Source organism: Halichoerus grypus, chromosome X (assembly GCF_964656455.1).
Source record: "Halichoerus grypus chromosome X, mHalGry1.hap1.1, whole genome shotgun sequence".
In the NCBI taxonomy this organism is placed as follows: domain Eukaryota; kingdom Metazoa; phylum Chordata; class Mammalia; order Carnivora; family Phocidae; genus Halichoerus; species Halichoerus grypus.
The window spans coordinates 113,699,020-113,771,108 of record NC_135727.1 but is presented as its reverse complement, the minus strand read 5'-3'; positions in this window follow the sequence as shown (position 1 = coordinate 113,771,108).

Here is a 72,089-nt window from a genome sequence, read left to right as displayed (position 1 = left end):
ATAGGTCATTTATCTGCCACTGGACACTTTTTATGCTTGAGAATATATTTTATATCTCTCCATTAACATGAGGTAAGCATTAACTGTGGATTTAAATTGGAGCTTTCAGAATGCCTCAGTGCACACTTCGTACATAATTTAAAAGTATTCATGTAATCAAGCTTTGTACCAGAATTGTTCCCTCTCAGTGCTAACAAGGGCACGATCTGATATTTGTTTTGAAGAATATAACCACAACGGTCAATACGGTGTTGCTACTTCTGCTCTTTTGAATCACTCTGTTACTTTTTTTAAAAAGTATTCAAAGCAACCATCAAATAAAATACATGACAATTTGGGAGTTACAGGAAACCCTTCTACTTCAGTAATTGAAAGCATAGTGATGTTTTTCCTTAAGGCACTCTCTTACAGAAATGTTCCATGTATTTAATAGATGGAAAATATCTCCAGATTTCTTCTGGGATTCAAAAAAATTCAACATTCCTACCACTCCAACTGTATCAAGTCAGTCTTAAAAATTATTCTGTTGGCTGGCCAAAGAGTTACTTTGATGTTACTTGTCCATCTTGAAAAATATCTGTATTTAATATACTATAAAAATAAAAGGTGATGCAAAATGTTGCATAAAAAATTCTTTTAAAAACACTAGAACTTAACATTCTTCATTCAAGTATAGAAACAATGCTACATGGGAATTATATTCTAAAGTTGCTTATGTTTAGTTCAACTGCTTTCACAATCACAAAATACCTCTTTCAAGTTGGTAGTTACTGCTAGAGATAAAGGAAGGGAATGTCTGTGAAAAGGGAGAGACATGCAGGAAGCATCACTTGTTTGGTAATACTCGTTTTATTAGGCTGGATCATGGGTATATGGGTGTTTTTTTATTATTATATTTTTACTATAGGTATATGCATGTAATTTTCTATATTTGAAATATTTTTATGATAAAGTTTCTGGGCTATAGTTTATAGACATCTTTCAACTTAGTAGATAATGCCAAACTGTTTTCTAAAGCAGTAATACAAATTTATACCTCCATGACCAGTGTATAAATGTTCCAGTTGTTTCACATTTTCACCCAAACTTGGCATGATCAAACTCTAATTTTTTTTTTTGCCAGTTTGGAGAGTGGAAAATTATGTCTCCAGATGTCCTGGTAAAATGGCAGTTTGAACATACGCCTTTATATCTATTTTTCCCCAAAGTCAACTTAAACAGCAGTAAAAGATTTTTAAAGACATAAACCCATAGAAAAAAAAGAGAATAAAATACAGGACAAGAGAAACAAAATTTTGGAAGTGTGAAACTAGAAAGATGAGTAGAATCTTTCTCAGCAGACACAGGAAAGCTGAGTCCTAGGCTGCTTGTGGGAAAAGCCAAGAAGCAACAGATTTACACTGAGTAATCAGTAATGCTGGTATTTCTGGAACTAGAAGTATAGTTGAGACTGAAAACAGAAGGACATGTTGAAATATAAAACACTTATGGTCCCTAGATAACCTCCATAGTCATTACAGTTGATCAAGTACTCCTTTGGCATTCTGGGAGAAAATTAAAGGGATTATTATCTAGGATTTGAAAAAAAATAAAACGTAAAACCTGGAAAACACTAGGCATCACTGAGAGCAAACATATAAAACAACCACAACAACACAGCTGGATTAAGTGAATGTCTACACACTGAAAAGGAGCCCCACACGTCATTTCCCCAAAATTTGGCATCAAGGGATATATCCTCAATGCAATAGATTGAAGGATTATTTTCTGAGGCCATGCAGCAGGAAAAGAAGAAAGGACATAAAAGCATAGTATCAAAGGGGTTCCCACCCAAGTGGCCCAACTTAGACTTGCATACCTTGAGTCCCACAGTCAATAACTGCCACCGTATCCCACCATAACTTTTAGTTAGTTCAGATGACTGAGAAGCACAGACAAGAATTACAAGATTTTGGAGGAAGTTCTCTATCATGGAGAGACAAAATGAATAAAGAAGAAAATGACTTGTAGGAAATGAAAAATATGCAAGCAGAAGAAAAATTAAATAGGTACCCTATTTTGTATATATGAAATAAAAACAAGATGCTATTTTTAAAAATAAAAGAACATTCAGAAAATAAAAAATAACCTTTTGGAAATTAAAAATATAACAGACATAAAAAAACAACTGAGCTCAAAGTACAGGTAAAGAAAATCTATCATAAAGTTGAGCAAAAATACAAAGAAATGGAAAAGAAGAAAAATAGAGAGGAGAAAATTAGGTAAATAGAACCAACACTGCAATGATTTGAATTTCAGAAAAAAAAATCAAGAAAATAGAAGGAAGAAAATACTCAGAAGGGATCAAGAAATTTCTTCTGAATAGAAGAACATGACTTTTGACTTTCCAGATTGAAAGGACCAACTGAGTCCCCAAGCAGAGTGGGTGAATACTGACCTGCACAATCATAAAATTTCACAATAGTAACATAGGGAAGATCTCATGACCTTTGAGACAGAGAAGAAATGGGGATTGGAACGGCATTTGGTTTTTTACATAAAAGATTGGAAAGTTGAAGATAGGCAAACAATGACTTAAATTGGTTTTAATTCAATTTCTTGTTTTTAGATGACTGTAGATTTACATGCAGTTGTGAGAAATAATACAAAGAAATCCTTTATATCCTTTCCCCAGTTTGCCCAAATGATAACATCATGTAACACCATAGTGCAGTATCATAACCAGGATATTGACATAGATACGATTTACTAATCTTATTCAAATTAATACTTGTACTCACTTGTGTGAATGTGTGTATGTGTGCTTGTATGTACTTCTATTCAAATTTATCATGTGTGGGTTTGTGTATTCACTACCAGAGTCAAAATACAGAACATTTTCATCACCACAAGGATCTGCCATGTTGCCCTTTTATAATCACATTCATCTCCCCTTACCCTCCTCTCAGTCCCTGACCCCTGACAATCACTAATCTATTCTTCAATTATCATTTGAAGAATGTTATATAAATGGAATCTTACAGGATGTAATATTTTTGGATTGACTTTTTTCATTCAGCATAATTCTCTGAAGATCCATTTAAGCTGTTGTACATAAAAATAGCCTGTTTAAAAAAAATTCTGAGTAGTATTTCATGGTATTAATGTACCAGTTTGTTTATTCACTTGTTGAAGGACATCTGGGCTGTACACAGTTTTGGATGTTAATAATAAAGCTGCTATGAATATTTGTGTATACGGGTTTTTGTTTGAGCATAATTTTCATTTCTCTGAAGTGCCAAAGAAGGCAATTGCTGGGTTATATAGTAATTACATGTTTAGTTTTATAAAAAACTGCCAAACTGTTTTCCAGAGTGGCTGTGCCATTTTGTTTTCCCAGTAGCCATATAGGAGACGTCCAGTTTCTCCAAATCCTCACCGGAATTTGGTGTTGGCATTTTTAAAACTTTAGCCATTCTTATAAGTGTATAGTTATATCTCATTGTGGTTTTAGTTTGCACTTTTCTAATGGCTAGTGAAGTTAAACATCCTTTGATGTGCTGACTTGCTATCTGTATGTCCTTGGTAATGAAATCTCTGTTCATGGTTTCTACCCATTTTGTAAGTGGATTATTTTTTCAATATTGAGCTTTGAGAATTCTTTACATATTCTGGATACTAGTACTTTATTGGAATATAGGGTTTTTAAAAAAGATTTATTTATTTATTTTAGAGTGAGAGAGAGAGAGCAAGAGAGAGTTGGGATGGGGGCACAGGGAGAATGAGAGAGAGAGTCTCAAGCAGACTCCACAGCGAGTGTAGAGCCCAATATATGGCTCAGTCTCACGACCCTGAGATCATGACCTGAGCTGAAACCAAGAGTTGGACACTCAATCGACTATACCATCCAGGTGGCCCTTTATTAGAATATAGTTTAAAAATATTTTCTTCAGTCTGTAGCTTAACTTTTCATTCTCTTAACAGGGTCTTCTGTGGAGCAATACTTTTAAGCTTGGTGAAGTCCTATCAATTTTTCTTTTTATAGCTCATGCTTTTTGTGTCAAGATTGAGAACTCTGGGTTTAGCCATAGACCCTGGAAATTTCTATTTTTTTTTTCAAAAAATTTTATAGTTTTAGGTTATACAGTTACGTCTGTGATCCATTTTGAGTTAATATTTGTATAAGATATAAGGCTTAAGACGATTTTTTTTGCATATGGATGTCCGAATGTTCCAGCATCATTTGTTGAAAAGGCTATTCTTCTCCCATTGAAGTGTTTTTTGCCCTTTGTCAAAAATATATTAGGCATATTTGTAGGTTCTTTTTATTATTCTGTTGATCTATGTTTCTATCCTTCTGCCAGTACAACATGGTTTTGCTTACCACACTGGTGTATAGTAAACCTTAATAGCAGGTGGAATGATTCTTCCCACTTTATTCTCCTTTTTCAAGACTGCTTTAGCTAATCTACTTCTTGTGTCTCTTTATATCAATTTTAGAATAAGCTTGTCCATGTCTACCAAAAACCTTGATGGGATTTGAATAGGAATTGCTTTAACTCTAAAGATCAATTTGGGGGGAGTTGACATCTCTACTATATTGAGTTTACCAATCCATGGATAATGATATGACTTAAAATTTTTGAGGGAAAAGATTTACAATCTAGGATCCTATGTCTAGTTTTATATTAGAATAAAAAGACATTTTTAGACTTCTGGTTTCTGGTTCTTCATGGAAGGAACTTGGAAGTTACTACTCTGTCCTAACAACAAGTAATAAGGTAAACAAACTAAAAGGTTAACACTTCTCAAACCTGTAAGAGAAGTTAGGTCACAGGGCAAACTGCTGATACTCAAACTGGAGAGTCTGACAAGCAAATACAGAGAATCACTACTTACTAGAGTAGAAACTTATGAGCTGAAACCTCTTTGGGAACTACCGCTTAGGTAGGAAAACCAGAAATATAACTGATGAATTGCTAAAAGTTCAGAATGAACAAGTCTAAGAGGCTAAAACTCTAGGGGGACCCAGGCACAGGGGGCCTCCCACGCTTTGATGAGTTTTTTTTTTTTTTTAAAGATTTTATTTATTTGACAGAGAGACACAGCGAGAGAAGGAACACAAGGCAGAGGGAGTGGAGAGGGAGAAGCAGGCTTCCCGCTGAGCAGAGAGCCCGATGCGGGGCTCGATCCCAGGACCCTGGGATCATGACCTGAGCCGAAGGCAGACGCTTAACGACTGAGCCACCCAGGCACCCCGCTTTGATGAGTTTTACCTCCAGGATCTCAATCAGAAAATATCAGAGAAAAATACCTTCATGCTTCTGGCAGGGGATGAGCAAAAGGAACCATTTTGAAATAAGCCATTTTGAAGGATGCCAAGTGAACCAGTTTGAAATATACCTCAATTCTTAACAGGGTCTGTCCTCAAGACAAACTATTTAACCAGAGGCTAATCACTGGCGTTTTACCACAGCCTAGATGACTTGGGGGAAGGAAAATACCCAACTCCAGCCCACTCTAGCCTTCCATATGGGAGAAGAAAAATACCCAACTAAACCCACTCTACCCATCCTGTCCCACCTAAGTGGGGAAAAAACCTGAGAAGCACTTGTGAAGTTCACAGTCCACAGGCACAGGCTCACCAAAAGACTAAGACTATAGGACACTTCCACTCCTCCACACCTTACCACAACATTACTGAAGGCCTACTTATAGTATTTCATTTTACCAAGTATATCATGTTTGGCTATTAAGAAAAAATTTTAAGACATTCAAAAATGAAAAAAAACAAACACAGTTTGAAGAGACAGAATAAGCATCAAAACCAGACATGGCAGGGATGTTGGAACTATCAGACTGGGAATTTAAAACAACTATTATTAATATGCTAAAACTCCAATGGATAAAGTAGATAACATGCAAGAACAGATGGGCAATGTAAGCAGACAGATGAGAATAACAAGAAAGAATTTTTTAAAATGTTAGAAATCAAAAACACTATAAGAGAAATAAAGAATGCCTTTGATGGGCTCATTACTAGACTGGTAAGAATTTCTGAGCTTAAGAATATATCAAGAAAAACCTCCAAAACTGAAAAGCAAACAGAAAAAGAAGACTGAAAAAAATAGAATATCCAAGAACTGTAAGAACTACAAAAAGTGTAACATATGCCCAATGGGAATGTCAGAAGCAGAAGAAAGAGAGAAAGGAACAGAAGAAAAAAATTGATATAATATGTAATATTAATATCTTATATAATAAATATTTGATATCAAATATTTTATGTAATACATAAGGAAACAGTAATGTGAGCTAAGGAATAACTGTACCCAAAATAATAATAGCAACAATGTATTCAATTATGTATGTTTATGTATATATCTTATGTATGGGTATATATATGTTTATGTAGTGTTATGTATAAATAAAATGAATGACAGCATTGATACAAGGGCCTGGTGGAGGGATTAGGATTCTTGCAAGGTACTAAAACTACCTGTGAAATGGTATAGTGTTATTTGAAAGTGAACTTAGATAAGTTGGAAATTTATATTGCAAACTCTAGGGCAATCACTAAAAAGAATTCAAATAAAAATAAAAAATTAAAAAAAGTATAACTAATATGCTAAGAAAGGAGAGAAAATGGAATCATACAAATGCCCAACTAAAACCAAAGAATCAGAAAAAGAGAGAAAGACAAAAAAAGGAACAAAGAACAAGGGCAACAAATGGAAAACAGCAATATCCAGTTATATGGATAAAATCCTCAATCCATAGATCAATGGAACAGAACAGAGAGCCTCAATCCATAGATCAATGGAACAGAACAGAGAGCCCAGTAATAAACCCACGTAAATATGGTCAATTAATTTACAACAAAGGAGACAAGAATATACAATGTGAAAAGGATAGTCATTTTAATAAATGGTGCTGGGAAGAGTGGATAGCCACATGCAAAAGAGTGAAACTGGACCCCTAACTTACACCATACACAAAAATCAACTCAGGATGGATTAGACTTGAATTTAAGGCCTGAAACCATAAAACTCCTAGAATAAAGTATAAGGGGTAAACTCCCTGACATTGGTCTTGGCAATGATTTTTTGGACATGACACCAAATGTAAAAGTAACAGAAGCAAAAATAAACAAGTGGGACTATGTCAAACTAAAAAGCTTCTGCACAGAAAAGGAAACCATCAATAAATAAAAAGGCAACCTACAGAATGGGGGGAAATATTTGCAATTCATGTTTCCAATATGAGGTTAATATCCTAAGTAAAGAACTCATACAATTCAGTAGCAACAAACAAACAAACAACAACAACAACAAAAAAAAACCCCAAAACAAACCAATTTAAAAAATGGGTAAAGAAACTGAATAGGTATTTTTCCAAAGATGACATATAGGTACCTGAAAAAGTGTTCAATATGACTACTCATCAGAGGAATTCAAGTCAAAACCACAATGCGATATCACCTCACACCTATTAGAATGGCTATCATCAAAAATATAAAAGGTAAGTGTTGGCGAGGATATGGAGAAAAGAGAACCCTTAGGCAGTGTAGGTGGAAATGTAAACTGGTACAGCTACTTGGAAAACAATATAAAGGTTTCTCAAAAAATTAAAAATAGAACTACACTATGATCCAGCAATCCCATTTCTGGGTATATAAACAAAGGAAATGGAAACAGAATCAGAGATATTTGTCCTTCCATGTTCACTGCAGCAATATTCATAATAGCCAAAATATGGAAACAATCTAAGTGTCCATCAACAAATGAGTGGATAAAAATATGTGATATACAATGACATATCTGGTGAGGGTTAGTATCCAAATATATAAAGAACTTACACAACTCAACACCCAAAAAACAAATAATCCAATGAAAAATGGGCAGAAAACATGAACAAACATTTCTCCAAAGAAGACATACAGATGGTCAACAGACACACAAAAAGATGCTCAACATCACTTATCATCAGGGAAATGCAAATCAAAACCACAATGAAGTACCACTTCACACCTGTCAGAATGGCAAAAATAATAATAAAAAAAAACCCACAAGAAGTAACAAATGTTGGTGAGGATGTGGAGAAAAAGGAACCTTCATGCATTGTTGGTGGGAATGCAAACAGGTGCAGCTACTGTGCAAAAGAGTATGGAGGTTCCTCAAAAAGCTAAAAATAGAACTACACTATAATCCAGTAATTCCACTACTGGGTATTTACCCAAAGAACACAAAAATACTAATTTGAAAAGATATATGCACCCCTATGTTTACCACAGCATTACTTACAATAGCAAATTATGGAAGTAGCTCAAATGTCCACTGAGAGATGAATGGATAAAGAAGGTATGGAATATTACTCAGCCATAAAAAAGAATAAAATCTTGCCATTTGCAACAACATGGATGGATCCAGAGAGCATATACTAAGTGAAATAAGTCAGTCAGGGAAAGACAAATACCATATGATTTCACTCATATGTAGGGTTTAAGATACAAAACAAACAAAGAAGAAAGGAGACAAACCAAAAAACAAACTCTTAACTACAGAGAACAAAGTGATGGTTACCAGACGGGACGTGGGTAGGGGGATGGGTGAAATAGGTGATGGGGATTAAGGAGTGCACTTGTCATGATGAGCACTGAGTAATGTAAAAAATTGTTGAATCACTATATTGTATACCTGAAATTAATACAACACTGTATGTTAACTATACTAAAATTATTAAAAAGTGATATATATACTATGGAATATTATTCAGTCATGAGAAAGAAGGAAATCCTGCCATTTGTAACAACTTGGATGGGCCTTGGAGGCATTACACTAAGTATACTAAATCAATAGAGAAAGACGAATGCTTCAAGGTTTCACTTATATGTGGAATGTAAAAAAAAAAAAAAAAACAAAAAACGTCAAACTCAAAGAAACAAAAAATAGAAAAGTGATTGCCTGGGGCTAGGAGGTAGGGAAAATAGGGAGAGGTTGGTAAAAGGGTACAGATGTTCAGCTAAGATGAATCAGGTCTGAGGACCTAATGTAAAACACGGTAACTATGGTTGATAACACTGTAACGTATAATTGAAATTTGCTAAGAGAGCAGAACTTAAATATTCTGACACACACACACAGAGAGAGAGAGAGAGAGAGAGAAATATGTGAAGTGATGGATATATTAACTAGGAAAGTATCATTTCACAGTGTATATGTATACCAAGTCACCATAATGTGTACTTACATATCTCAGAATTTCATATTTCATTTATGCTTCAATAAAGCTAAAATTAAAAATAAAGTCTCTAGGGGCACCTGGGTGGCTCAGTCATTGGGCATCTGCCTTTGGCTCAGTCATGATCCCAGGGTCCTGGGATCGAGCCCCACATCAGGCTCTCTGCTTGGCGGGAAGCCTGCTTCTCCCTCTCCTGCTCCCCCTGCTTGTGTTCCCTCTCTCGCTGTGTCTCTCTCTGTCAAATAAATAAAATAAAATCTTAAAAAAAATAAGTCCCTACAACTGACTTAAAAAAAGAAACAAAACTGGCAGATATTAATCTAATTACATTAATAATCACTTTGAATGTCAAAAGTCTAAATGCTTTGAACTAAAGACAGATTTTCACAATGAATCAAAAAAGACCCACCTATATGTTGTCTACAAGAAACCCACTTAAAATATAAAGACATATATAGATTAAAAGTAAACGGATGAATAAAAACACCATGCCAACACTAATTTTAAAAAAGCTGGAGTAGCTATATTAATTTCAGACAGAGCAGACTTCAAAGCAAGGAAAGATATCAGAGATAAAGAGGGTCATTACATAATGATAAAGAGTTCATTTTTCCAAGAAGAGTTCATTTTTCCAAGAAGACATAACAATCCTTAATTTGTATGCATCTAAGAACAGAACATCAGACTATGTGAGACAAAAACTGAGAGAACTGCAAGGAGAAAGAGATGAATCCACTATTAGAGAGTTCAGCACTCCTCTATCAGAAATGGACAGACTCAGCAAGCAGAAAATCAGTAAGGACATAGTTAAACTCAACAGCACCATCAAGGAACTGGATCTAAGTGAGACCTATAGCTGACTACATCCAACGATGACAGAATACACACAATGTACACTCTCAGATCACTAAAGAATCAAACTAGAAATCAGTAACAGAAGCTAACCAGAAAATCCCCAAATACTTGTAGATTAAGCAACATACTTTTTTTTAAAGATTTTATTTATTTATTTGACAGAGAGAGACACAGAGAGACCTGAGCTGAAGGCAGACGCTTAATGACTGAGCCACCCAGGCGTCCCTAAGCAACACACTTCTAAATAATATAAGGGTCAAAGAAAAAATCTCAAGGGAAATTTAAAAAATATTTTGAACTAAATGAAAACAAAAACACAACATATCAATATTTGTGAGATGTAGTGAAAGCAGTGCTTAGAAGAAAATTTTAGCATTGAATGCAAATATTAGAAAAGATCTAAAATCAATCATCTTGGGAAACTAGAAAAAGATGAGCAAATTAAATCCAAAGTAAGCAGAAGAAAAAATAAGATTTAGAGCAGAAATCAATGAAAGTGAAAATAGAAAATCAATAGAAAAAAATCAAAACCTGGTTCCTTGAAAAGATTAATAGAATTGATAAGCCTTTAGCCAGGCTAACTAAGAAAATGAGAGAAAACAAATTGCTGATATGAAAAATAAAACAGAACACCACTAAAGATTCCATGGACAGTAAAAGACTAATAAAGGAATACTGTGAACAATTCTATGGCCACAAATTTGATTACCTAGAGGAAATGAAAGACAATTCCTTCAAAGATAAAATCTGCCAAAACTCACACATGAAGAAATAGACAATCTGAATAAACCTGTATCTATCAAAGAAATTGCATCAATAACTAATAACATTCCCAAACAGTAAGCCCCAGGTCCCCATGAGTTCATTGGTGAATTCTACCGAATTAAGGAAGAAATTATATCACTTCTCTTTCAGAAGGTATTATAAGGAGGGTGCCTGGGTGGCTCAGTCGGTTAAGCAGCTGCCTTCGGCTCAGGTGCATGGTCCCAGGGTCCTGGGATCAAGCCCTGCATCAGGCTCCCTGCTCAGCAGAGAGCCTGCTTCTGCCTCTCCCTCAGCTACTTCCCTTACTTGTGCTCTCTCCCTCTCTCTTTGCCAAATAAATAAATAAATAAAATCTTAAAAAAAGGAAGGTATAATAAGCAGAAGGAATACTTCTAACTCATTCTATGAGACCAGTATTACCTTAATGCCCCCAATAGAAAAAGACATTATAAGAAAACTAAAGACAAATATGTCTCATGAACATAAATGAAAAAGTCTTCAACAAAATATTACCATATTGAATCCAACAATGTACAAAGAAAAAAGAAAATACACCATGACCAAATGGGATTTAACCTAGGTATGTAGAGCTGGTTCAATATTTGAAAATTAATGAACGTAATTCATCACATGAAAAGATTAAGGAAGAAAAATCACACAATCATATCAAAAAATGCAGAAAAATCATTTGAAAATATCCAACACCATTCATGATAAAAGTTCTCAGTAAACTAGTAACAGAGGGGAATTTCCTCAACTTGACAAAGCATATCTACAAAAAACCTGCAGTTATTATAATTATTGGTGAGAAATTAGAAGCTTTCTCTCTAAGATCGGGAAGAAGGCAGTGATGTTCCCTCTCGCTACTCTTTTTAAATAACATAATGGAAATACTAGCTGAGTATTTCTTGTCTTGCTAAAAGAAAAGGAAATAAAACACTTATTGGGAAGGAAAAAGTAAAACTGTCTTTGTTCATGGATGACATAAGTTATTTAGAAAATCTGAAAGATCAATTAAAATGAAACCTCTAGAACTAATAAGTGATTATAGCAAGGTTGCAGAATATATGATTAATATACTAAAGTCAATCCCTTTCCTATATATCAACAATGAATAAGTAGAATTTGAAATTTAAAAACACTATCATTTATATTAGCACTCAAAAAATGGAATACTTAGGTTTAAATGTAAGAAAATATGTGAAAGATCCTGATAAGAAAAAATACAACACATCGATGAAAGAAATCAAAGAAAAACTAGAGAGATAGTCCATGTTTATTAATAGGATGGCTCAATATTGTCAAGATGCCAGTTTTTACCAATTTCATCCATACATTCAATGCAATCCCTATAAAAATCCCAGCAAGTTATTTTGTGTATACTGATAAACTGATTTCAAATTTTATATGGAGAGGTAAAAACTCAGAATAACATATTATTGAAGACAAACAAAGGTGCAGGATTGACATTACTCAACTCCAAGGCTGGGATTGGTGAAAAAAGAGACAGATCAATGGAACAGAATAAAGAGCTCAGAAACAGATCCAGACAAATGAGTAAAGGCAATACAATGGAGCAAAGATAGTCCTTTCAACAAATGTTGCTGAAACAACTGGATATCTGCGTGCAAAAAAAGCATCTAGACATATCTTACACTCTTCACAAAAATTAACTCCAAATGGACAGAGACCATTTGCAAAAATGCAAAACTATAAAAATTCTAGAAGATAACATAGAAGAAAAGCTAGATGACCCTAGGTTTGGTGATGGTTTTTTAGATAAAATACCAAAGGCATAGTCCATGAAAAAAAGAACTGATAAGCTGGAAAGAACTGATAAACTGGATTTCATTAAAATTTAATTTTTCAGCTCTACAGAAGACATGGCAAGAGAATAGAAAGACAAGCCACAGACTGGGAGAAAATATTTGCAGAAAACATATGTGATTAAAGAACCATTATCCAAAATATACAGAGAATTCTTAAAACTCATCAATAAGAAAGCAAACAACACAAATACAGAACGGGCCAAAGACCTTAATAAACACCTCACCAAAGAAGATATACAGATGGCCAATGAGCATGTCATCAGGAAAAGATTTTTATTTTTTTATGCCAGGCATCTGTGAACATTACCACCCAGGACAACAATAATATAATTGCTTGGCCTAGGATATTCATACGATCTAGAGAATATAAACTAGGGCCCTAAACACATCTTAGGGGAAATTCTCTACCAGCACCCCACTCCCCCCCATCCCCATGCACCATTCAGATCCAAGGTTTAGAGATAGGAAATTTCCTTGCTGTCTTCTTCTCTGACACATATTTTAATCTTTTTATTGAGGGTATTAACCCTAAATATAGTCAACAACAACCAGGCTGCTTCCAAACATTTCATGGATCCTCAGCTTTGCCTCCTGCTCCCCATATGCCTGAAATTCTAATGCAAGCACTGGTTTGAGAGCTTGCTTACATTTCTAGAGTTATTTTATTTTGACCATCAAGGATTTCCCTTACTTCCTTTCAGACTCATTCACAAACTTTCAAAAAAAATATATAACTTATTCATTTTTGGTGTTATTTTATTGCTAGAATTTTTTTCTGGGTATTTAGTGTTACCCCCAGCCTATATTTCAGAGAAAGAATTTCAAACAGATCATGTGATCTGGATCAGTGCCTTAAGACAAACTACATAACATTAGCCCCTTCTTTTTAAGCTTCCAGTTTCTGGGAAAGTAATTTCAGAAATCCAGTGAAAATTCCCAAAGTCAGTTTTTCCAGTGGCATGAATAAAACCAATCTGCTCTCAAGAGACTTCTGTACCAACACCTAGCCTGAGTGAGTGTGGAAGCTTCTGTGAGTGAAAAAGTGTTGGCGCATATTAACTTATCAGTTATAAAAGCAACCTTGGAGATTATGTTGAACTGAAAAACTTTGAAAATGGATTCCATAGCATATTTCCGAATGAAAAAAGCCAATTACGTACATAATAAGACAGAATTGACTTTATTCTTAAATGCCTGTTGAGAATATCTGAATACTTTCTCCAGATCTGGGTGGGAATGCCTGCTTCTCCATAGCCTTGCAAACATAGCATTGTATATTCTTACCAGATAAAACTAATGGACCTTTGATGTCAAATGACAATCTATGGAATTTAAAGCTCTGAAAAGTGACTCTGGGATTGTATAAAGTTGTCCTTTATCTGAATGTACCAAAGGTTTACGTAACCATTTCCCTAGAGCTGAACAGTTCGACATTTTTTACTGTATCCTTTTGTAAATAATGATGCAATAAATTTGTTTGTACAAAAAAAAGTTCTCCTTTAGTAAATAAATAATTTCATAAATACTTGGCCTTATGTAGAGTGAGGAGATATCTTACTGTGGTATTTGTACCCTTACGGATGATTTCTGTTTTATTTTTGTTGAGATAATATTTAACTCCTGTCAATATATGAAACAAAATAAGAAGGTGACAGAGAAGCTGTTTAAAAACTTTAGTTCTCTGTATGCCAATTAAACTTCAATTAAAAAAACTTGAGTTCCAGAGTCCATTAACTTGAGCTTGAACCCCAGATTTGCTAATATTAGCTATATGAACAGGGGAAAATAACCTGACTCAGAGATCTGAAATGTTCATAAATTTCTTATACCATCAAGTTAAAAATAAAATGTAATTTAGGAATAAGTTGTAAATTTAATTGAATCTAATATATTAACAGATTATTCTACTTGATATTTTTCTTCATATAGAAGAAATTAAGTTAGCAGGAGGTAGAACAATTTTTTACCTTTGTACCTAAAGATTAATTATCAAAAAACAAGGTAGACAAATATATCTCTACTGTTTCAAAGGCCCTTGTAAATAAATTTGAAAGTTAACTTTACGTAAGAATTGTTTTCTTTGTCAAATCCCTTCAACTTTGTCTACTTAGATATTTCCCTCAAGGATTCATTCATGAGGTATTTGTATACCTTCTAAAAGTGATTCATATCCCAAGTGGTATGATTCCCAACACCATATGCTTAGGCAAAAATGCTATACTAATCTAAATAATAGGATTCCCTTCCCACTGAGACTCTTTCACTAGCCCAACAACCAGCATTTTCTAAGTTTGCAAACTTTTTGTAACTAAACACTGGTTGTCTAACAGCTTCTATTATTTGCCCAATAATAACTCTTGTATACCCCTCCTTCTTAGGAGCTATGCCAATGTTTGATCACAGCTGTGAAGAATTTGAGTCAAAAAAGAAGATTATGAAGTGGGGGAACCAAGTCATGGAGCATTGAGTACTTGCCAGGGAATTGATAAAGGGCTTGGATTAATACCTGGGAAACACAGCTTTATCTAATACTTACAAAATCCAAGGCATAAGATATGTAAAATATGACATGCTTCATGACTACAGTGATCCCTCCCAGCCAAAAAAGGGTATTGAGACCGGTTTAAATAGGCTACACTCTGCATGGCTGGCTCTTAATGTAGCAGGTGTGATGGGCCTTTGTGCGATAACTCCAGTGAAAATTGTATTTGGAACTTATTTCAGGATTCAGACTAATTAACTCTTTATTTTTTAATAAGACATACTTTAAAAATCTTACTGAAGCTACTTTTATGCAATATGAGAAATGAGGTGAACATCACTAAACATTCACAAACTTGTAGAACCATTTGGCAGGTGAAACCTTGTTTTACAACTGGGGAGATGGGTGTAAATCTCATTTTGTTCCCCAATAGTGGTCCCATGTATCATTGCCAAGTCAAGAATGGTCTCAGCACTTCTCAATTCTCCATTTGAATTACATTCTTCATATACTGGATAAATTTTATAGCAATCCAGATGTCAGTTATAGCCTAGAGAAGTTTGTTTACCTGTCAAATTCGTGTCTTGCAGGAAGTTCAGTGCCATTTTCTAAACTTCAGAATATCATCAGGGAGGTTATACTCTTACGGTCAACCTCTGGCTTTACTGCCCTGTTTCTTTTGAATTAGTGCATTGTACATAAGTGTTTTACTATTCAGTGTATTTTCCATAGCATCACTTGCCCACTTATTCATTTACCAAATATTTATTGAGGGCCTATTATTTGTTACACCAAATTAAATGTGAGGTACTAGGCTGGTTTTAGGGGAACCAATATGTTGGTGTGGGAAGGAGACATTTGTTAATCACAGAAATAAACAGAACTTATAAATGATAAGTGCTATGATGAAGAAGGGTATGTTTCCAAAAACACATAATAAGTAGATTTTATCTAGTAGGAGGTTAGAGACAGCTTCCCTGGAAAGAAAATGGCCATTAGTATGTGATCCCAAAGAACTGGAGGAGTTAACTGAGCCAGAGGAGAGGGTAAGAAAGTTTCACGTTTCATTTAATGGTAATGCTTTAAGCCCTAATGTAAAGGGTTCAGTTCTATAAGACAGCTTGGAATAGGAAAATTATAAAAAGTACCAGAAAATATATAGTTCATGAGGTAGAAGGATTCACCCTGTAACAGGAAGAAAGGCAGCCATCTCTTGTCACAGAAGCAAAGAAGGATACCCCAAAGTTAGAATTTCTTTGGTCAGTATGTTAGTTGTGTGTATGTTGGGGGGAGATAAAGGAGTTACCATCTGATGCAAATAGAGAGTTCCATATGGAAAGGCCCTCTGGTGGGAAGGAAATCATAAAGGAAGCAGTAGTGGCTGAAGTACACAAATAAGGAGGGAATGTAATGTGAAATCATACTGGGAAAAGTGACCGTGTCATATAAAAAATTTAGGTCATGTTATGGATTGTGGCCATTTTCCAAACAACAATGAAAAACCACTTGTAAATGTTCTAATCAGGTTTGCATTTCAAAATAGCACCAGAGCTACCGCCATTTGGAGTATTAGTGAGTGGAGAAGCCAAGAATTAAAGTAGCCTATTGCTGTAGTCCACTTGAGGGTTGGAGATAGCTTAGGTTAGGGTGGTGGCTGTAGGTATGGAAAGGCACGGGAAATTTGACATATATTTAGGAGGCGAAACTGAACGCTTTGTGATTAACTGGATATGAGGGTTGACATTTATTTTTTTTAAGATTTATTTATTTCAGAGAGAGAGAGTGCAAGGGGGAGGAGCGGAGGAAGAGGGAGAGCAAGATTCAAGCAGACTCTGTGCTCAGCACAGAGCCCGATGCTGGGCTGTATCCCACAACACTGAGATCAGACCCGAGCCAAAACCGAGAATCAGACACTTAACCTACTGAGCCACCCAGGCACCCTGAGGGTTGACATTTAAATAAGAGTCATGTATTACTCCTAAGTTTCTTCCTTAAGTAAGTATTGAGTGATGATACCATTCACTCTTCACTATAAGAGGATCAAGTAGGGAGATCAGAAATTTGATTTTTGACATGGATTTGACACATCTAAAAAGAAATGTCAAATAGGCATTTGGAACTATCGTTTAGAATTCCAAGGAGAGTTTTGTTCTGAAGAAACAAAATTTTCAGTCGCCAGATGATGAGTGCTAATTAAAAGCCTGAATAAGATCACTTAGTGAGAGAACACAGAATAAGACGAAAGGAGAACTTCAGTTATAGTTTTGAGGAACTGCAACATTAGGTGTCTAGGGACCAGAAGAGTATAAGGCTGCAAGTAAGGCAGCCAGCGAGACATTAGAGCAGAGGGAAAAAACAATACAACAACAAAAAATAAAACAAAAACAAACAAAAAAAGGGAGGATAATGCCTTTCAAGTGAAGGGATGAAACTTTTTCAGAAAGAGAGTGGTTAACAATGTCAAATGCTGTGGAGATCTTGAATAAGTTAAGAATTTAAATTTTCTGTTGGATTTAGTGAGATGACAGTGATGGGCAGAGTCTGGATTAGAGTGGGTTGAGAAGTGAAGGGGGAACCAAAAGGAGAACAATTTTGCCAATTACTTTTTCAAGGAGTTAAGTAGTGAAGAAAAGAGAGAGAGGGCAGTTAATGGTAGAGACATAGGAGCAATGGAAGGCTTTTTTTTTTTTTTTTTTTTTTTTAATGGTGAGGACTTAATCGCTGATGTGAAGGATTCAGTTCCACAGAGAATTTGGAATGTAAGAGTGGTAAGGGATAACAAATACTGTACTGAGGCAGAAGGATGCAGCTTACATAGGAGGAGAGGCAGCCTCTTTTTTCAAAGAAGGAAAGAAGGATATTCCCAAGTTTAAGTTTCCTTGATTAGTATATTAGGTAGGGGGGAGATAAAGGAGTTACCATCTGATACTTCCTCTTTCCATCTAAAATACCAGGTTATTGTTCGATTAGTTAGGGATGGAGGAGTAAGCTTGATGCTTTGAGTAGAGTGGAGAAGGTGTGAAATAGCTGTTGCAGAGAGTCTGTGGGCACTGATGGGGACCCCTCTGAGGTTGGAGTTTTTTACTTATAACTGGACCAATCTTCCCTGTTAACAGGACTTTCTCTGGTGGTGTTTAACTACAGGAAAAAAGAAGACAGATGGCTGAGCTATAGAAGGTTGGGTTTTAATTAAATGCCACACACACAAAAAGAACTGGCCCAGACAAAAAACTTAGCTTCCTTTCTTAATTCCTCCTACTACCACACACACATCCTCAAAAGCCCATTCATAAAAGGTCTTTGATTTGTGCATTGGTTTACTTAATTTTTGTGGACAATAGGAGGTTTACATTGCAGCACTGTAGCCCATTAACAATTGATTAGACATCTTCTTCTTAAAACTCCTTCTGTCACCCCATTCTGTTGAATGGCTCTTCCCTCTTTCCCTTTCTTTACCTCTCCCTTTTCTCTAGTTTCTGTTAATTTCCAATGCAGAGTCACTGAGCCACCCTTTTTGTTTTATTGCTTCCTGCTAAACTCCACCCTCAGAATGTCACCTTCTCCCAGAAATAACCTAGCAACATGTTTTCCTAAACAAAGACAGTTCCTGCCCTAAGGTAAGTTCAAGTGCTGGTAGTTAAGGGGATAATTTTTTTTCATCCACGACAATAATATTATTATTTAACTCTCTCTGTAATAATTTGCTCTAAAGAGGTCTTTGTTGTTTTCAATGCCCAAAGAAACATGTTCATTCTATCTTTTATCCTCAACCACCAAATGTATGACCAAGGGAAAGTCATTTCATGGTTCTAGATGAGGGATAGACAAATCGCAGTCTGAGGGACAAATTAGAAAACAGCCACAGTCGTTGTTTATTTATTATCTATGGCTGTTTCTGTGCTACAATAGTAGAGTAGTTACGATAGAAACTGTTCAGCTTGCAAAATCAAAAATATTTACTACCTGGCCATTGAACGAAAAATGTTTGCCAACCTGTTTTAGATCCCAGTTTATCTTTCTGTACAATGAAGGAATCTGAGAATATGCTCTCTCATTATCTTTTCAGTTTTAATATTTGAAGGTGCTAAAGCTATAACTATTAGCTAAAAAGTCACCTCATCTGAGAGGATTTGACTACCATTGAAGAGTAGCAATTCTGGCCCCTATCATTCTCTATACTTTTACTTTGCTTTATTTTTATTAATAGAATATACTACTCCAGCATGATCTATGATATATTTATCTTTCCGTTTCCCTTTATTGGAAGATACATTTCATGAAGGAAAAAGCCATTTTGTTCACTGCTGTACCTTAGTGCCTAGAATAATCTGGCACATGAGAGATGCTCAATTAATGTGTTAAATAAATGAATAGATGAGAGGATGAAATACTCTCATTGGAATTTCTTTCCAGTCTCATATATAGAGACCAGAGACACTTAGAAATAGATGAAGGTGAGTCCTCATTACTGAAGCTTTCATAAGTTGCTCAGGGTTCCTAGGGGATTTGTTATGGACTGAAGGTTTTTCTCTCTCCAAAATTCATATGCTGAAGCCCTAATTCCCAATGTGTCTGAATTTGGAAATGGCAAATTATTTTACCTTTGCACAGAAACTAGGACCCCAGCAAATACAAGAGAATACATATGGGGTTAATAGAAAACCTCCTTTCTTTCTCTACTTTTACAATTCCCCAGACGAGAACTCAATCACCTGGCTGCAACAAATATTTTCATTGTCTTTCCTCAAATTGATTTCTTCAAGAACACACTATAGAAGGAATACAATAGAGAGGCATCATTCTGTTATCTGATTTTGATAAGATGCCTTGGCTTTTTTCTTTTAAGTTCAAGATTTTGTTTGTTACTAGCTACATGGATTACTGATTCTTTGTCAGGCTTTTTGAAGGCCCCTTAACCTCATACCCCTCATATATTAACATTATTTGCAAATCTTGGCTTCCCCATGAATTTTATTCCTATCAGTTTTCTGAAGCAGCAAGTAGAAAGTAAAATAGCACTGTGATCATTATTTTAAAGAAAAATATAAAAATAGAGGAGTGCATATTGACACAAGTGTTAAGACAATTTGGTTCCAGCTCCTGATTTAACTAACTAGTTATACTATCTTGATCATGTCACTTAATCTTTTCTAAACTAAGATTCTTTATCTGAAGAATTAAGGGAGTTAATTTAAACCTCACTTACTTCTACCATACCATCTGGGGTGATAGATGTTCCCTAAACTCTTCTCTAACTTCAAATATTAGCCCATGATGCTAAATCCTTGGCCCATAGTCATATTAGCATACAATATGTAGAAATTAAATTAGATTCCTCAATGTCATTTCAAGCCAATTTTCTAGAAGCTCAGTTGATTGGAATGAATTTAATTGCTCAATTGTTGGACTTTCTTATTCAAGTGAAACCAAATTTCACAATGCTGTGCAATTCACTCATCAATAATTATTAGCAAAATCATTTGAAATATATTCAGTCTGCAATTAAAAAAGAAAATGCCCTGTAAGTAACAAAGTCCAAGAATGAGAATGATTAATCCAAACCGTTGAAGCTTGATTGTCAGAGGCATCCTCATTAGGAATCTAATGATTAGAGATTCCAATGACATCCATTTAATTTTTCAAATCTCTATTTAATTTACCACATTGTTTTTCAAACAATGACATTAGTCTTTCTTTTTTAACTTGAGAAATCTGGTCAAAACCTTATGCAACTGATTTTTAAGTTAAAAAAGAACCAGTTCCAAAATTTTTTTCCAAATATCTTTTCAGTATTTATTTTTCATCTTTAATAGAATAACTGGTATTTGTAATAAGTCACTTGTAATTCATGGCAAATTTTTCCCTATTAACCAATTAAAGGATTTTTGTACTGAAAGCATAGTTTATCATGATAAAGCACTGCAGAAAGTTTTCTCTCACAATGCCTATTTCCCTTTCCTCACTATAAATGATAAAAATATCAAAGAATCAGTTCACCAACCTTCATGAAGCTAGAAGTGACCATATGACCCATGTTCAAGCAATGAGATGTAAGGATTTGTATATGAGTGTGCTTCTAGGAAAATTTTGCTTTTATGATAAAAGGGCCATGCATGGCAATACAAGACATTTCCCTTCTTCCTGTATTGATAATGAACTTCACAATGGAGCTGTAGAAATTCCACTGCCATCTTGATGTCAAGGTATGAAGATGAAAGGCCAACACACCAAAGATGCTGAAACACAAAAAGAGAAAGAATCTGAGTCCTTAATGACACTGAGGGGCAGCTGCACAAACAAAACCTACCATTATGCCTGTAAACATCTTCTTATGTGAAATTTTCATTTCTTTCAGCCAAAAACATCACTTGACAAAATAGTTGGTATGGTTTGTTTTGATTTGCATACTTAAAAAATTTATGCACTATCTTCCATTTGCTAAACTTATTATTTTTTCTATTGTAATGTTTTAATTAAAAGTATCTTTGTAAAACCAGTGGAATAAAAGGTCCTTAAGAGATTACTTAGATCTTTATGCCTTCACAGAGAAGCTAAATAGTCCCTCAGACATGATGATTTCACTTAAGGTTTAAAAGGAAAAATAGTCTGCATTCTATCATTAACCCCTTCTAATGGCTTTTGGGAACATTAAGAATATGGGAGAGGAGGTAGAGAATAGCCCAGCAAAACTTCAGTTGACTTCTGGCAGTTGCTGTAAATCCTAAGAGAATGGTATAAAGTCAGGCAGTGTGAATTTAATAGCATCTCTGGGCATCCTGGGAATCTCCCACAGTGTCTCAATATGGCAAGCAGTTATTTGTTGCTAGTGCCCTTTACACCTGCACTTATTTTAACTGTGGATATTACGTTTATTTTTTTTTTCTTTTGAGTTGTTTTTCTCACCCTTCATGAGATCTGTCCTATATTGGGAAATTAGGTCAATAAAATTCAACAAGTGAGATATGAAAAAATTACAATGAATAAAAGTGAGAGATAAAGGAAAAGGGCAATATTCAAGGTCACATCAACAATGTTTAGCATTCAGTTTCACACATAATCTAGTCAGGCATGCATATATACGATGTGATGAATTGTATCGAAAAGCAGACTCTTCTGGTTCCAAATATGGGTGAGAAAACCTATAGGAGAACCTTACACCATCCTGATTTAATTTCCCTAAGATCTTCAATAGTTTTTTCCCTCATAATCAATAGGGCAATGTGATAATAAAATCTGGGCTACAAAGAAAAGAGTAACTTGGGTTGGGAACAAGGTGATAACTCTCAGAAAAGAGGGTTCAGGTTTCCCAAGACAATCATCTATCTACAGTCACATTTTGTAAATGTGGAAAGGAAATGTACGTGGGTTCACAGCATTTCATTGATGTGGCAGGTTTAAAAAGAACATGAATTATGTTTTTTTGATATCTTTCTTTCCTATATCTGTTATTTTATTACTTAAGCCCTATCAAAAAATATTCTCAATATTTTCCCTCAGAGCCAGAAATAGTGATTTTGTCCTGTATTCACCTTTACTTCACCAAAACCTGCCACACTGAAGAAAATAAATATATAAATATAATCTGAACATATTATGCCAAGATAAGTTGGCTATGAATAGAAAGACACAACAGATACCCAGATAGGAATGGATAAGGCACAAGATTCTCCCTTTTCCAAGGAGGTCATCGGGTGTCTTGCTCTTTGAGTAGAATAAAGAAAATAAAATGGCAGTCAGAGAATTCACTGAAGGCAATACAAAATATGAGCCATAGAGTAGATGCTACAAGCAGTATTTGAATAGTTGAAAGAAGGAATAAAGTGCTATTAATAGTCGAATGAAGGAATTAATGAAGTGATATTAAAACTATAACAACAGCCTTACAGTTTTTGGGAATTAAGGAAATCTTATTTTAAAGAGCTTGTTTTGCTTTTAGAACTGTAGCAGAAACTATAAACACTATGAGTTGTGCTCTAAGATTAAAATACAGACACAGACATTTATTAAAACATGCATTTATTTAGCTAATAAAAGATATGGTTGTGTTCACCTGGGCAGCAATGTGAAAGGAGGGATGTTTTACATGAGTTTCGGAAGGAGGCACATTCTGCTGTTAGATGAAATACTCTATAGATGTCAATTAGATATAGTTGACTGACAATGTTGTTGAGTTCAGTTATATTCTTACAGATCGTCCATCTGCTAGATCTGTTCATTCTAGCCATTCATCCTCTAGGTAGATGGAGGTTCAAGTCTCCACCTATAATAGTGCATCCATCTATTTCTCCTTGCAGTTCTATCAGTTTTTGCCTTAGGGATATTAATGCTCTTTTGTTAGGTGCATGCAGATTAAGGATTGTTATGTATTCTTGGAGAATTAACCCCTTTACCATTATATAATGCCCCTCTTTATCCCTGATAACTTTCCTTGCATTCAAGTTTGCTGTCTGAAATATAGTAATTCCAGCTTTCTTTCGATTAGTGTTAATGTGATATATCTTTCTTCATTCCTTTACTTTTAATCTATATATGTCTTTACATTTAAAGTGGGTTTCTTATAGACTACATATAGTTGAGTCTTGCTTGTGAAGATTCACTCTGAAAATCTCTTTTAATTAGTGAATTTAGACCACTGATGTTTAAATGTGATTAGTGGTATGGCTGGATTAATAGCTACCATATTTTTTAACAGTTTTTTTTCCTGCCTTTTGTGTTTAATTGAGCATTTCATATGATTCCTTTTTCTCTCCTGTCTTAGCATATTAACTGTACTTTTTCTGTTTTTTACTTAGTGGTTGTTTTTGAGTTTACAATATACATTTACAACTACTCTAAATCCACTTTCAAATAACACTGTATCACTTCATGGTGCAAGTACCTTACAATAACAAAGTATACCTAATTCCTCCCTCCCACGTCTTGCATTACTGCAGTCATTCATCTTAATTGTTCATGAAGTATAATTGATGAATACATGTTGCTATTATAATTTTGAATAGATATTATTATGTTAGGTCAATTAAGAATAAGAAAGACAAAAGCTTTTCTTTTACCTTCAGTGATTCCTTCTCTGATGTTCTTCCTTTATTTATATAGATCCAAATTTCTGAGCTATATCATTCATCTTTTCTCTGAAGAACCTTTTAAAACATTTCTTCCAAGGCAGGTCCACTGGCAACAGTTCTCTCAATTTTTGTTTGTCTGAAAAAGTCTTTATTTCTCCTTCACTTTTGAAGGACAATTTCACAGGGCATGAATTCTAGTTAGGTGGTGTTTCTTGTTGTTTGAATCAACACAATAAATATTTCACTCCATTCTATTCTGGTTTCCATGGTTTCTGAGACCTCCAGTGTAATTCTTTGTTCCTCTATAGTAAAGTGTTTTTCCCATCTGGCTTATTTCAGGATTTTTTTCTTTATCTGTGTTTTTCTGCAGTTTGAATATGGTATGTTTAAATGTAGTTTTGTTGTTTTCTTTTTCTTTTCTTTTTGGGGAGCATTCATTCTCTCAGCTTCCTTGACCTGTGATTTGACATCTGACATTAATTTGGGAAAATTTCCAGTCATTATTTTTTCAAATATTTCTCCTGTTCCTTTCTATCTTCCTCTTCTCCTTCTTCTTCTGGTATTCCCATATGAGTGTTACACCTTTGGTAACTGCCCAACAGTTCTTTGGATATTACATTCCATATTTTTCAACGTTTTTTCTCTTTGTTTTTCAGTTTGGGAAGTTTCTATTCACATATCCTCAAGCTCACAATTCTTTCCTAAGCTGTGCCTATTCTACTAGCGAATCCCATCAAAGGCATTCTTCATTTCTGTTATGGTGTCACTGATTTCTATCATATGCTAGGGACTCTAATGGAAGTATTAGACAACACGTAAGAACAGATGGGTAATGTGTGAAGAGATGGAAATTTTTAGAATAAAAAAGGAATGCTAGAAAAGACTGTTGTGATACTCTACCAATTTTAGCTCTCTATAAATTAATACAAATTCAATAGAATATCAGTTCATATATTTTTGCCAGTATGATAAAAATCATTCTAAATTTCACTTTAATAATTTGGACTCTGACATATGATTACTTGGCCTAGAAGATAGAAATCAGATAAATATCCCAAAATCTTAGAAGAAAAGAGTAAGAATAACGACTTCTCTCTCATATTACAGACAACCATATGCTTTTCTCTGTCTTTCCTCACTTAGTAGAAGACAGGTTTTAGACAAGGCAGAAAGCCAAGGAATAGAATTTGTAGTCTGTGTGCCCTTTGAGTTTACAAGCTTGAAGCATATATAAAGTATTCAACAGTCAATAAATTATTAATGTTGCAGTCCATAGTAATGGTCATGTCACATATTGGTGCCAAGAGTCTACAATACTCAATTTCCACATAATAATCTTAAGCAATTAGTTCCACTAGTGTTCACTGCACACACTGATGACGATTCTTTGCTTTCCTCAACTTATATTTCATGATATACCCTCTGGCTCTGAAAAATATTGCCTTTATTTATTTATCCCTGTGTTCGTCATGTAAGAGTTAGATCTATTATTTTTTAAATTATTGCACTGAATGGGAGGCTTTAACATGGTGATACCAAAATGCATTTGTTTTTCAAGCAATTTAAAATTTAAGATTATACTTGCTTAAGCTGTAGGTTAGAGCTGGTTGAGCTAGGGTGTATCTCTAGGTTTCCATAGATCTATTTTTTAATGTGTGCATTTTATCAATAAAGAAATGTTGGACCTAGTAAATACGATCACTTTGAAGCATGTGGGGTGAATGAAAGTACTCACATAGACATTCCATTTTATTCTAATTAAAGTGCCCCTTAGCATATATAAGGATGTATTTCAGAATAAAGAATGGACAGAAAAAGAAAATATGACGAAAAGGAAAAAAACAAAATGATCAATCCAGTAAGTCCAACAGTCTAGTAATAAGCATTTCAGATACCCATAATTAATATTATAGAGTGGGAGAAATAAATGGAGAAAGAGGAAAAAATTTTCCCTAATCTCAATATATAGTCTCAATTAAAAGTGTCCTCTGATTGTAGGTAGGAATGATGCAAGTAACTTACACATGACTTATTCTTGGGATATGTTTGAACAATGAAAAATAAGAGTGCAAATGTTTTCAAAGACAGAATGAAGAGTCACACAGTGTGTGTGTGTGAGAGAGACAGAAAGATAGTTGACGTTCAGAGGAATCTGGTAAGAATCAGATTATACAAAAGCATTACTGCAAGCGAGAACATCATGCAACAAGGCCTTCAACATGGAGAGATAAAATAAACTTAGAATTTTATAGCTAAACAAATTATGTATCAAACAGCAAACTAGGAAACTGGTAAGAACTCAGAAATTTTGACAACCATGCACCCTATCTGACAAAAAAGACAGTTATTTCCAGGAATAAGGAAGGCTAGAAGACTTGGCCAATTCACACACTATAAACACAAAAAATGTTGACTAAAATAAGCAACCCCCCCAAAAAAAACCTTATATGCATTCATGAGCTGGAAAGACAATAAATATTCCATAGCTTTTAAGAAGTAAATGAAAGGTAGAACTTAAGAGGTAAATAGGGTACTGTTTCCCTAAGACCATTTGACCAGTACTCACAGCTTCTTTGTGAGCAGGGCAGAGGATGCAAAATGGAGAACCTGCCTACTAAGAACTAACAATTGTAAGTTATCTTTCACATAGTTTAAACCCATACTAGTTGGTCCAAAAAATCTCAAGCTCATATTCACTTAAAAGTGATGTTCTGTAGGGGGAGTCCCTGGCAGAAGAAAATACAATTTGTTTCTGGGAGACTGAAACTTCAATACATGCCTCAGAATTCTAAGAAATATTAACTCAGAATAAAAAATAAATATAAAAAACTCCACAAAGAAATAGGAAATCACAGGCAATAGCTAGAAGAAACAACAAATAGTAGAATCAGAATGATAATGACTTTAGATATTGAAATTTTTAGACCTGCATGATGAACTAAGTATATTTGATATGTTTCAAGTCATCCAACAGGAGACTGAAAGTATGAGTTAGAATATAGGAACTATTTAAAATAACAGAGAGCCTTAGAAAAAGAAACAAATAAAATTTCTGAATGTGAAAAAAAATGAAAATAAAAATACAATTTTAATTTTAAAAAGTTTGTTCCATAGTCACATTTAAATGCAGAATTAAGCAACGAGAAGATGAATCAGGGGGCACCTGGTGGCTCACTCAGTTAACTCTTGGTTTCAGCTCAGGTCATGATTACAGGGTTGTAAGATCAAGTCCCATGTCAGGCTCCACGCTCAGTGGAGAGTCTGCTGGAGATTCTCTCTCTCTCCCTCGGCCCCACCCCCGCAGTCTCTCTTCTCTTTCTCTCTAATAAATAAATAAATCTTTTAAAAAAGATGAATCAGAAGAAATGACTGAAGGAGAAGAAACTGAAAGAAAATAGAATGGAAAATATGTAAAAAGGCATGGAGTACAGAGAGATGACAGGACCTATCGTATCTCTACTTGGAGTTCTAGGAGGAAAGAAGAGAGAGGTTTGTGCAAGGGAAGATTTGAAAAGACATTTAATAATTTCCTAGAAACTAAAGACAACAGTTCCTAGATTTCAGAAGTCCAGTGAATCCAAAGGGATGGAACTTCACAGTGACAACCTACCACGGGGCAGGAAGGGCTTCAATTTCAATTTAATCAAGGTCTTCAAGGTTGACATAATACTAGAATATTGATTTATATAATTAATAATTTCTTTATATTAATTTATATAATTATATAATTATAATTTATATAATTAATTTATGTAATATATAGTTAGAAGAAGAACAATCATGTAGTCATCTAATAGATATGGTAAAAGCTAGTAAAAATAAATACCATGTCACTATAATAACCTCTGGCAAAAAAGAACAGAGTATTTTCTTCATCTAACAAAGATCATGTACCAGAAACTTACAACAGGGCGCCTGGGTGGCTCAGTCGTTAAGCGTCTGCCTTCGGCTCAGGTCATGATCCCAGGGTCCTGGGATCGAGTCCCACATCGGGCTCCCTGCTCGGCGGGAAGCCTGCTTCTCCCTCTCCCACTCCCCCTGCTTGTGTTCCTGCTCTCGCTATGTCTCTCTCTGTCAAATAAATAAATAAAATCTTTAAAAAAAAAAAAAAAAAAAAAAAGAAACTTACAACAAATAGAGGAGGGAAGAGAAGGTGGGGGATAGGGTGAAAAATGACAAATTGCTTGTATGTTATGAGAAGGAGGGAGTGAGGGGGAGACTGAGTTTCTCTAAAGAGGATGATAAATCCTGACACAGGGACTATTACAATGAAGTGATAAAACCCCGAAGGTATAAAAGCAATACTTTTGATAGCAGTTTCTTCAGAAGTAGGGCTAAGAATGGAAAGAGGAGAAAAAGATACATTTCACTTTGTGTTCTTTTGCCCCATTGAATATTATCCCCTCAACATATGTGCATGTCTTTTATAATATAAATTTAACAAAACATAAGCAAATAGAAAAGACAAAGAAGTTCAAGGCCTATTTCTGTGTTGATTTGGACATATACTCTTAGATAAGTGGAAAAAGGAAGCTGTAGGTGAATATATGCATATAATATGCTCACATTCATAAATATGTTCTGACAGCATGTACAAAACATTGAAAATAGTCTGGGAATAAAGAATGAGGTTTAGAGTGACATATACTTTATACTTCACTGCCTCTTGTCATATGTGTACCTTTCCCATTGAGGTATTATTAATTTCACAGTGACAAAGTACCACAATAAACATTATCTGTAACTCTTCCTCCCCCACACCTGAAATTATTGTTCCAGTTTTTTATTCACTTAAAAAATATTATGCCCCTATTGTCCTCAGAATTCTTTCTATAAAATTGGGGATTACAGATGCTAGGCATTTTGTAATAGGCAGGACAGTCTACACAACAAGCAGTCACTCACCCAAAATGCCCACAGCACCCTCACTGAGAAAAACTAGTTTCAGCTTAAGGATGGACTTTGTTGGTTTCTCTGTGCACAGTGTTTCTCGTGTCTGATGTCTTCCTATTTTTTGGATTTTTTTTTTTAAGTTCTAGATTGTATCTTTCAGTCATATTGTTTTTCTGGAAAAGATTACATCTAGTATATTTTCCAAATCCTTTCCATGTTTAAGAACCTCATTTTTTCCCCATGATTAAATGGGTCTAGAATTCAAGGTTCAGAATCATTTGCCCTCATACTTTTGAAGACATTTCATCATTGCCAACTAGCATTCCCTATTGGAAAAAAACAAAAGTCTAATTCTTCTTTATTATATAACCACTTTTTTCTCTTTTTCTAGGATGTTATCTTTTGGGTTCAGAAAAATCCCTAGCATGTGTCTAAATGTAGTTCTTATTTTATTATTTCTTTCTGCTATTTAGAGTCTGTATCCTTGAACTTTCCTCTTGCTATTAGAAAGAAGAAATAAAATCACAGAAGCAGGAAAATGTCTTGGTCTTGCCAATGCTAATATATTAGGGAAAGAACGGATCGGGAAAGTAAGTAGGTAAGATTAAAAGCAGTTATTTTGGGGGCACCTGGCTTGCCCAGCTGGTGGAGCGTGTGACTCTTGATCTCAGGGTCATGAGTTTGAGCCCCACGTTGGATGTAGAGATTATAAAGAAATAAACTTAAAAAAAAATAAAAGCAGTCATTTTATATAACTTTCTTTTTGGACCAGTGATACTTAGTCTCTCATGGGTAAGAATATCACTTCTCTCGGAATTGGAGTTTCCAAAAGCAATGGACTATTTTTTGTAATTTATTTAATTGCCTAGAGATATAATTGAGAAAATTATCTGACAGAACCAGCAGTGCCTTGGTTTCATATAGGAATGGGTAAATCTGCAAATTAGCCTACTTGCACAAAAGCTTTAATGGGCATTTAAAGACTTCTGTAATAACACTTTTAATTCAGTCCAGCTATCTTTACCAAAGCAATTTGGAGATAATTTCAGAAATTTTATTCAAATAAAGGAAGGTTCAACTGGTTATCATTCATGTGATAAATCCCATCACCAGAATGCCACCCATTTCTACTTGCTTCTTAATAAACATCTATCACTTTATTAATGTTCATCCACTCATTTGTCATATTCTGGGAAGGATGAAATAAATCCTTACCTCCCCACTTTATAAAGGATGGGGCTGAAGTTCAAAAGAAAATAAATGATACACTTGTTTGCATTAATTTATTTACTCGCTCAGTCAACATCTCTTGAGCTCTTACAAAAGCCAGGCACTACCACAGCTACTGATAATACAAAGATGACCAAGGATTTTTCAGTGTACTGTGTAAGATAGGCATATAAAGAAATTATTACAATACAATGTCTGTAGACTATTTGCAAATTAAACAGAAGTTTCCCTAGTATCAAAATCTTTGGTATCCCAGTCAATGAGTCTTTCTTTTTGTTCAAGAGAGCCATGCTTTCTTTTTTGTCACCAGGTTCTTCCTTCATCCCAACCATCTTCAGTGATACTTCTAAAGCTCAAGTCTAATAATGTTCTTGACTGATAGAAACACTCAAATTACCTTCTCAACCCTAGGAAAAGGGCATGTGGGATCACACACAAACCCCAATCTCACTTTTACTCTACCATATCCCTTTAATATCTCTTTTAATATCTCCACCTCATTTAACACTTAAACCATACCAAAAACCTACTAATTCCCTCCCACTCCCCAAATTTTATATTTCTCTGGCTTTGCACACACTTGTATTTGCCTATAAGGTTCCTCTTGTATGTCCTCCAAAGGCTTTTTAACTGTTACTTCCATTTAATGAAGCCTGATGTAATGTCTAAGGAAAAAGTTACCACTATCTTTTCCTCTGATTGTATCTTGTTTTACCCATATCATAGGCCTTACCATTTATTCATTTACTACATATGTGCATACATGTATCCTGTTAACTCATGAATTCCTTGAAACCACAGATAAAATCTTCTTTATCTTTTTATAAATACTACCTATAAACATGCTAAGGTATGGGAGATGATTTAAAAAACTGTCAAACAACTGTGTTCTCAGCAAGAGTATTATGAGTGGAGAACATGGTAGATTGGCTTTCTTTTTTTCCTCAGTCTAAGGCAGTGGTTTTCAAAGTGTGGTCTCTGGACCTATAGTATAAACATCACCTGGGAATGTGTTAGAAAAGCAAAGTCTTAAGGCTTATTTTACCCTCCCCACACCCAAGGCCTATTAAATCAGAAAATCTGGAGGTGGACTCAACATTTTGTGTTTTTACCAGTCCTCTAGGTGATTCTTATAGAGGCTCATGCTTGAGAACTACTGTTCCAAAGAAATTGTCCTAGTGGTGGCACTGTGTCTGGTGGCCATTTTATTGCTCCTCAAATGAAATAGATGGAATATATGAAGATAATGAAGTCCTTAACTTTCTATAAGATTAATTGTGGATAAGTTCTAAGAATTGGCCCATAGAAGAGAAGGCAAATTCTCATAGGCCAGAATGTCACAGGACAATTGCATGAAACATGACATAAGAAAATAGATAATGTGCTAAGTAATAAATGATAGAAAGGGAGCACAGTATACCAAGGAGCCACAACAATATGACCAGAAAATGAAGATAAGTCATCAGGAGAGAGAAACTACAGAATAGAAGAGCATGTGTGTAGGAGCAGGAGAAAGGGAGCTGGCAGCAAAGTCCAAAACTTGGAAAACCAGTAACTGGAGACTAGATTACTGTAAAAGGATAAAGAAGATATGGTGTGTACACACACACACACACACACACACACACACACACACACACACAATGAAATATTACTCAGCCATCAAAAAGAATGAAATCCTGCCATGTACAATGACGTGGATGGAGGTAGAGAGTACTATGCTAAGTGAAGTAAGTCAGAGAAAGACAAATACCATATGATTTCACTCATATGTGGAATTTAAGAAACAAAACAGATGGACATAGGGGAAGGGGAAAAAAGAGAGAGAGAGAGAGAAACAAACCATAAGAAACTCTTAATGACAGAGAACAAACTGAGGGTTGATGGTGGGAGGTGGGTGGGGGATGGGCTAGATGGGGGATGGGGATTAAATAAGGCACTTGTTAGGATGAGCACTGGGTATTGTATGGAAGTGATGGATCACTAATTCTACATTTGAAATTTTACCAATTTTACCATATATGTTAACTAACTAGAATTTAAATAAAAACTTGAAATAAAAAAGGAATATTTAAGTCTTTTCCACATCCAGAAGAATGCTACAGAAGATCAAAGAGAGGGAAATGGCAACACATAGAGTTGAAAGGTAACTGCAAGAGAGACCCAAGCACTCCTGGTTGGAGATAATTCACTTACTTCCTATGTGAAGAAGGACTGGGAGTTAACAGTAGACTCGTATCTACCATAATATCTACAACATTCTAATCATGTGGTATAGCCAAGTTGTCAAGAGACTGGGCTTTGGCATTCAACACAATGAGATTCTAACCCTGGCTTCCCCAATTATCAGCTGTGTGGTCTGAGCTTCAGTACACTTATCTAAAAAAAAAAAAATAGGAATAAAAATAGTCCATCACAACAGAGAAGTTTCAATAAATGATAAAATGGCAATAAAGCATCTTGTGATCTAGTTGACACAATAAAGTATTCAATACATAATGTTTATTATATTTAGTTTAAGAATTTGGTCCTAAGTTCTGCATATAATTGCTATAATTACCTGCATAAATTTCCCATAATATGATAAAGTGATTTTTATATAAACCCTCTTATGTCGTAAGTGCAATCAGTAACCTTAGTCTAGTGTGGTGGTGGTGGTGGTGGTGGTGGTGGTGTGTGTGTGTGTGTGTGTGCATGTGTGTGTATATGTGTGTGAGGCAAAATTTCCAATTCCATGATGCCCCTTCAGTTCTCTCCTACTTATTTTGGGGTTTATATTCATCCCTACTCAAATAGTGGAAGAGGTTACTTGATTGCTATAGTGAAACAACTGATTACATATCATCAGAGCAAAATAAATTCTGTGGTATGATGCTATTAATTTGGCCAAAAATATATTTCATACATCATATTGTGGTCTACTCAAAAACAAGGTGTAATTTTTACTAAAACAATAGAATAAGGGGCCCCATGTCACGTCTTCCATCTTTTATTGAGGCTTCAAGGAATAAAGTGAAATGGATTTCCTTTACTTTGCCACCTGCTCACATTGATTTGATTAAGCCCAGAGAGATTCTAGCAAAAATCTAATTTGTAGGACTTTAATCATGATGTGGTGTAAGGTGCCAGTTCATGAGCTGTGAGATCTTAAGTAAGTCACTTCATCTCTCTGAACCTCAATATTCATGTGTAAAATGAGGATGCAGTCATGCACCCACTGTCCTTCACATGGTTATTTTGAGATGCAAAGGCATGGGAAGGCACCGCTTAAAATGTGTAAACATTAGCTGCTATCTATTCCTAGTTGCTCTATTAGGAAGTATTTCTTCATATTTCACCAAAGGTTTCACCTAACCCTGCCTGAATGAATGCTGTTTTAACTTGCTAGGACATATCTGTAGACGTGTTTTGGTTTTGATCTGTAATCAATTCATACAGAGAATAAACACCATAACCATCACCTTGTTTTGCTATATAATCAGACATTTTAGTTCTGCCCTGTTAGAGAAACAAAAATTCCTTATGCTTTCAAATTGTCTACTGATGAGTGGACTGCACTCCCCCCAGCCCAAACTTTACAGTCTTTAAAAAATGGAGACACCAAGTACAGTGTTTATTACAAGAGGCATTAATAACAGCCTACTGAATAAAAGCTGTCTGTTATATGTCAAGTGGTTCCAGAGTACTGTGCCTCAGAGTTCAGAAAATAAAGCTAACCTAAAAAGCAGGTGGTGAATCCTAATTCAAGGAAAGATGTTTGTTGTAACAGGTTGTTCTTAGAGCTAAGGAAAGTCTTTATCATCTGTCTGAGCATAAGGTGTTCCGGTATTTGGGAAATGGGTAAATAAAGAGCTACTGTGTAAGTTGTAGAGGGATGGCCAATTACAGAAATAGAATACAGGATATGAATTAGCATTAAAATTGTATAGATGTAGCATTGGGTAGAGGAAGATTGGTTTAAAATATGAGAGATGGTTCCATTTCTAGTTGTCTGCCTTATTGTGTAGGTTAGAGCAAGTCACTGAAATAGTGAACCTGTATTTTCTTATCTATTAAGTGAGGAACATAATCTCTACCCTGAGAAATTGCTGCAGATATATAATGAGAAGTTACATGTGAAAGTATTATATCCTGGTACCTAACATAGAGAAGGTACTAAAAAAAATCTCTATGACTTTTCTTGGATTTTTAAAAAAATTCTTTTCCTTTTCTTGCTTTCCTTTTCTTCATCTTTTCTCTTCCCTAGGAACCAAATGATCCCTTTTGGGTGGGTTTAGAAGACATTTTAGGAAATTATACAGTGACTTCAAGCTAGTTTAGTGGGTTTTTATTATCACTGTATTAGTTGTGAAAATGGCTGTTTCATAGACATTTCTGGATAATAAAATACTTGTATTACCCAGATTTATATATGCATAAATATAAGAACTGGTGAGCGACCAGAAAGAGAAGAACAAAAGCCTACCTCAGAAAAATGGTTGATTCTATGGCTTGGGGAGGGAAAGTAGAAGGTAGATCTAGAATATTTTGTGATGCCATTAAGTAAAGAGATCCTCAAAGAATGACCAAAACATGTTCATAGAACAAAGGAACAAGCTTGAAGGGGATAGCAAAATCTGGGACAAATGGAGCAGCAAAGTAAATTATGATAGTCACAAATGTTAACTACTAAAATATAAATTCATTATTCCTTACAAATATAAATAAAATAAATAAGTCATGGGATGAAAAGTACAGCATAGGGAATATAGTCAATAAGATTGTAATAACTTTGTATGGTGACAGATAGTAACTACACTTATGGTGCTGAACATTTCATAATGTTTATAATTGTCAAATACTATGTTGTACACTAGAACTATTATATGTCAACCATACTTCAATTTAAACAAAAATAAAGGGCCCCTGGGTGTCTCAGCTGATTAAGCCTCTAAATCTTGATTTTGGCTCAGGTCATGATCTCAAGGTCTTGGGATCAAGTCCTGTGTTGGGCTCCGTGTTCAGTGGGGAGTCTGTTTGATGATTCTCTCTCTCCCTCTCCCTCTGCCCCTCCCCCCACTCCTGCTCTCTCTCTAAAATAAATAAATAAATCTTTAAAAAAATAAATAAAAACAAAAAATAAAAAGAGATATAAAAATGAGTAGGAAAGAGGGGCGCCTGGGTGGCTCAGTTGGTTAAGCGTCTGCCTTTGGCTCAGGTCATGATCCCAGGGTCCTGGGATCGAGCCCTGCATCGGGCTTCCTGCTTGGCAGGGAACATGCTTCTCCCTCTCCCTCTGCTGTTCCCCCTGCTTGTGCTCTCTCGCTCTCTCTATCAAATAAATAAATAAAATCTTTAAAAAAAATGAGTAGGAAAGAAGGCAAAGCTCTTCATTAAAGAATGCCAACTAATGAATGTAAACAAAATGACAGGATTAGAAAATAACCATTTTGTTACATAATGATAATAATTCAGGCAAGAATCTTCACACTAAAACTAGTAGGTGACTATTTGTTGATGAACAGGATATTTCTATCTTCCCACAAAATACTTAGTAATTATAAAGGGAAAAATACTAACTTTATAATGAAAAAAATTGGTGGACACCACCTTCACCAAGTGATTAAAATTACCATCACCAGTAACAAAACAACCTGACATCATGGCCTCCTGATATAATGCACTTGAGAAGGACATAATATCCCTTTTGTGGTATTCTAGCCAAAAATGTACAATCTGAATTTAATCATGAGGAAACATCAGACAAACCCAAATTGAAAGATAGTCCTCAAAATAACTGTCCTGTGCTCTTCAAAAATGTCAGTCTTGAAGGACAAAGAAAGGCTGAGGAAGTGTTCCAGATTAAAGGAGACCAAAAAGACATGGTACCTAAATGAAACACATAATTCTGGACTTACTGGCTCTTTGAATAGAAGAAAATATATTTTTTACTAGAAAATAGCACATTATTGGGACAATTAGCATAATTTTAGTAAGTTCTGTTGATTAGATGGTAGTATTCTATCAATGTTAATTTCCTGATTTTGGTGGCTGTAATATGATTATACAGGGGGGTGTCCTTGTCATTTTGGAAATAAACCCTGATGTATCTAGAGAGTGCCTTAGTTCCAGCTACTATGATAAAAATACCATGAGCTGGGTGGCTATAACAACATTTTTTCTCATAGTTCGGGAGGCTGGGAAGTCCAAGATCAAGGCACCAGCCAGTTTGGTGTCTGGTGAGAGCTGGCTTCTTGGTTCACAGACCGCCATCTTCTTGCTCTGTCCTCACATGGCAGAAGGGGCCACAGAGCTCTCTGGGGTCTCTTTCATAAGGGCATTAATCCCATTCCTGGGGGCTCTACCCTCATGATCTAATCAGCCACAAAGGCCCCCACCTCCTAATGCCATCACAATTGGGAAGTTATTATTTAACATACAAATTTTGGGGAAACACCAACATTCACTCTATAGCAGAGATAATAGGGCATCATGTCTAAAACTTACTATCAATGGATGCAGAGGAAAAATTATAAAAACATCTATGTATCTATCAAGAGAGTACAAAGAATGGTAAAGCAAATACGATAAAATATTAACAATTGGGGGAGCCTAGATAAGGACATATAGGAACTTTTTTATGATCCTTCCAATGTTTCTTTAAGAGTAAAATTATTTCAAAATAAAAGGTTAAAAAAATAAGAAAAAGCAACACCTTGACAATGGGCAGATTTTGACCCAAGCTTTGCCTTCAAAGCTCTGTGACAGTGAGAATCTTAAATTCTTCAGGTTCAAGTTTTCTCAAATGTAAATGGAGGAAATGATAATATCAATCTCCTAGGTCATTAATAGGATTAAGTAAAATGAATCATATTAGGTGCTTAGCACTGTGTCTGAAATGTATTAAGCACTCAATAAATTGCAGCTATTGTTGTTCTTACATTACAGACCTATAACGAATTTAGTACATCATTTCTTTTTTAGACCTTTATTTGGAATTCCTCCATGTGTTCATAGGGCCTTATATCCAACTTCATTTTACTACCAGTTAATACTTTGCTATCAATATGTGTTTGTATGTCTGCTTTTCTCACTATAGAGGCAGCTCCTTGAGGGTGATAAAGCTATTTTCTCATCTTTGTGGCACTAGTGCCTAGCATAAAACTAGGTACATATACTCTGAGGAACCTTACAAAAGATAACACTCGCACATAGGTGCCCTATGACTATGGTTGACTAAATGATAGTAAGGAATACTGGGAAAGCACTGAACAAAGTCCTATAAACCAAAACATTTAGGATGATGTTGCTTTATTTGCACCAAGCAACTGTTTCTTATGTTCTATAAGGCTATATGTATCATCTGTAATTGTGATTGAATTTGAGACTCTAATTTCATTAAGATAACCAACCAAAGACTACCGACTTCGGTTTGCAAAAGAGGCAAAAAGGAAGCAAATGAATGGATGCATTGTAAATATTGTCCTTTGAAATCTGGCAGCCTGGACTGCTCGAGCCATCATGATTAGTTATAATTCAAGACAAATGAGAACAAAGAGTGTTTACCTACTGGCTCAAAAGAAATTCCAATTCCTTGGGTTCTTCTTACTCCAAAATACAAAAATTTGTGCCAGGTCAGAGGGTAGTTTTGCAAAGCAGTCAGATGTGTCTATCACAAAGTCATTTATTTAGAATTCTGCTCGGTTTCAGCCAAGGAACCCATTTATTCTTTAATTTGCCTTTGTTTTTCTTTAATTATTGTGTTTTGCCTTCCTCCCAGATCCATTAAAGTATCACACAATGATAAAATTGAAAAGAGTTTTTTTCCCAAAAGATTTATGTTCAGGGATGGTTTTTCTTCGTAGATTATTTGAAAGATTCTCAATATTTGCTCAAGAGTTAAACTGCCCTTCAAATATCCTTTTTCATTTTGAGACATATTCCCTGAAAACATTCCCCATGATAATTATTCTGTGGTCTTTGGAAGAAATTTGTCATTCAATTTGAAGGCAGACTAAAAATGGTCAAATGTTTGTGCATCTAAATATGGTAAATGTTCCTACAAATAAATATTAGCTTCATTTTTACTTGACATATTTATATAGCTGTGTGAAATTGTTTTGTCTCTCTTTTCAAAATGTACAAAGGGCTGTTAAAGGAGATATTTGTCAGGATAACATTTAATGCCAAATACCAAAGATCTCTGGGTATGTTTTTTTTGTTTGTGTGTGTTGTATGTTGCTTCTTATACCTTGAAAAACACACTGTATACACTTGTATAAGAACATGACTAGAAAACAAGGTATAGTTATACCTTATTTTAATAAAAAATGAAGTCAGAAGAGAAAAATATGATTTAAGAATATGAAAGAGGAGGTTAAAATTCTTTAATGTGAGTAGAAACTGGTAGAAAAGAATGACTGAAATAATGCATAAATCTCTAAGGCACAAGAAATCTTGAGGTACTAGTTTGATTGGATATCAGAGACACGTGGAAAAAGCCCATCACTAGTTCAGGATTCACCATTCACTAGAGTAATTAGTATTTCATCTCCAAGGATTAAAATAATCAATATGTTGACTATATCCTTGTAGGGAGTCTGAAATGTACTTAGGATTCTCACAAAAGATAAGAAAATAACATTAAAACAAGTGTGTCTCACTCAGGGCATTTTTAGCTATCTTTTAAATAAGTATTTTGAATAAAAGCAGAAAAGAGAAAGTCCTAAATAATTTCCCTATAGGGTATGGGTAACTACCAACAAGTGTGGGAAAAAAAAGATCAGTCAACGGACTTTTGCCATTAGGAAATAAAGAATTAAGGAATTAAAGTGCCTGAACAACATGGTTTCATTCACTATACAGTTGTCTTTCCAAGACCACAGTATGAACTCAAAAGGCATCACACTCCCTGAGGTGTTTTACATCTAGATGTAAGTTGAAAGCACAGGTCCTCCATCAGAGAGTGGACTTGAGAGTTTTGAGAGGAGATGCAGCTAGCTCTCTACCCATGGAGTATTTGGATTTTCTTCTTTCATGCTCTGTTGTTGCCATCTTGAAATTCTTTATTTCCCAACTTTATTGAGATATATTTGACATGAAACACTGTGTAAGATTAAGCTGTACAACATGATTTGGAAGGCAGCTATGTTCACCTCTATATTACTAATACTGCACTACAACATGATGTTTTGATATATATATAGGGAAAGATTACCACAAGAAGGTTATTTAACACCACCATTACTTCACATAATTACCATATTTCTGTGTGGTGAGAACATCATAGATCTACTATTATAGCAACTTTCAACTATATAATACAGTATTGCTAACTATAGTCATCATGCTGTACATTAGATTCCCTAAAAGTTATTCACCTTATAGCTGAAAGTTTGTACACTTTGGCCAACATCTTATTTTCCCCACCACCTAGCCACTGGCAACCACCATTATACTCTTTTTTTATGAGTTTGGTTTTTTTAGATTACACATACAAGTGAGATTATACAGTATTTATTTTTCTCTGATTTCTTTTACCTAGCATGATGTCCTCAAGGTCATCCTTGTCACAAATGGCAGGATTTCCTTCTTTATTAAGGCTGAATAATATTTAATTATATATAATAAAATATTATACATTGAAATATATATTATTTATATAATGTATATTATGTATGAAATATACATAAATGTATAATGTATATTACATATTATACACACACAACCCCCATCTTACTTTTTTTTTTTAAAGATTTTATTTATTTATTTGACAGAGACACAGCGAGAGAGGGAACATAAGCAGGGGGGAGTGGGAGAGGGAGAAGCAGGCTTCCCGCTGAGCAGGGAGCCCGATGTGGGGCTCGATCCCAGGACCCTGAGATCATGACCTGAGCCGAAGGCAGACGCTTAACGACTGAGCCACCCAGGTGCCCCCCCCGTCTTACTTTTTAAAATTGAATGAGTTGACACACAATGTTACATTAGTTTCAGGTGTACAACATAGTGATTGGACAAGTCTAGATATTATGCTATATTACCACAAATGTAGTTACCATGTGCGACCATACAGTGCTATTACAATACTACTGAATAGATTCTCTATGCTGTACTTTTTATCCCTGTGACTTATTCATCACATGACTGGAAGCCTGTATCCCCCATTCCTCTTCACTCATTTTTGCCATCCTCCTACCCACCTCCTTTCTAGAAACCATCAGTTTGTTCTCTGTATTTATGGGTTGGATTCTGCTTTTTGTTTTGTTTTTTTAAATTCCACACATAAATTAAATCATATGGATTTTTCTTTATCTGACTTACTTCACTTAACATAATACCTTCTAGGTCCATTGATATTGTCACAAATGGCAAGATCTTGTTGTTTTTTAAGGCTAAGTAATATTCCATTGTGTGTGTGTGTGTGTGTGTGTGTGTGTGTGCATGTATGTGTATCACATCTTCTTCATCCATTCATCCATCCATGGACACTTGGAATGCCTCCGTACCTTGGTTATTACAAACAATGCTGCAATAAAATATAGGGGTACATTTATCTTTTCAAATTAGTGCTTTCATTATCTTTGGGCAAATATTCCATACTGCAATTATTGGGTCACATGGCATTTCTATTTGTAATTTTTTGAGGAAACTCTATATAGTTTTCCACAGTGGTTGCACCAATTTACATTCCTACCAACAGGACACGAGGGTTTCCTTTTTTTTTTTCCTACATCCTCACCAAGACTTGTTATTTCTTGAATTTTTCATTCTTGCCATTCTTACAGGTGTAGGGTGGTAGCTCACTGAGGTTTTGATTTGCATTTCTCTGATAATGAATGATGTTGAGCATCTTTTCATGTGTCTGTTGGCCATATGTAGGTTTTTTTTTAAATTTTATTTTGTAGGTCTTTTTTAAAAAAAATGTCTATTCAGGCCCTCTGTCATTTTTAATTGGATTTTGTTTGGGTGTTGAGTTGTATGAAGAAAAATTAAGAAACAGTTCTATTTGTAATTGCACCAGGAAGAATGAAATACCTAGGAATAAACTTAACCAAGGAAGTGAAAGACTTGTGCTCTAAAAACTATAAAACACTGATGAAAGAAATTGAAAATGACACAACAAATGGAAATCTAGTTCATGCTTATGGATTCAAAGAATTAATATTGTTAAAATGCCCATACTACCCAAAGCAATCTAGAGTCAACACAATCCCCATCAAAATACCAAGAGCATTTCTCAGACAACTAGGACAAATAGTACTAAAATTTGTGTGGAATGACACAAGACCCTAAATAGCCAAAGTAATCTTGAGAAAGAAGAACAAAGCTGGAGGTATCACCATCCCAGATTTCAAGATCTTTACTAAGCTATAGTAATCAAAAGAGTATGGTACTGGCACAGAAATAAATACATAGATCAACGGAAGAGAATAGAAAGTCCAGCAATAAACCCTTGCTTATATGGTCAATTGATCTACAACAAAGAAGGCAAGAATACACAAAGAGGAAAAGACTGTCTTCAATAAATGATGCTGGGAAAGCTGGACAACTACATGTGAGAGAATGAAACTGGATCGCTTTCTTACACCATACCACAGAAATAAACTCAAAATGGATTAAAGACCTAACTGTGAGACATGAAACCATAAAACTCCTATTAGAAAACACAAGCAGTAACTTCTTTGATATCAGCTGTAGCAACATTTTTCTAGATATGTCTCCTCAGGCAAAGGAAATAAAAGCAAAAATTAACTTGGGACTATACCCAAATAAAAAGCTTTTTCACAGTGAGGGTAGCCATCAACAGAACAAAAAGGTAACCTACTGAATGGGAGAAGGTACTGGCAAAAGGTATACCCAATATCTAAAATATATAAAGAACTTAAACTACCCCTGGAGTATGGGATCATCATGCATTTGGTTACATTCTAGTAGGCGAACCCAAACAGCATTCTTCTGCAAAGTAATTGCTACCTATATTATGTGGTCTTCTTAGGTTGAACAATAGTCTAAATTTCTTACTAGCTGGATATAGACCTTAATACATTTCAAAATTGAATGATGACTTGAGGAAGTAATAAATAACTCTACATAAAGACCATCCTGTGATCCTTAAAAGCCCAAGACCATCCCAAGACTACTGTTATTTTTGAAAAATTTAAGGAACTGAGCAGGATCTATATAAAGGGTCAACTTGTAAAGATAAAAAATATATAAACCCAAAGAACTTCTGAGAAACATGACATCGTCCTTAGTTAAGTGGTCTTTCCTTTATTTTGCACAGTAGATCATTTTCCTGGGTTATGCCGCTTACCAGACTTCTTATTCTGTTTATCCCTCAAGTGTGAATTTCTTCGTTCAGAATTTACCTTGAATATCTTACGTACAAACACATACAGGATTAGAACAGAGAAATGCAAAGGCACTTTAAGGCACAGAATATAGTTTCTTGGTCAGAAAAAGATTGTTTCAAAGGAAAGAAGAAATACAAAGAAAACAGGGTATCAATCTGAAGAAGTCATTCATTCATTCACTCATTTTCTCTTCAATTATTATGGAGATTGTTTTTGAGCCTCAGGGCATGCTGGGCAAGCACTGGGAATACAAGGAGAATAAGGAGAGTTTGAGAAGTCAGTGCTAATCAAGCTTTTCCAAATGCTTAGCCACAGAAAGAGTGCCTGGGGAAGCAAATGCTATACTCTTGCCCATATGGCAGACGTATCCCTATTATGGACCACTGAGACTGATTTAGGAAATCCTTGAATCACTTCTTCTCTCTTTGTTCTGATTTCTTACTCAAAAAGAGGCCTTATAAAAATTTGCTTTCCCATGTAATATGGCAACAAGGATAAAATATATTTGCTCTATGAGCACAGTCAAGTATCTACCAGGGGAAGACTGGGTGGTTATATTTCACACTGCAATATAATAGATTGGTATTTCAGTTTGTAGACTTCAGCCTTAATGTAATATCACTGTGAGCAAGTCTCACCAAATTTTCTACTTGAAGGCCTTTATATAATATAGTTTCTGTACCTTCAAGGCTAAGGACTACAACCTAGAAGTGGAGCTCTTTTAATAATATCTCAATTCATGCCTTCCATTTATACTGCTGCTCGCAATGCTAGCTCTTTTCTAGGTTTCTTGACCATCTTTATCCTTGTTTCTTGTTCATGCAATATAACAGAAGAACATGAGTTTACCACTATTTTTTTTCTGTCTGGTATTCTAACTAAACATGCTTATTTCTGCCTCAGAGTCTTAGCATTTATTACTTTTCCTGGAATGTTCTAGATGGCTTCTCATTATTCAGGTCTCAGCCCAAGTGCCACCTATTAGCAAGGCCTTCTCAGACCATGCAATCTAAGGTAGTTGCATCTCTGTCATCACTCTTCATTGTATTAACCTTGGTTATTTTTTTATGAACTTAGTTTGTCTCCTCCCACTAAGATATAAGCTCTCTGGGGGTAGGGGCCTTGTTTGTTTTGACTCCCCAAGCTCTAGAACAACATAGGAGCTTCATAAATACTGGTTTCTATGAACAAATGAATGAATAAATGAACATGACTCACAGATTTAGGCCAGGATTCTACCTAACATCCTGAAGCAAGCTACCTGAGGAAGCAACTTAGCTTTCCTGAGCCTGATGCACCATCTGTTAAAGAGGGATGATGATTCTTTTCAGAGAGGATTAACTGAGATGATATGTGTGAAAATGTTTTCAACAAGATAATTGTCAACAAATACTGTTTTCCTTCCTATTCCTTTTTAATGCATTTTTTGAAATGCAAAGAAAGTTATTTTTAAATTCATCTAATTAGTAACTAACAAAATTATTTTTGCATTTTTCTTCTGCACACTTAAAAAGTCTGGGCTGCAATCTCACACACCTTGCTTTATAATTTTTTTTGATTCAAATCCAATATTCTCATTTCAACAGAAGTGAGTCTAGAACATTGACTTTGTTTTTATCAACGTTTTATTTTTTAATTCTTCATCCTGAGAAATATACTGTAGCACAACATTCTTTCCTCATTATTGATTGTAGTAATAAAAATAGCTACAATTTACTAAGTACTTCTATGTGCTTGGCAATGTACTAAGCATTTTACACATATCATTTTACCTAATTCTATCTAGTAAATATTATGACACTCATAATATTTAAGTGAGTACTATGATAATCACTGTAGATGATAAAACTGAAATTCAAAGGGACCTGCTGATGGTCACACAATTACTGAGGAGAATAGAAGAGATTTGAAGCCAACTCTCTGACTCGAGTCTTTGCTCTTAACTACTGTATTATACTGCCTTCTCTACTGGGCCTTTGAGATCCAAAGATCAGTAAGATACTGTCTTTATCACTGAGAAGTCTACTGTCAGATGGAGAAATGCACATAAACAATTAACACACGTGTGATGAGTATTATAATAGAGTATATACAACTGTTCTCACAAAGAATGAATAACTTTGTATATGGAAGTTTTGGCAAAGCTTCACAAATGAGTAGAAACTTTCATATAGAAAAATGGATGAGGGGAGGGTAAATTTCCAAATCACTTGGAACCATGGGTGCAAAGCAGAGAGGCATGGGAGAGCACAGCGTGCTCAGAAAAGACTGAGTTTCCATGAAACTGAAACCTAGAATGAATTTGTGTAGGGAGTGGGAAGGAAATGTGGCAAAATGTAGGAAAAGACTGATGAAATCGAGAATAAAGTTTTGAGGTAAACTGTTAAGGAGTTTGGATATTAGCCAATTTTATTTCAGAGAGAAACATCATCAGATCTGCATTTCAGAGAGATCATTTTAATTCTGATCTTACTTACTTGAATAGTAAGAGCACAGCTTCATTTGTAACTGTCATTATTACTCAAAATGCAAATCCAGGGGCGCCTGCGTGGCTCAGTCGTTAAGCGTCTGCCTTTGGCTCAGGTCATGATCCCAGGGTCCTGGGATCAAGCCCCACATTGGGCTCCCTGCTCAGCGGGGAGCCTGCTTCTCCCTCTCCTGCTCCCCCTGCTTGTGTTCCCTCTCTCGCTGTGTCTCTCTCTGTCAAATAAATAAATAAAATCTTTAAAAAAAAATGCAAATCCAGCCCCTTTCCAATAGTGTGTTTCATCATTGTTTTCAGACCCTACTGACCCAAACCAGCCAATTTTCTTTTTCACTTTCCCTAGAACCCTTCAACAATTAATGATTATTCATTACAAAAAAGAAACACGTGGCCCTAACATAAAAAAACAGGAGTGTTTCTTTGAACCATTGTTCTATTTAAATCTGTAATTATACTTGCATATATGTATTTGGGATTTTCCCTGCTTTATCCTACCTTAGCTACCTGTAGATAAATGCTGAGGTTTGGGATTTCTTTAGCAACTTCTGAAGACTTTCTCTTCGTTTAAAAAGAACTGCTACCCTCTCCTCCATCTCCCCATATTTATCCCAAATAATTACTTTTTAAATTGTTCTTAACCTGGTGCTTACAATAGGCTGGTAACAGCATAGCCTAAACCCTTCTGTTTTTTGGCATGACATGTATATAGACCTGGCAGGCACTCTGTGTCCTTGATTAGATGGTTGCTAATCAGGAAAGGAGGACATTCCAACTGTGCTCTCTGGTGACACTAAGATTTGTGCTCAGGAAGAAGCTTATGTTTTTTGCCTCCCTCTGTCCCTTCAGTGATCACATCCAAGTTATTTTCCAATTCTTGTTGCTGTCTGCTACCTATACTAAATGAATACTAATAGTGTTTATAAAAACCTTTATACCCATCTAAACTGTTAGCCTATTAAGGTCATTTTCTTTGGAAACATTTTCTTTTTTCAGGCTTATGTTTTCCTCTCATTCTGTCCTTGTCTCTTTTGAAAATGTACCATATTTTTTAGCATGTTCAAAGGCAATGAAGTCTTTTTATTGGTCAGTTTTGGTCATTATAGCTATGGATGGATCCTCTGGTGTCGAGGTCATCAAAGATCCTGAGAAACGTCTTAAAAATGAATAGCCTGGGACCTAAACCAAAGCAACACAAAACCCACTGGCTTAACTGCCCCAAGAGAAGGCTAGACATGTTTTCCCTTAAGAATACTTCTGATCAGTCCCCAACACACACAAGATGATAAATGATTATCAAGGTAAATTTTTATATTACAAGTTACCACATGATCTGAAATCAGCTACCCAGTACCCACAAACTTGAACTGAGAATATTTTTTATGCACACACTCCTACAAAAGTTAACTTCTTACTGAAGGATGCATCCTTGGGAATTATTGTCTCTGATGTAGAAGGTGAACTTGTTGCTAGGTACAATGCCATCATTGGGACTCAAGCCAAGTACATGCTAGAAAGCCTCAACTGTTGATCGATGGCAAGTACATCAGCTTGTTTAAAATACCATGGGGTTCTTCAGGCATTTCATTTCCTAATTGTGAACAATTATTTGCATTTAATTGAGATCTCGTCTTGCTGCCTGGATGTGAGATGGTAACACCACCAGAGCAGAGGAAGTAATTACATAATCTCCAATATCTTTTCATCAATTAATTTATTTGGATGAATTTAAATGGTAACATAGGGAAGTGCTTGATAACATTAGCTACAGGCAGGCAAGGAGGGGGGGAGGTGATCATAAAATGAGTCATCTACATTCTCCAGCTCAACCATATTATGGTGAGCTCATGCTTATTAAAGCAACACTGCAATCTTGAACTTGCTTTTCAGTAAAGATTAATGGAAATTCTGGTAGGGCTTGGGAATGTATTAAACATTTTTTTCTGATAATTTACCAGTGTTCTTACTCAGTTTATCTCATTATAATCTGAAACTCATAAGTTAGGGATAATAATAATCCTGTTGAAAGTTTTTGTAAGTATAAAATGAGATTATATATGAAAAATTATGTCAGTTACTGGCCAATGGCTGTAATTTCTCAATGCACGAAAGTCACTGTTTCTGTTTTTGTTACTATGTCAATTTATTTCTAGAAAAATACAAGGCAACAACTTTATGAAATATCTCAGTAACAAAATTTTGTTACTAGAAATGAGTTAGGAAATGGGAAAGAGTTCTTTCTTCTCATTCTTTCAAATGCTAAGAGGAAGAACAGAGGCCCAAATGACTAATCTTGGATTTGATGAGTTATTACACATTTCATGGAACTGTGGTTCTCAAACTTTTGGTGTCTGTAGCCTGCTTTGTTGAAACAAAAGACCACAAAGACATCTAGTCAACCTACTCTCAGATGCCAACCCCAAATAAACCAACCTAAGAACGTGGAGATTAGAAAGAGCACGTGTGGTAAGATAGGAAGAAAACTAGTATCCTGTGTGCCAATTACGTGCTTGGAGCTGAGCCAGACACTTGACATAAATCCATGGGCAGGTTTTAGAATTCATCTCAATTGCTGCTATTAAGTTGCATTATCCCTTTTTCTCAGTCAGCTATACTACTAACTCTTGCACTTGTGCATTAAGGTGGGTAAGGAGGATGGGGAAATGGTGATGGGAATAAGGACAGAGTAATAAACAATGGTAATACCAGACCATCAGAGAAGATGCTCTCTGATGCTTGCTGCCTCTCCTTCTACCCATGCCTGCAGGTGGCCTTCCTACAGTTATCCTGAGATGATGGAAATAAACTGCATTGCTTATCAGCACCATGTGAGCAGCAGTGCAGTAGCTGTCCAGACCTTCCAAGCTGTACTTGTGAATTTCCAGTCACAAAGTAATTCAGATTAAAGGGACTTCTTTTATCTCTTCTGTCCCTTCTCCCTCTGTTGACAGGGAACATCATCCTGATACCATAGGCGCATTATCTCATCTGCTTTTCAAAAAGAAAACCTTCATAGCTTACTGAGGATTATGAGGCAACCATATTAATTCCATCCTTCTTAAGTGGTTTATCTGTATTGATATGGGTTGTGACCAGGGGTGGATTTCACCATGCACACCCATTTGCTTACAGTGGGCAAGAAATGAGAGGGAGTACAAAATGTATGTGTTTACATAAGTACCTATAAGAGGCAGTGACCTCCAAATGTATCCCAAGGATAAGTACAGATTGAATGTTTTAAGGTTATCTATTGTTTTAAATTATTAACCATTATTTTTCCCTGTAGTAATAGAAATATTCACAGATCAACTATCTTTCCTTAAGCACTCTTTAATGTACAATGTTCTGAAGCCATTACTCACAGTATCTCTTCATGGGAATTACAAACAGTTGAACAACATTTAAAAAAAATTCTTCCTTTAAGTCTTCCTCCCATTCTATATGTATTTTCCCCCTGCCCGTATTTCTGATTTTTCTTATCTCTTTCTCATAGCATCTCATCTTTCCTTTTCAATGCTTCTTCTTTTCACTGTATTATATTATCCTAAAGGCTCTTTGTTTTCCATACAGATTAGATTATCCTGTCCTCCTCTAATTCAAGAAAAGTAGTTTTTGTAAACAAAAATTTCCATACTCAGAAGGCATCAGGAAAGTTGTTTGCTTCTAAGCTAAAAAAGAAAACCCTTAACATGTTTATAAGTGCAATTAGGAGTTTCAGAATCTCAGGATACTTATCTGAACCTCTCCATCTTTTGAGATGCATCAATGTCTAATAAATATATCATTTGCAAATTCTATTAAATGACACAAGCTCTATATGCAATTTGGAATACCTAAACAGCCATAGTGCCTTGACATTCATTTTCAGGCATTTCAAATTGTCACCTGTAAAATGGTAGTGGACTTACAAATTCAATACAGGCATAAGCAACTCAACATATCTTTGGGTTGCCAGGAGCTAATTCCAAGGGCTGTTTAATGCACATCACAGAGCCTGTTCTCCAGACTTTTCTCTCCCTTTAAAGTTTGCTTTCCTGAGAGTGACAATAATGAGGCATCCATAGACAAGTAGGCACAGTGAAAGTATTTCTCATCTTACACTGCCTCAATAACCTAATCTCTCTGGCAGAGTAAGACTAAAGAAAATGTGGAAAATGTGGCAGGGAAACACTAGAATATTTCCAACCACTGCTTCCAGTTAGAATTACTTTCTTCTAAACTAACTAGTTCCTGGAAGCTTAAAAGTTGAGTTAAGCATCATTGTTGATAACATGAAATTTGGAGTTAGAAGAACCTGAATTCAAGTAATGACTCTGGAATTCCCTTGCTCTAGAACCTTGATTAAATTTCTTCTCTATCTAGACTTTGAGTTCCTCATAGGTAGATTAAATAGTACCTTTTTCATAGCATTGCTATGAGCAACACAGTAAACATTGTTTAAAAATTATTTGGCACATTGCCAGGCAAGCAGAAAGGGGTCAGTCAATGGTATTTGCTATTCTTTTTATAGAGTTTTATCTTATACCCCTTTCCAACCTCATGAAAATATGTTGGAAATGTTCCTCTGTGAAAATATGATTAAAAAGAAAGGAAAAAACTTCAAAGGAATGTCCTTCAGGTCCTGACATTGCATTCTATAACATTTATTGATAGTAGTAAAGATAAGAATAGGTGAGATTATGCTCTTGTGACAAACAGCTCTAAAACGTAAGCAACTTGTAGGTAAAGGTTTATTTCTCAGTTATTTTACAGCCTAGTGTCAGCTGGACAATTGACTCTCCTTGACAGGTCTCCTCCTAGTATAACTTTGGCATCTAGGGCCCTTTCCTCTTATATTATAGCCACCTTGGGGGATTTTTATGGAGGGTATGTATGGTGAAGCCTTGGAGAGGGATACATCATATCTGCCCACTTTCTGCTTGCCAGAATCAGTCACATGGCACCCAAATAACATAGAACCCAAGATAAAGAAGGACCCATGGGTAAACATGTAGGCAGCCTATGCCACTATGATGATCACAGCAAGGAGAGAATGATGGTATGTTAAGAAATTTTGCTATTGTTAGGTTAAGATGATGCAAATATTAGGCTGCCTTCTCATCTAGATACAATATGAACTTGTCTCAAAAATCTAGGTATTTTGACTGAGTCCTTTAGAACAGAAATGAACACATTTGTGAATTTTTCTTTACCTATGGATTATAAATGCTTTTAAATCAGTTTCAGATTTTCTTGCTTTTGCCCTTTTTTTTGTTCACTATACTCTGGAAACTTCTGAGGCAAGTGAGGATGTTGCATTTGCCTCCCAACAATTTAATTAATCAGAATAGAAGCTGTGTAAAAGGAGGAGAGAACTATAGCTACACACATCAACATGGATGCATCTCAAAAACATACAGTTGAAGTTGAGTTGAAGAACTAAGTGGCAAAAAATACATAGTGTATGCTTTCATGTTCAAATCCTGGGAAAATAAGGAACATACTTTTTCAGGAAAAGTATGTGAGGAGGGGTGACATCAGCATCATAGTAGCATTAATTCTTCCTTTTTTCTCTTTTCTTTGATTGATTTATAACTACTCAGATATTCATAACAGGAAGAAAACCCACCTTTGCAAAGCATACTGGGGTACTGGAAAAATCTATCCATCTATACACCCAAAAGTAGGTGGACCAGACCATGGAGGAGGTCTGAGTGAGTGAAGTGGTAAAGCCATTAGTGGCAGAGGAGGTAATTGCAGAGGAGGCACGGGCCCTTCCAGCAGTGAGCTAGCACAGCCTTTCTGGCAGAGGACATGGAGGGTGAAGGCCCAGTCACATGTGCTGCAGCTGGAGAGACCAGTTGCTCTCTCTGAAGAAAGACCACAAAGACTGGGGGAAAAGGAAAGGAAAGTAGGCAAAGAGAACTGAAGGAAAGCATCTTCTGCGGTCTGCCCCAAGAGGCAAAAGGACCACCCATAGGCCTCTGGGACCCCACCCCCAACTTGAGGATCTCCCTACAAGGCTAAGGGCACACCCAAAGCCCCAAGTGCTAAGTACACGCCTCCCCCTGCTTTGCAGCCCCCTATTGCCTTTTTTTAAATGCCTGCACTCTTTACCTTAGCAGTAAGTCAGCTCCAGTAAGAGAAACTATAAACTAGTGCTATAGCGTCACCTTCTGGAAAACAAAAGGAAGGTTCCTAACTACCAACCTGTTGAACAGTTAGAATCTTTCCTGAATAAGAAAGGAGTTTCATAGTTCAAATGTGGTGGCAGAGGCGCTTCTCATCAGACATCATGAAAAATCATAGTAATATGGTATCACAAAAAGAAAATAGCAATTTTCCAGCAACTGGATATGGAATATTGAAATTGAACTGATAAAGAATTTAAAATAGCTGGTACGAAGAAATTCTACAAACTACAAGAAAACTCAGAGAGGTAATATAATGATCTCAGGAATAAAATTAAGGAAAAGAAGGAGTACTTTACTAAAGAGATTGAAATTCTAAAAAAAAAAAAAAAAAAAAAAAAAGACCAAACAGACATTCTGGAACTGAAAAACTCAATTAAATGAGATGAAGAATATACTAAAATGCACTGGAAACAGAGCAGATCATATGGAAGAGAGAATTAGTAAGCTCAAGGAGAGAAATACAGAAATGACTCAAGTGGAAGGGGAGAGAGAACTAAGATTTTTTAAAAGTGAAGAAAACCTATGAGAACTCTCTGACTCCATTAGAAATCCAACATGAGAATAATGGCTATCTCAGAAAAAGAGAGGGAGAAGGGAACAGAAAGCATATTTAAAGAATTAATAGCTGTGAATTTCACAAACTTGGAGAAGGAACTGGATATACAAGCCCATGAAGTGAAAGAATACATTAGTATCTCTACACGAAAAGACCTTCTCCAAGACGTTACCACTGTCAAAAGTCAATAATAAAGAATTTTAAAGGCACCCATGGAAAAAAAGACAGTAACTTGCACAGGTACTCCCATCAGGCTATCAGCAGATTTCTCAGCAGAAACTCTACAGGCCAGGAGATAGTAGAATGACATATTCAAATTACTGAAAGATAACAACTGCCAGCCCAGAATACTCCATCTGGCAAAGTTATCCTTCAGATATGGAGAAATAATGGCTTTCTCAGGCAAACAAAAGCTGGAATCACTACCACTATACTTGCTCCACAAGAAATGTTGAAAGGGCTCTTCAGGTGAAACAAAAACAGAAAATTATACAAAACTCTGATTAAGTTTACAGTCAGAATTAGAACACTCTCTTTTTAAAAAACAGCATATTAAACACTTAACTACAGCATAAAGGTTAAACGAAAAGGCCACTAAAAAGAAGTATAGCTACTACGACATTGTAACAAAATCACAGTATAAAAAGAGGTAGATTTTGATATCAAAAATAAGAAAGGGGAAGAGTAAAAGGATTAAACCTTCACAGGCAAATAAAGTTAATTACTATTGGCAAAAAGGACTATTGTATCTATGAGATGTTTTATGTAAACTTCATGGCAACCACAAAGCAAATATCTAGAGCAGAAACAAAAAACATAGAAAAGGGGAAACTGATCAAATGACCCTGGAAAACCACCACATACAAAGGTAGAAGGAAAGAAAAGTGATAGGCAAAATAACCAGAAGGCAAAAGATAAAATGACAGTAGTAAATTCTTACATAACAGTGATCACCCTAAATGTAAATGGATTGAACTCATCAGTCAAAAGGCACAGAGTAGTTGGATGGATAAAAAGCAAGACCCAACTACATGCTTGCCTACAGGAGACTCATTTCAGCTTTACAAACATGCATAAGCTCAAAGCAAAAAGGTGAGAGATGATATTCCAAGCAAATGGAAATGCAAAGAAGGAGAGTATAGCCATACTTCTATCAGACAAAATAGACTTCAAGGCACAAAGTGTAAAAAAAGACAAATAAGGTCATTCTATATTTAGAAGTCAATACATCAAAATGTTTTAACAATCATGAATGTATATGCTTCCAACACCTGAGCACTGAAATATAAGCAACTAATAATAGATCTTAAAGAAGAAATAGACAACATTACAGTATTTGTAGAGGACTTCAGGATCCCCATTATCAGCAATGAATAGATCGTCTAGACAGGAAATCCAACAAGGAAATGTTGGAATTGACCCACCATTTAGAACAAATCAACAATAGGAGGAAAGGGAGAAGGCTCTACACATATGTGGAAACTAAGCAACACACTTCAAAACAACCACTAGGTCAAAGAAGAAATCAAAAGGGAAATAAAAAATTATCTCAAAACAAATGAAAATGAAAATACAACATATCAAATATTGTGGGATGCAGCAAAAGCAATTCTTCTGAAAGGAAAGTTTATACATAGCGGTTCAAAGGGGCACATGAACCCCAATGTTTATAGCAGCAATGTCCACAATAGCCAAAATATGAAAAGAGCCCAGATGTCCATCAACAGATGAATGGATAAAGAAGATATGGTATATATACATACATATATACAATGGAATATTACTCAGCCATCAAAAACAATGAAATCTTGCCATTGGCAAAGACATGGGTGGAACTAGAGGGTATTATGCTAAGCAAAATAGAGAAAGACAAACATCGTATGATCTCACTCATATATGGCATTTAAAAAACAAAACAGATGAACATAGGGGAAGGGAAGGAAAAATAAAATAAGATAAAAACAGAGAGGGAGGCAAACAATAAGAGACTCTTAACTCCAGGAAACAAACTGAGGATTGCTGGAGGGGAGGGGAGTGGGGGGATGGAGTAATTGGGTGATAGGCATTAAGGACGGCACTTGATGGAATGAGCCCTGGGTGTCACATGCAACTGATGAATCACTAAATTCTACCCCTGAAATTAAAAATACACTATATATTAACTAAATTGAATTTAAATAAAAAAAATTTTTTTTAAAGAAACAAGGCAAGGGTGTCCACTCTCACCACTTCTATTCAATATAGTACTGGAAGTCCTAGCTAGAGCAATTAGGCAAGACAAAAAAATAAAAGACACCCAAATTAGAAAGGAAGAACTAAAACTGCTATTATTTGCTGATGATATGATCCTACATACAGAAAATCCCCCCCCAAATCAGTTAAGAAACTGTTGGAATTAATCAACAATTTTAGTAAAGTGGCAAGATAAAAAATCAACATATATAAATCAATTACATTCCTTTACACTGATGAAGTATCTAAAAAATAAAAAAATCATCATATTCACAATAGCATCAAACACAATAGAATACTTAGAAATAAATTTAACCAAGGAAATAAAAGATCTACACAAAGAAAACTACACAACTGTGCTGAAAAAAAAATCAAAGGTGATGCAAATGGAAAGACACCCCCATGTTCATGGATGAGAAGAATTAATATTGTTAAAATGGTCATACTACCCAAATCCATCTACAGATTTAACACAGTCTCCATCAAAATACCAAAGGCATTCTTCACAGAAACAGAACAAACAATCCTAACATTTGTGTGGAACCACCAAAGACCCCAGAAAGCCAAGGAATCCTGAGAAAAAAGAACAAAGCCAAAGGTATCATGCTGCCAATTTCAAATTATACTATAAAGCCATATTAATAACAATATAGTAATGGCACAAAAGTAGACATGTCAACCAAATGGAACAGGACAGAGAGCCCTGAATTAAACCCCAACATATACAGTCAACAATTATTTGGCAAGCTAGCCAAGAATACCCAATAGAGAAAGAATAGTCTCTTCAACAAATGGTGCTGGGAAAACTGGAGAAACACATGGAGTACAAGGAAATTGGACCTAGCTCATTCCACTCACAAAAATTAACTCAAAATGGATAAAAGACATAAACATAAGACGTGATGCCATAAAGCTCCTAGAAGAAACCATAGGGAAGAAGCTCACTGACAATGGTCTTGGCAACAATTTTGGGGGTATGATGCCAAAAGCACAAAAACAAAAGAAAAAATCCACAAACGAGTAAATCAAACTCAAAAGCTTCTGCAGAGCAAAAGAACCAATTAACAAAATGAAAAGACAGTCTACAGAATGGGAGAAAACTTTTGCAAATCAGACATTGCCTAAGAGAGTAATATCCAAAATATATAAAGAACACAACGCAGTAACAACAGCAAAACAGTCCAACTTACAAATGAGAAGAACTAAATAGATATTTCTCCAAAGAGGACATCAAAATGGCCAAAAGGCACATGAAAGGATGTTCAACACCACTAATCATCAGGAAAATGCAAATCAAACCACAATGAGCTATCACCTCATGCCTGTGAGAATGGTTACCATCAAGGAAGCAAGAGACAACAGGTACTGGTAAGAATGTCGTGAAAAGGGAACCCTTATACATCATTGGTGGGAATCTAAATTGGTGCAACCACTATGGAAAACAGTATGAAGGTTCCTCAAAAAATTAAAAATAGATCTAGCATACGATCCAGCATTTCCACTTCTGTGTATATAACCAAAAGAAATGAAAACAAGTTTTCCACAACAGATATGCCCTCCCACGTTTATTGCAGTATTTTTTTTTAAAAGATTTTATTTATTTATTTGACCCAGAGAGACACAGTGAGAGAGGAAACACAGCAGGGGGAGTGGGAAAGGGAGAAGCAGGCTTCCCACTGAGCACGGAGCCTGATGCGGGGCTTGATCCCAGGACCCTGGGATCATGACCTGAGCAGAAGGCAGACGCTTAATGACTGAGCCACCCAGGCGTCCCTGTTTATTGCAATATTACTTAAATACTCAAGACATGGAAACAACCCAAATGCCTATCAGCAGATGAATGGATAAAGAAGATGTGGCACATGTGTATAGTGGAATATTATTTGGCCATGAGAAAGGAAGATATCTTCCCATTTGTGATACAGATGGACCTTGAGCATATTAGGCTAAGCAAGACAAGTCAGACAGATAAAGACAAGTAAGTACTATATGACAGCACTCATATGTGGACTCTAAGAAAGGTAAACCTGTAAAAAACAGAGAGCAAAATGGTGGTTACCAGGGGATGGGAGTGGGGGAGATAAGAGTGATAGTGCCCAAGGCTACAGACTTATAATGATTAGTAAATAAGTCATAGAGATCTAATGCACAATAAAAGAAATATAGACAATAATATTGTACTAGAATTATGTGATAAATATCACTACATGAGCAATCATATGACAATATACAAATGTAGCAAAGCAACACACTGTATACCTTAAATTTATACAATGTTACACATCAATTCTTTTCAGCAAAAAAGTGGAAAAAATAGAAAATTCAAATTTGGGCACAGCGGTTACCTTTCGGAAAGAGGGAAAGGAGGCAATTCAGAAAGAGAGACTGCGGGGGTGGGGGACTTCAAATGTTTTAGTTATGTTCAAGTTTTGCAGAAATATTCATTTTGTTATCAGTTTTTAAGCTAAAAAGATATGTTTGATATACTATTCTCTATACACATTTAACAAAAATACATAAGAGATAAAATCTGAGCTGAAAAAAAGCCAATAAATTTATGGGTTGGTACTTTTTTTTACCAAATTATGTCATTTTACAGGTTTATATTTAGATAGGGGGTACTTAGATGTATTATTTTTTGTAGTCTCAAGATTAGACTTGAATTTTAGACAGTTAATTCTCTATCCGTGGTCTAGTTTTCACTTTCAAAAGAAGGCAAGTGGACCCACAGCACTCCAACTTTGCTATGTCTGACCTAAATTCCAGGGGTTCCATTTGTCTTTTGTTATGTAACGAATCACCCCAAAACTCAGAGCTTAAAAAGAGCAACACTGTGTTCTCTCTCATGATTTCTGTGGATCAGGATTCCAAAGAGTTTGTGGCCAGATAGCTGTGGCTCAGGATTGCTCATGCAGTTGCAACCCGATGATGACTAGAGCCAGACCATCTGGGGGCTGGCTAGGCACCTCTCCCTCCACACAGAAGCATCTCAGGGCTTCTCCCCATGCATTAGCTTGGGCTTCCTCACAGCACGGCAGGTTCGGGGCAGCTAGACCATTCCCACAGTGACTAAGGGCTCTAGGGTGGGTTTTCCACTGAACGAGGTTGCAGCTGAACTTCTCATGGCTTCAGCTGGGAAGTGAGGGAGCATCCCTGTGTTGTATTCTACTGGTTACAAGCGTGTCACAGGCCCTCCCAGATTCCAAGGAAGAGAAATTCAATTAGACTACATCTCTTCATGAGAGACTGGCACGTGAATGGGAAATACCTGCTGCAGCCCCTTTGGAAAATATAATCTGCCCCACACGGGTAATTGCGATGGTGACCATATAATTTATTATACAAAATGGGACAATTCTTGAGACTAAAAGGGGGTGTGATTAATAATTACACAGAAATAACAGGTGCAAAGCTGGACTGTACTGAGCATATCATGACATATGGTCACCGTGGTAACTAAACTTAAGAATTAGATTGGGTACTTCCTACCTGAAGATATTAAGAATATATCACCTTTGAGACCTGCCTCATCAGAATTCACAGGCTTTATCTCACAGAGACAAAATGCACAGACATATATTTAAAAGAGTAATAAGAATGGAAAAATACTTTGTAATTGCTCTCTCTCATTTTATCATGGCTAGGTCATCCTTCCCTCCCACAGGCAGTCAAATATTTAAAATTGCAAGTTGAGAATATTATCAGTGAAACACACAACAGAAATTTCAATGCCTTTCAACAACAGGCACTTTAAGCTCTATGCAGATATTCTTCTTGTTTTTAATAATCCTACTCTTGCTAGGGCTTTAACCCAGTGTTTCACATAGTGTGTTCCATGGAACACTGTGATAGCTAGGTTAGTTGACAAAAAATATTTTCCATGGTGAAAGCAGTTTGAAATCCCTGTAAAGTATTTTCCTCCTCTTGGGTTTCACAATTCCTAGTATGAAAGATTCTAAGAAGTCCCACAATAAGAAAAACTTGTTAAACTCTGTTCTTCGGTCTAATTGAGCACTTCTAGAATTCATTTGGCCACAGAAACAGTTTTTCTTCTCCTGAACATCACCAATTAACACTTGTAGGATTAGTATTCTGTGAAATGAACTTTGGGGAACACTGCTTTAACCTAAGCCAGAACATGAGTCTTTTTAACATTTATCAAGAAAGTTGGAATGATCAAATACAATTAAATCAACCATTTTAAGTAGAGAAGAACTGAGAAGGAAGTATTTCAACTGTTTTACTAACAGATTGATCAAGTGTTTTAAAAAGTTTGTTGCTTCTAAGTATAAGGGCTTAGATTAATAAATTTGCCCTGGGCTAATTTTTAATGAACATGTTCATCAAATAAAACTTAACATCTTAAAAACAGACCCTTATTAGCACCAAATACTAAGGAGTACACAGATCAATGTTATTCACATTCTATGTTGCCATATGGAAAATGGAGCACAGGTTTAATGACAACTGTAGACTCTTCCTTTTTCTGCACATTTTAAGATGTACTAAACACAGACAGCCTTCCAATATTAGTGTAAGATGTCTAATTTGGGCAGGGCACTGGTAGGTCAAAGAAAACCTCAGTATATGGAAGAACACCAAGGGAGTAGAGTTTTTAACACATATTATAGAATTCCAGAAATTTAATGAGAGGGTATTTTGAAATTTTACATACCTCAAGGATAGACTTTTTAAAGAAACTGAGTAAACTATTCTTCTACATCTGTAAGTACTCTCATGCGACAACCATGACACAAAGTCCAAACTCACTTCAACCAGTCTATTTTAGTTGCAAAAGGATGCTAACAATGAATTAATACTAATAAACTGTATAGAAACTCCAAAAAAGACAACAAATGATGACACAGAAAGTGAATTGTATGTTCTAATGGAAACACGATATGATTATCTCACCTAGTATACATATACTCCATAGAAGTACACTCACTGCATATAGAGAAAAAATTGTCTTGAGAAATTTGCAGAGATGGTAAGATAAACCAGATAATAGCACATTTATTAACAACTCTGAAGGGGAAATTTAATTACCAAACCAAAAAAATATGCCATATCATAGAAGATGGGTTTTTTTCTGCACTGAATATTTGAAATTATCTAGAAATAACTGAACTCTGGTTAGACTTCACAAAAAATTAATATTGGGTAAATGTATTCAAACTGGCCTGTTTAGGAAATATTCTTGAACTTCTGAGAGGCAGTTTAGCGTAATGGTTAAAAGTGCTGTCTCTGGAATTGGATTGCCTGGATTTTATTCATTCAATGAATATTTGTTGTAGGCTTAAAACATGTCAAGTGCTGTCATAGCTACCGTAGACACAGTAGTGAACAAAAGAAGACAGAAAATCCCTGCCCACATGGGGCTTACATTCCAGGAATGGAGACAGATGAAAAACACCTAAGAAAGTAAAATCCGTAGCGTGTTGATAAACGATGTGTGCTAAGGAGAAAAACAAAGCAACAGTAAGGAATAGGAAATACCATTGGGTTGGGAGCACTATAATTTGAGACAGATGATCCGGGAAGGTCTCCTTGAGAAAGGTAAGTCTGAGTAAGGATCTGAAGGTATCTTCATATCATCACATACCTTCTCCTCCATCCAACTCACTCTCCTTCCCTGGACCCTATGGACTCCATGCTCATTCTCTAAGTCTTGGCTCATACTCTATCTACTGTTGAGAATTCATTCCTACTTCTTTTCCTTTCCTCCTAACTCCACGTTAAAATCAAATTCTACCTCCTCCACAAAACTTTCTTCTTCCTCCCTTGATAGAAATTAGTAACCTCTCCATTCTTCAATAATATCCAACTTTCTCCCTCTCACATTACCCGTTTGCATGTGTTTGCTGCCTTTACAGAAAGGTGCTAGGATAGAGAGGGAGTTGTGGTGTTAATCATCACACCAGACTATGAATATAGACCCTACCTACTTGGGCTGGGTTGCCTTGTCTTGGTCAACTTATTTCATTTCTTCTCCTGTAAGATGACAGCAATAACTCTGTGTCTGAAATTGTCATGAGAACTACACAGGATGACCTATGCACCTTGACTGTGATGAGTGATGAATAAAACAAATACTTGTTTCCTTTTCCTCTATGTATCTTATTTCTTATTAGACTGTAAGATTCTAAAGGTGAGGGATTATATGGGGGTTATATTCATTTGTATCTATTTTAGGAGCTAGTACCATGGCTTTCAAGCTATTGTGATGATAATTTATAATAAGAAAAATGCATTTATATCATGTCTTAGTCCACTCATCCATCTCATAATACAACAAATATACATCTACATATAAATGGACATATAAACACATATTCATATATATATATCAACCCACACACACCCATTAACTGGACAAAGTTTTGTAAAATAATACCCTTACTGAATGAGATGCATTCTGCTGTACTTTATTTTCCTTCACTCCATTCTATTCTTTTTTATTTTGTGTCATTAAAAATCCAGTTGCTATCTACAGATTTGATTTTCATGACCCACTAATGGGTCTAACTATGAGTCTGAAACCGTGAAAAACACTGGGCTATCCCATAGTTGATAACACATTTGCTAAACAAGTACTTGGGACGTGGAAATTTGTTTCAGAGTCCCTTGCCCTCGTCTCCCTGGAAATCTCCCTGCCAAAAAGGATCAGACAAATGAGATATGTGTTTCCCATTAGATAACTTGGACTCTGGGTCATTCTGCATTTGGGATGCACCCTCTTCTATAATCCGTACAGCAGAAATATGCTATGGACTCTGACATCCACTTACAATTTCAGCGGGTGTTACTACGCCTTCTGTTGGCATATGACACTGAGCCTGGGCAGCCAGCTACATAAAGCCCTTAGGCTTCTGGGCCAGTACTGGGCAGTGTGTCCTCTGTACAAGCATTTGGCTTTTTTGTTTTCCTGGGACCATCGCTGACTGATTCCCTGCTTCTCCCCTGGTCTCTCTTAGAGGTTCTGACGAGCATGGAATAAACTTGCTCTTTTCATTTTTAACCCCAATCAAATTGAAAATCAATACTCCTTCACAAAATACAAAGGAAGCACAAGAAAAAAGTGCTTTCACATGGGGCATGCATACTCTTTTCCACATCATCATCTCAGGCACATGAAACCCCTTCCCAATTCAAATGACTCAACTCCAAGGAAAATCTGAGTTTTCTCCAGAGTTCATCCAAAATCGATCAATGTCTCCAAATGAAACCACCTCCAAATCTTCCGCCTGAGGCTTTGCACAGTACAAAGTGAGAAAGAAAGCATTTCAGGCACACCCACTAATCTCTCCCACACATTTTCAAGAGTTCTGCTCTTATAAAATTACAGCCCCTGGCAGGGGGACCCTGCACTGTACTGAAAAATGATTGGACTAACTGAAATTAAAGCAATGTGTGCCTGGAAATTAACTGCTTCTCGCTGTGCAATAGAAATACGTAGAAAATTACTGCCCACCTGGCCTATACCCGGCGAGGTATATCAGCCGCCGAAAGAAACATGGGCCATAAACTGTAAATAAGATTTTGGTGTACATCTGAAAGAGGTTCATTTTGACACCAGAAATAGTGTTACAAAATGTAGGATCTTCCAAGCAGGGATTCATACACAGCCCCAGCTTGTATAAAACAAATTAAACAGACTCCATCATTTACATGTTTCTTGCTGTTTATCAAACATGAGTAAAATGAGATTAGAACGAAAGATGGCTTTTTCTCAACATCCACAAGAGTTACAAAAATTTAATCAAACCTGGGTTGATTGGGTAGAATTATTAGAAAGGAGAAAAACAAGCTTCCACATAGAATTGTGCCTTTCAGTGGTGCTTATTTCCCCACTTTCATTTCTGGATCTACTTCTTGCTTGGCACATAGTAGGAAGTCTATCAATCAATATTGGCTGCCTCGAACAGGCAAATTACTGTTAATTTAAGCCTCTATCAAAAAACCCAGGCGTTAGCCTTTTATTGACATTAAGTGAGGGTCTTCTATGTTTCAGCTCTTTGCTTGGGTTGGGGGGCAGTGCACACAAAAATGAAAAGACCTATGTTCTCTACAACCCAAGAAACTCTCAGTTAGCAAGAAGGGTGAATAGAAACAATTACAGTGAGGTATGAGAACTGTTCTTGTAGAGCCATAAAGATAAGTCTGTAGCAAAATATAGACAAAATGAGGACAGAATCAGGGAGGACTTCATAGAAGGAGGGGCATTTAGGATGCGTCTTGCCAAAGACAACACATCCCACTCTCCCCCATGCAGAAGTGCAGTCTTTAACAATATGGTCTATTTTGTCATGGACACTTGATTTCAATCTCAACTCTGCCCTTATAAGACACTTACAGGCTCTGATCTCCTATTTTCTTATTGTATAATAAAGATAGAAATGTTCACCTCATAGGGTCGTTGCAAGGATTTAATGAAATGATTGCTACGTGGTGATGTCGTTGCTATCCCATCCATATTCCCTCACCTGTACCCCTTCAGGATTGGGTGGCCTAACTTCTAACCTGGGCTTTTTTGCTGGAAGGCTTTGCTTTCTCCAGCCATCAGAGTTTACTCTGCCAGCCCACATGTAGGTGAGAAGTGCTGGGGAATTAACATCTCACGGGAGTGCCTATGGCCAGTGACTGATGGAGTTGTGCCAAAAATATCCCAGCTCCCTTGACCCCTAGGTGGAATAAATCTGAGGCACATGCATTACATAGTTTCTGAGAGTTTCTCCGCGGGATTAAGCTCCAGTCACCCACAATGGTATCTGGCTTTAGAGTATACCTTCTACGGGCTACCCACCTTTTCTTATACCATGTCCCTACTTCCCTACCAACACTCCTGGAGACTTTCAAATAAACTGCTAACACCTGAATCCCTGCTTCAGGCTCTATGGGATCATAGCGCCTGGCACACGGAGAAAGAGAAAGTGAAGAGTGAGTGCTAGGTGCTGGAAGAGCCACACCTTGTTTCCTTCTGGTCAGGTGGCTCATACAGCCCTTCAGCTGCCTCCACATTAGAGCCAGAGGAGAAATCAGGCACAGCACAATGGACATACGCTTTCAGTTTTCTGTACCTTGCCAAATTGCTATGGGTCCTTTATAAGCATGGGCATAAGGCTGCTCATGAATAATGCAAACAGCTAGCTCTCTCGCTTGCTTTTTCTCATTTCTCATCGTGAAGACTCTTTTGTGGATTATGTGCTCAAACACAAAATCTCATTACCATTTTTTTTTGTTTCCTAGCTAATATTCAAGAATAAAGAAACTGACTGGATTTTATCATTTACCTCTGTTACCATATCCATGGGCGTATATAATAAATGGAATCAATGAATAATATGATCCTAGAACTGAAAAGAACTTGGAGAACATATAGTCCTAACCTATCATTTATCAATAGGAAAACTCTGATTAAGAAAAGTCAGTGACATGCCCATGACAACATGGCCAGAGAATTTATTCTGTGACTCTTTGTCTAGGTCGCAGGGGAATAGTGAAGTCAGCTAGGCCATGATGCTGTTCCACAATCTCTTCTGTCTCCATCACTGTCCCCATTGGTCCTCTACCTTTTTTCCCATTTAAGATGATCAATCTGTGAATGCTTCCCTTTCCTCTGTCAGGTCTGTTTTTGGAAAAGGACCTAAGATCATTCATAGTAAAAAATGACTGGAAACAGCTTCCACTGTGACATACACTAAGGATATTTTTATTTTAGCAGGAATCAAACTATTAAGCTCAAGGGATGAACTGTTTCAGAAATCTACAAGTAGGCAGAGGAGGTAAGGGAGGTAAATGGGATTCTTCTTTGCATGCCTGAAATCTCTCCATTTATTATGTTCTTCTATGAGTATGTTGCCCAATATTAGGCATAATATGCTTAAGCAGTAATGCTATGAGATACTGTGGATAAGAAAACATTTAATATAATGACCCAGGAAGTGCCCAAGGAATTTGTAATGGGGCATCCATTTCCAGCTCACTTCCCAAGGGGGAAGTGACCTTTCCCACAAAATAGATTTTCAATACTCTTATTGCCACAGTCCAGACAATGGGAATCCTGAAGAGATAATCCACCAAAGAGTAACAAGAAAAAAAGGAATGGGGAAGAAAATGCAGAGATCCCAAACACAAAGGCTAACATTCCCGAATGATCACTTAACATCTTTAGACTTCAGTTTTCTCATTTGGCCACTGGGGCTACGCACCCTTGCCCTCTCTACCTCACAAGCCTATTGCAAGGATGACATTAATTAAAGGATGAGAAAGTAAAGTATATATAGTGTCTGTATATGAGTAGACATATAGGACATATATTTGTCCTGTTTTCTGAAAAGAGCTTTTTCAGGGATTTTCAAAGTATATCTAGAATAATGAATTGCTCCCTTTAAGGTTTTATTTTGCTATCAAACAACAAAGAAACTCAAAACTGGAACTATATGCTGGGAAAGAATGTAATATGTGACTTCCCATTACTATCACCTTTAAGTATTTCCATTATCTAGGTGGAAACTCTCCCCTATAGTTTGGAAAGGTGTTAAGAAAACCACAAATTGGTCACTATTGGCAGTTATAAATTTCAGATACCTCTTTCCAGGCCCAGATGAAAAGCTGGGGGAAAAAATGAAAATCATAGAATTTTTTTTTAAGAGGGAGAGAGTATATGCGTGCAAGGGTGATGAGGGGAGAGGGGGAGAGGGAATCTTAAGCAGGCTCCATGCCCAGTGCGGAGCCTGAGGTGGGGCTCAATCTAACAACCCTGAGATCATGACCTGGGCTGAAACCGAGAGTCAGATGCTTAACCAACTGAGCCACCCAGGCACCCCAAAATCATAGAATTTTACAGCTGAAAGGATGCTTTGTTAGATTCTGCAATTTATTACATGAGACACTGAATGGTTGGCTGACCTTATGAAGGCCAATGACTATGTGTTATTTTATTTTGGGTTCCTTCAGAAGCAAAGGTGAATCAAGGGGAAATGAGACACAAAAGGGTGGAAAGCCCATATAGGGTGTATTATCAAGGCAGTTGACCCTGTGGGAGACTGGAACTTAATCTGATGGGGAAATTCTGGAAACCACTATAGGCCATATGTCTCAGAGTTACCCTGCTTAGGGAGCTGGAATTTTTATATCCTCATTGTTTGAGGGCTGCCCCCAGGAGGCAATAATACCTCAGCACTTCCAGCCTGCTGTACTGGCAGTGAGGTAAGCTACAGCAGCATGAGAATGCTCTCACAGAGGTGCAGGTGTTGGTAGATGCTGGGTACTGAGGTGGTAGAGGCAAGCAGACACGGGTAGTTCCCCACGAGTATCTGCTATACACTGTGAAGTGGTTGAGCTAGAACTTGAATCCAGGTCTTTAGATGCCTTGTCCAGGCACATTCCTCTCTGGCCATGCTGGCTTCTACTATACCTCATCCCTGTTGCCTACTAACCATGTTAGGTTCTGTATTAAGTAATGGAATCGAAAATATAAGGTGATGGTCATACATTGGAATAGCTTGGTGTTTTAAAGCATTTATTTTCAAAAGTGACTTCCAGTCAGTCACACCATTTGGGAATTTATAGTTGAATTGTAATAAATAATTCTATGGTTACTCTATTGACTAAACAGAATGTATTTTTGTTTCTTCAAAAGAATGCTATGTTGGGGTGCCTGGGTAGCTCAGTTGGTTGAGCGTCCAACTCTAGATTTTGGATCAGGTCATGATCTCAGGGTCGTGCGATAGAGCCCTGCCTCGGGCTCTATGCTGGGCATGGAGTCTGCTTAAGATTCTCTCTCTTGGGGCACCTGGGTGGCTCAGCGGGTTAAGCATCTGACTGTTGATTTCGGCTCAGGTTGTGATCTCAGGGTCGTGAGATCAAACCCTGTGTCAGGCTGCATGTTCAATGCAGAGTCTGGTTGTCCCTCTCCCTCTGCCCCCACCCCAGCTTGCACTCTCTCTCTTAAAATAAATAAATAAAATCTTTAAAAAAATAAAAATAAATAAAAGAGTGCTATGTTTGTAATAAGAACAGGCTTAGGAATTTGGTAAAGCTTTAGCTGTATTTGAGGTACACACACAATTTTTAAAAATACATACATTTCTGCCAACGTCAACATGCTTACTGCTAGGAATGGCAAGCCCTGCATCACCAATCCCAACTCCACCACTGTTTATCATCTATATTCATAGGGAATTTATCATCTATATTCTGTAAAGACATAGCATGGACTTTTGGATTTATACTACTTAATATATCACATAGCTTCAAGTCCTAAGTCAATTTTCTATAGGGAATGTAGATGATATGGCAACCCAAAGCTCAGTATGATTAAAAATCATGAAAATGGGACATATAGCAACTTAATACTGGGATTATAATAATAAAAATAATAAAATAAGAAGATCTCATTTTACCTACCATATTTAATAATATCAACCTCTCCCTAACAAGTAATGTGAGTGATTTTTGGTATTTTCAATCACTAGCAGCCTTAGCGTCATCCCTTGGTTACCACCACTGTCTTTCCTCTTACTCTGAATCTTTATTATTGTATTAAAGTCCTACTTACACGTATCTTTCAATTCTTACCCTTATTCTGTAGTATCCCAAGACCAAATTTCTTAAGGCATTCTTCTAATTAAAGTTGTCCCTTAACTCAAGAACCTATTTCCTACCACATCAAAACCAAATTTGTTTAGTTTGAAATGTTATTCAAAACCTTGCCTCTCTCTGACCAAACTTGATCTCCTCTACACAGTAAAGTAACAACTTTTCACTTAAGCTTCCCCATTTAAATGTCAACTAAAAATTAAACTGTGAGGTTTTAAAGGTAGCTAAGATACAGAAATGAGCTAGAAAAGTAAGCTGGAGAAGGATCATATAAGAGTCTTGTGAACAATATTAAGGCATTTCCTTTTTTATCCTAAAATGAATGAGAAACTACACAAGAATTTTAAGAGAGTGATATGATCACATATTCTTATAAAAGTATCTGACTACATTTTAGAGAACAGAATTGAAAGGTAAGACAGATTATCTCTTGACAACTCAGTATTACTACAACCTCTTCTAAATTCTCTTCACCATCACTACATTTCTCAGAGATCTCTTCTACTTACTGTTTTACATTATAGTACATTAATGAGAGGCAGTAGTATACGATTTTTGAAGGCAGAAAAGAAAGCAAAGACATTGTTCTCTTGAAGCAGTTGCAGTAAGACCAAAGGGAAAAATGTGACATTCACAACAGCTTCCTGGTGAGCTACCAACGTACCAGCTTCGGGCTGAGTCTTTAAGTGTCAGCTTTCCTGATCTTCAATGTCAGCTTCCTTATCCTTTGCTCTCCCAGTTCTTCCAATAGTTATGGAGCACCATTTCCTACATTAAACGTTTTATACCTGCCATAAAGACAGTGACTTCCATTCCCCTAATCTCACCTTGACTGATAAAGACATGTCAAAAAACCAGGATGAGAGGTGGGTAAGGAGGTTGCAGCTGTGATGCAGGTGAGACAAGATGCTAGTCTGAATTAGCTTAATGGCAATGGGAGTAGCAGTGGTGGCAGTGAGAGATGTTCAGGAAGTGGCACAGACTGGGCTTGTTGGTTGAATGGACAAAAGGGTGAGGAAGAAATCGCAGATGACTGCCAAGTTGCTGCCTTAGCCATTAGACAGACGGAGTGTTATTCACTGTAAGAGGCAACAAAGAAGGAGAAGCAGGTTTGGAAGAGAGCCGATGAGAATTTCATTAGACCCATGTGGATCATCAAAGTACAGATGTCTGGTAGGCAAAGGGCCACACAAGTCTGAAGGTAACAAAAAGAGCTAGAGCAATGGACTTAGGAGTTACCAGCATGAAACAATAAAGCTATGTTTACGGGTAAACTTGCCCATGGGGAATAAGAAGAAGACAGAAGACGATGCCCAGGTATAGCTGCCAAATGATGAGTAATTAGAAATGTAATACAGAGTGATCCAGACAGGAAACTGAGAAATAGCAGCCAAAGAAGTAATTGCCCAGAAGCCCCACAAAAAATGGAATCAGAACTTTTAACCATGTGGAAAAGACACATCTTCCATGGTAAAAGTATGGGAAAAGGAAAGAAACAGAGGGACTATAGGGTTGATGGCCAGAAGAGGAGGTAATTTCTGCCTGATGCCTATGTTTTCTGTGAAATAAGGGACTAGATCAGCTGCAGAGGGTGAGGGGAGCAAATGATGAGGTTACAGATCTGAGGAGAACAGAGGTTTGAAAAAAAGCCTTTGTGGAGAACAAAACAGAGACTTTCCTTCGAAGAAAGAGAGGACAGAGATTGCTGGCCCAGCTGTGCCAGTAACCTGCTGGGAGACATTGCAATTTTTTTAATTCCCTTCTAAATCTCCTTGTCTTTATATCCAAGTAGATGAGGGAGCTGGGCTACATGACCTCCCAGGTCCTTTGAAGTCCCACGGCAACATTCTTATTTCCTTTCTGTCTATCCAGATGATAGCCATCCTTCAAGGCCTAGTGAAAGTTCTATATGCTCTGAGAAGAATTCCCCAAAGCCCCAGGTTTAGGGATCATTTGTAGCTCATTTTCTGCTACATTGTGGTCTGCACATAATTGTACACAATGGAAATATGATTTCAATTTTCAATCACACGTTTAAGCATCTGATTCTAGTGCTGAAAAGCTTATAACAAAAAATAGCTATCCCTTTCCCATTTAATTATTCTGTTCCCTAGATGCAATTATATTCAGCTCTTAGCTGTTCCTTTTGGTATTTACCTTAATATTTCTAAATTACACAAGGCCCTTTAATTCTCTGACCTCAATACCTATCTGTCCGCTTTACTCTTCTTCTACAGTGCAGTGGCTTCCTTACTCTTCCTCAAAAACATGAGGCATTGTGTTCATCAAAAGTAGCAGGCAGGCTGTTTGGCTGACCATACCAGGATGCTCCCAGCAAAGAACCTTTGCACTAACCATTCCCTGTGCCTGGAATGAATGCTCTTCCTGGTACCATATGCAACACTCACTGTCTTACTTCCTTGAGGGCTTCACTCAAAATTCACTATCTCAATGAAGACTTTCTTTTCTAGCTAAAATTGCAACCAGCACTTACTGAGGCCATGCTTTATATTTTTATTTCCTGTACTGTCCTTATCATTACCTAATACCTTTTATATTTTATTTATTTCTCTTGATTAATCTCTTTCCTATACCAATGTGCACGTTTTACAAGGGCAGGAATTTGTGTCTGTGTCACTCACTGGAAGCCCCTGTGCCTGGAATGGTGCCAGATACATAACAGGCATTTAATAAATCTCTGTGCAATTAATCATGACTGTTGAAACTTATCATTGACTTTTTTTTACATAGTAGATGAAACTTCAACTCTTGTACAGCCTTCTGCTTTCTCCCATTCTCCCACTATTATATACATATAAAAACTGCTGTTTATGTAATTATGACTACATAAATATTGGTCACTGCTAAGTCAATGGAGACAATTGTAGTTCAGGCTCTGAGAACAAAGGTAGAAGAAACAGGGGTGAAGGGATTTATGGTAGTTGACTGGTCTTCCCAAAGTCTCCCTCTGAAAAAAAAAATCTCCCAACTACCTGTCTCTGATACCTGAATTCCTTGCACTGACCACTTACTTCTTGGCGTTATGCATCGCCTTTCCTCTTGATGTTCTTTGGAAAAATCAATGCACACGGGAAAGGTGACTGACTCATTTGTCCCACAGTTCCTCAGTATAAATTATACTCCCAGTAGACACAAAGCGCTGGTGGCAGAGTGGGAGTATAGCTGTTAAAATGGAGGAAACGGGTGCAGAATCAAGAAGAGGGAAGATAAGAACATTAGTATTTCAATTTTGTCCTGATGTTGGGGAGGTTGCAACCCAAGGATGAGCACAAATCACTAAACAGGATTCAACATACATGTCACAGAACTACATGACAACAAGTTCTCAGAGGTGGGAGTTTCTAACAGAGCACAGTGACCAACTACCTCTTTCTAGATATGGGGAAACTGAGACCTGAGGTAGCTGAACACCACACAGTGGGTTAACAGCAGATTTGGTTCCAGAACCTAGTTTTTCATTCTCCTAGTCTGCTTCTGAATATTCAGTGCTTTCTCATATGCCCTTTCTTTAATGAATGCTATTAATTCTTTGTGGGCAAATCTATCCCTCCTGACTAATTCCAGTAAAGCACACCGTTGAAGAGGGACCACACTTTTTTTTCTAGTTTTTATTCCAAAGAGATTAAATAGAGCATGTCAACTTTCAAATGTTGCTCTTACCAAACTCTAAGCACAAAAGCTACTCTCTTGCTGCTACCAAATGCAAATATTTAGCTACTTGCAAAGTTACATATTCGGTTTTTATCCAGCCAAGAGATGAATAGTTGCCAACAAATAATGGTCTTTTCAGCATCCAATTCGTCAGCTTGCATCATCTGACAGTGATTTCTGTCCATCATTCTCGGTTTTCAACCCTGTAATTGCTCTCAAGCCATTTATTTAATGCTATGTAAATGTGTATATGATTGTCATCACTTATTAATCTTTTGGGTGGAATGGCATTAAGCTTTTAGGGGATGAAGATGAGGTCTCTTAATTTGCTTTTATCTTGCTTCTTGCATTGTACTTATTAAAATAACACATGCTTATCAAATTGCAATTTCTTTTTATAAATCAGTAATGACTTGTTTACCATTATGCATTTCTTTTCTTTTTTTTAAAGATTTTATTTATTCATGAGAGACAGAGAGAGAGAGGCAGAGGGAGAAGCAGGCTCCCCAAGGAGCAGGGAGCCCAATATGGGACTCAATCCCAGGACCCTGGGATCATGACCTGAGCTGAAGGCAGACGCTTAACCATCTGAGCCACTCAGGTGCCCTACCATTATGCATTTCTAATGCAACATAATCCTTTTCCTGAACACTCTTTCATATCTCTTCATGATTTGGGATGGATCTTCTGATCTCTAAACTTCCTGAGTTTGCTTTTGACCTTTCTTAAATGGGATAAATTCTAGTCTTTTCTCACAATATACTGTTCAATCATGTGCTGTTTGGCGTGGTAGTATGGTCCCAGTTTTATATCCCAGACCCCATATCTGGCCTCCCGTGGGGCAGAACAAGGGATCAGGTGGCAGAGGGAGGGGCTGCACACCAAATAATCAGGGGCCCAGGTATTAAATAAGGTAATGAGGGGACAGCCAAGAGTGGTCAAACTGTGAGATTAGAGGAGCCTGGGGTCAAAGTAAAGAAGGACTAGGTGCTAGTTTAGAAGGCTGTCAACCTCCTGTGGGCTTACAGCAGTGGATGCAGAGAGAACAACAGTACAGTGCACCTCTCAGACAGAACCCAGTCTCATGGAGAAAAGGTGTGAATCAACAAAGGACTCTCGAATCCTGCTAGGAAAACTAGCAGGAACCAAAGCAAAGCCCCACACAGCAAATGACAAAATCAGCAATTATTAATTAAAGAACAGTGCAAAGCCAAGATTCTTGAACTTTGATTCAAAGTCAGAGTTGGACACAAGGTCGAAAAATATGGAGCTTCCAAACTCATGATCTCGGATCCTTAATTTGTCCCTGACTTGAGAACATTTTGCTTTCTGCCTTCAAGTGCCCATGCTTGGCTGAGTCTGTAGGTCAGGGTTAGAAGGCTCCAGCTGTGAGACCTGGATGACTGCCGAAAAGAGAAGAGGACTGGCTGGGATTATGAGTTATAAAAGGATTCTCAGCCAGATGCTCTTTAACCTCCCTCAGTGCATTCTTTAACTTTCACGGAGGTAATTCATCTGGATTCAATGGTTTATTGGCCCCTAATGGTTCCACAGGGTTAACTATCTTCTCCAAAGTAAATAAAAAGCCTTTAATATCTTTTGCAGAAAAGAAAATGATTCTAAAGTCCCAGGTATGACCTTCAGTTTTTCCCCCCTTTGGCAATTCTATAGCAAAACCTCCCAATGGCACAGCCTGTCTGT